At 36.7% G+C, this 72,089-nt stretch overlaps 1 protein-coding gene and 1 long non-coding RNA gene across 4 annotated transcripts; both read left to right on the plus strand.

Moving 5' to 3' along the window:
- Positions 1 to 1,650: 1,650 nt before the first annotated feature.
- Positions 1,651 to 2,562, plus strand: LOC145597880 (uncharacterized). The gene is made up of 3 exons (XR_014103434.1): positions 1,651 to 1,820; positions 2,287 to 2,421; positions 2,503 to 2,562. It is a non-coding gene; the product is annotated as an uncharacterized LOC145597880 (long non-coding RNA).
- A 149-nt stretch (positions 2,563 to 2,711) lies between these two features.
- LOC145597863 (1-(5-phosphoribosyl)-5-[(5-phosphoribosylamino)methylideneamino] imidazole-4-carboxamide isomerase HISN3, chloroplastic-like) lies at positions 2,712 to 33,381 on the plus strand. 3 transcript variants are annotated; one of them, XM_081654123.1, is made up of 8 exons: positions 2,712 to 2,815; positions 24,922 to 25,068; positions 25,468 to 25,684; positions 26,242 to 26,327; positions 28,910 to 29,011; positions 31,284 to 31,417; positions 31,644 to 31,692; positions 32,641 to 33,379. In XM_081654123.1, the coding sequence occupies exons 2-8, from the start codon at positions 24,958 to 24,960 to the stop codon at positions 32,812 to 32,814; spliced, it is 873 nt and encodes a 290-aa protein (XP_081510249.1). In that variant the 5' UTR covers positions 2,712 to 2,815; positions 24,922 to 24,957; the 3' UTR covers positions 32,815 to 33,379. The 3 variants fall into 3 exon arrangements, with proteins under 3 accessions (XP_081510249.1, XP_081510258.1, XP_081510268.1); XM_081654132.1 differs by lacking the exon at positions 2,712 to 2,815 and adding an exon at positions 23,834 to 24,052 and having other exon boundaries at positions 32,641 to 33,380; XM_081654142.1 differs by lacking the exon at positions 2,712 to 2,815 and adding an exon at positions 23,835 to 23,990 and having other exon boundaries at positions 32,641 to 33,381.
- The last annotated feature ends 38,708 nt before the right edge of the window (positions 33,382 to 72,089 follow it).

A 72,089-nucleotide genomic window follows, 5' to 3' on the forward strand; every position in this document is an offset into this window, starting at 1 on the left:
AAAATAAATTATTAATCTAATTTTTCATTGGACAAAATAATACCTTTTCTTATGTGGCGCGCCAAATGCTCCCGAAAAATGCCTACTTTATTTATATATATTAGATTTGCAGTTTACTTTATTTTATTTCAATTCAATTAATCAGAACGGGCCCTAGAGCCCTTTCCCTAAATAATGTTGGGAAATTATCTAATTCTCAAATTACAGCTACTCTTTTTTTAATTCCCACCCTACCGTCCACGTCACCGGTTCAGTGGGAATTTGTTAAAAAAAAAACGGGTTTATTAGAAAACCGCTACTTCAAGTAGCGGTGTGCTACTGAAAACCGCTACTTCAAGTAGCGGTTTACATATTAGAAACCGCTACTTGAAGTAGCGGTTTGTATTTACTAATTACTGATTTACAGATATTTTGTTTTTAAAGAAAAACTTACAAAACAAACCCATAAACCGCTACTTGAAGTAGCGGTTTGTTGCTGGACCGAGAAAAAAAAAATGGTTTGTTTTCCTTAGCTGACGTGGACGGTAGAGTTGTTCAATGGACAGAGGGCCCATTAAAAGCCCTGACCCAGCCCAATTATAAATGGGTCAGGCCCGTCCAATAATTAAATAGGTCAGGTCCTTAAAGGGTCAGCTAACCATGGATCCTTACAGGGCTGGGCTGGGCTCTTATAGGGTTTATACTTTTTTTGCTGGACTCTTATAGGGTCTATAATTACTAGTGTTTAAAATTTAAAACAAATTTCCAAAGAAATTTCCTCCTTTTTACCTTGTACGTGACTTCACTTCATCTGAAAATTCAAACACCTGCAAGCAAATTTCCCCAAATTTCCCCCAAATTATAAACCCTAAAAATATTCTCCAAATTTCCTCCTCTTCCTAAGTTAATTTTTTCTGTCGTCGCTTTACCATTGTCGATTATCGTCTTCAATCACGATTTTGTTGCCCAAACTCTTTAAATAAAGATACTTTCTCTCTCCTCTTTGGCTCTTTCAATTCCAAACATTCGTCGTGTTTATTTAGTTACTTTTTCTTTTGATCTGAGCAATCTAGTTTTCGTAAGACCTCAATTTATTCTTGAATTTTCCTATGATTATCATAACTTGCAAGATTATACTGAGGAATTTCCACTGCTGACCTTGTACATTTCTTTGGGGTCACTATAATTTTCACTTTCTCAAGTTACATGTCATATGTGTTATGCGACATTAGATGTACTAACTTGTAATTCAGGTTTTTGGAGGAGTAAAGGCCCATTAAAGTTCCTTTGGAGACCCATAAGTGGGTTGTATTACTATTGTTAGATTTTTCCGTTTTCAAAGTTTGAATGGGTCGGGCTGGGCCGGATCCAATAATCCAAGACCCAAACTAGCCCATTTCAAATCAGCCTTGACCCTGGCCCAGCCCGGCCCATTTAACTAAGGCCCTGTCCAGCCCGGATCCGGCCCGTTGAACAGGTCTAGTGGACGGTATAATGGGAATTAAAAAAAGAGTAGCTGTAATTTGGGAATTAGATAATTTCCCAACATTATTTAGGGAAATAATTCAAGTTTAACAAAGAGAATTTCCACCGTTACAAAAAAAAAAGAAAAAAGAATTTTTTTTTTTCTTATTTCCCCTCTTAGCCTCCTCCAACCCATTATTGCTCCTCTCTATCTCATCCCTTTGCTAATTAATTTTCTGTCTCTTAGAATTCTCCCCCAAGTTGTTTGATGAAAGGTAGATGATTTAAGGATCCTCCTTGAAGCTTACTTTAACACTCTGAGTTCTCCATCGAAGCGACGTTTGAGCTTTCTCTCTTCCATTGAAATAGTTTGTGAGGTAAGATGGTTTTTGCATATCATCGAATATCAATCTCCCTTTGAAGCGTAATCCACATTTCCTTGGTGGTTCAATTCCTTGGTGAGGATTGATTGGGCTAAAATTGGAGCTTGCGGCGATTCTCGGTAGTGCTGCTGGTTGCGAGTTGGTGCAACGTTGGTTGGTGGTTTGGCAGCTACTATGTGGCGGTTGTGGGGAGCTGTCTGGTTGCTGGCTTGGTGCGTGAGGTAGCAGGGGTATTAGTGTGGAGGGACAGCTGGGGTGTCGGGAATTGGGCGCAGGCGGGAATGGGCGGGCTGGCGCCGCCAGCGGAAGGGGTGGGCTGGTTGGGGAGGATTTTTTTTTTTTGAATTAATCAAATTATAATATAACTAATCTTAATTAATTAAATATTGTTAATTCTTTCAAAAAAAAAAAAAATTTGTTAATTTTTATAAAACTAACCTCACTTAAACTTTCTTAATAGCCAGTTAAACTAATACAAAGCACTATATTGCCTATTGAAGCGCACTCAACGTTCATTGAAGCGCAGTTGACATTCTCCGTTGAATCGCACGACGCCTTCTAATAACTTGTATCCCCCATTGAAGCAGCTTCTCAGGTAACTTGTTTCTTTTTGTTATTATCGTATAAATTTCACAATTTTAGGTTTAAATTTGATCTAATATAATTTCATTATTAGTGCATTAAGTGTTCGAAAATCTCAACCAGTGGCGGACCTACCCTTGGTCCAGGTAGGTCACGTGACCTAGCAAAAAAAATTTAAAAAAAAAAAAAAAAAAAAAAAAAAAAAAATTAAAAAAACAAAAAAACGGACAGTCAGTACTGGAAGGGAAAAGAAACAAAACAAAACCATATTCAAAATCACGCACTCTCATCCTCTCAAATCTCAATCTCTCTCTTCGCTCTTCGCCGCCGCACCGCCTCGCCGGCAGCATACACACATCACACTCGGACTCGGCGTTCTTCGACTCTTCTTGCTGCCAAGTAACTAAGTAAGTTTGTTTTTAAGTTTTTAAATTTGTAAATTATACCCAAATTGTTGAATTGTTGGGTTGAGTACTTTAATTTGTGATTAATTGAGTTGATTATGTAATTTAATCTAGTTAATTAGTGTGCGTTCTATTTTTTTTGAAATTGTTGACAATTTATCAATTTAGGGAGTTAGGGTTTCTGATTTTTTAGGAATTGAATTGCTGCTTTTTTTTTTTTTTTTTTTAGGAAATGAAATTGTTTCCTGTAAATTGATAATTTGATATTATAAATTGTTTCCTGTAAATTGATATTATAAATTGAGTTAATTGATAGTAAAATTGAGTAATTGATGATTTCATATTAGAACTTAGGGTTTCTGTTTTTTTTTTTTTTTTTTTTTTTTTTTTGGAATTGATTAGTTTGGATAATTGCATATGTGGATTGTAAATTGAAGCATTTGTGGTTTTCTTAATCTAATTATTAATGTAACTTAATTTTCATAATGAAAAGGAAAAAAATGTGTGATATGACTGATATCACAAGTTTCTTTGGTCCGAAAAATCCCCCTCCTCCACAAAGTCCTCCTCCTCCACAAAATCCTTCTCCTCCACCTCCTCCTCCTTTACAAGATCCACCTCCTTCACCACAAAATCCTTTTCCTCCACCTCCTCCACCACAAAATCCTTTTGCTTGGTTACTTATATAGACCAAGATATGTTTTTGAATGTTGACATGAATGATATTATAGATCGATATCAAAACATGAAAACTCGTAGAGAGCAATTGTAATTTCCTTTATTTGGTTGTAATATGGATATTTATTACTTTTGGAATGTATTTTTTTTTTTAAATATTAGCTTTTTTTTTAATATTCTTGCATTAATTATTTATTAGTAGTCGGTGGTGACCTAGCACCCGAAAAATCCTGGATCCGCCACTGATCTCAACTATTGGTTCTAATTACTAATATTATGAAACATCATTACCAAAAGAAAAGAAAATTTTGAGCCTAATTTGATTATTTAATCAAAATCCCATAAATTTATGTATTTTTTCAAGATAATTAAATCAAATTTGGTTGCAAATGCATTGCACAACCCTTTAATCTTATTTTCAACTATGAAATTTGGAGTTTACGGGGCTACGGCAGTGTGTTTTTATGATTTTGTGGAATACTAGTTGTGCGACTGCGCGCGATAGATCATTAATGCGTGATTAGTTAGTGTTATTAACAAGTATGTCGTATATATGTTGTTTGTAAAATGTACTAACAACTATACCATATTAAAATGTATATAGGATACATAATACTACGTTTCTTATTTGTAGTCATCAGAAATGAGTTCGATTATTTGTTCACTATTGAGTTTTATTTTTGTTTTATTTTGATAAAAATGTATATTGATGTTATAGTGTTTTATGATTCATTCTTATTTTCACTCTAAATCTCTTAAAACTTATGTGATCCTTTATTTTTCTCTCCATTTATTCTTTTTATAAATTTGCAAATATTACAGTAAATCCCTACTTACATATATACCTTCTTCAATTCGCATGATTTCATATATATATGAGACGACTTATCTCTCTTAGTCTTATTAAACTTATTAAATCTCTCGCCCTTACACACACTCTCTCTCTTTCTCTAATCTCTTTCTTCCTCCTTTTCTTTTTCGAGATATATAGCTATTTAGGGTATTTTTATCAAATTTTTATGAAATATGCAAAGCCATATCTTTCCATATTAGTGGCTTGACAGGATAAAGTTGTATCACCTAATCAAAAGTAATTCCTAAATCCTCTAACTAATGCAGATAGGGAAGTAGGGTCGAATCCACAGGGAAACAAGTCTTTTTATTCCTAATTAATTAATAGGGAAATTCTCAATGGTACTCATGTACTTATTTTTTTTCTCAATGGTAAACACTAACTTTTCTAATTATCTATGGTAATCAATAATTAACTAATCTAATTCAATGGTAATTTGAATTAAGCATTTTAAGTATAATTAACCATGGTTTATGCTTAAATGGGAGGGAAAAGATGAATTGACTAAAATACCCCCATTTATTTTAGCCAACCAACTGTGTCTTGTCAAAGGGTCTGATTAAAACTTTTGAACTTCATCATCTTCATTCGAGTTCTTGATTGCTGCCTCTGAAAATCGAATCTGACTAAAAATTCTTGCTCCAAAACTCTCATAAAATCTAGTTTATTGTCTAGGATAATTTAGTAGCAATTAAATTAGGGTTTTTCGGAAGGCTTGTGAATTGTTGAGGGGTATCTGGGTTGTGCGACTGACGCATAATTTGGGTGCATTTGGAGGCGAATTTGTAGCAAAAAGGTTGCGATTGTCAGAAAGGTTCGATCTTTGTTCGAATTATACCATTTGAGGTGCGATCTTAAGTCAGGTATGTATTTTTTTCGCTATAATTTGGTGCATGCTCTGTTTTTGTAAATGTGTAGGGTTTTAGTGTATTACTACTACTGCTGTTGGTTTATTGTTGTTTATTTTGGCAAAATTAATGTTATGTTGTGTATGGAGTTAATTATTGGGGTTTTATTGTTAGAATTAGTTGAATATTGAACTTGATGTTGTAGGTTATATGCTTATACATGTTACTTATATTTGCTGCAGAATGGGTGATAATATAAAGTTACAATTTCAATACCTTGGTAAAGATGTGACTGTTGTTGTTGAGGACATTGATAAGGCCAATTTGATTGACCTAATTATAGAGTACTGGGAGAAAGCAGCTAGAGACAATATAGAAACTCCAGAACACCCTACATTTAACTATGTGTTTAAAATGAAGCATGTTAGTCTTTTAAGTGATGCTGACTGAAAGGAATGGTGTCCTTCGAACAAGTGTATTATTCTGATAGCGGGTTCAGAATTATTAGAAAGCTAATATATTCAGCAAGGTCAAGTGATCGGAATGCCTGGGTGGAGGCCGCTTCCGATCAGTAATATTAATATAATTAATATTACAGCTTAATCTTGACTGAACCCTTCGGGTCACACCCAAGCAAAATATACGAACTGACTCGACGAATTAATTCGGAAGAAATTAATTCGTCGCCCGAGTGTTAAACATTTAGACGTCGAAAATTCGAGCTTGGAGCGTCGAAACCGAGCGTCGGAGAATCTCAAATATCGAGCCAAAATTTAGGATTTGGCGAGACGGGAAAATGCATCAAGTAACAAGTAAAATCCTAGCCACGCAAAAGGCTAGGAATGCATGACCAATAGGATCATGCCACGTGGCAGCACACATGGCAAAACGCCATGTGGCAGCACACGTGGCCGCCACGTTGGCAGCCGCCAAGTGGCAGCATCCACGTTGGCAGCCGCCAAGTGGCAGCAGCCACGTTGGCAGTCGCCACATTGGCAGCCACCACGTGGCAGCGTGCCACGTTGGCAGCGTGCCACGTGGCAGCGCCATGGTGGCGGCGCGCCACGGTGGCGACACATGTGGCAATGGCCGTGGACCCGGGTTGATGGGTCATGGACACGGGCCAAAATAAAATGGGCCAACCGAACCCAACTTGGGGCTCAAGGTTGGGTGACACATGGTTAGTTCACATTGCATGTGAAATGCCTTGGGGACCAAGTGAGAAAGTGGTCCACACCTAACCATGTGACACTTGTTACTTGTTCCTTTGTTTATTTAACTAAGGGTTGAATTCACCAATCTTTCCATGTGGGATCTTTTTGTGAAAAGTCCCACATTGAAAGATGAGTGAAATTCACAAGGCATACTTCCTTATAAATAGTTATGGCATGGCTTGAGAATTCTTTGCTTGAGTGGGAGTTAAAAAGAGCATTCCATATTTTTGGGAAAACTCTTAAACTCTAATAACACTCGGGTTTTGGTCGGACCTTGCTAACTCCAAGGTAGCGGACCTTAAAGTCGTGTTCGTCCTTTGTGGGTGGAGACCGTTGGAGGCACGGCGCTTGCGGTGCTCGAAGCTTTCAAGTAAGAGCCCGTTTTTGTAAGGGCGAAGCTCGCTTCGAGGGTAAGATTCGTTCTTCCTTTCTTGTGATTATTTATTTATGCTTTATGGTTTTATTAATTGCGAGTGGTTCCTTGGGTCGGGGTTGTTTCCGCGGTGAGTCGGACTCACCAAACCCCAACAGCGGTATCGGAGCCCCGCTCGTTTATTTTTATAATCATGTTTTTCAAGTTTTATTTTGGCTTAATTTTCTGGTTTAAGTTGCTAATTAGATTAGTAGCTCGGTTTTATTTATTTTAATCCCGTTTTTAATGTCGAGTTTGGCCCAGAACCCAGATTTTTGCCCAAGACTAGTGAATTTTGGGTGGAAAACGTGTTCTGGAAAGGTTTTAATCCAAAGGGGATGTGATTTTAGCCAAATTCTAACCAGAAATGCCTTTTTCGAGGGGTTTTTCGTTTTTGACGAAAAATTTTAAGTCTTTTCTAACCTTGAAATTAATGGCATAACTTGTTGATTATGTGGTTGATTATTTGCATTATTTTCTGCATTTTTAAGTCCCCTTAAAGCACACTTACTTGCTAGTATTTAATGCTTAAAGGTTGATTTATTTTCACATAATTGCAAACTAATTGCTTTTTAGTGTGAAAATTTTATTTTTGAGGCTTCCTAAGTGTTAAAGATTCAATCTTTAGTTGTGATAAGTGATTGAAACTTTAAAAACCACTAAATTCCATGTTATTTTGTGTTAAACTTTGTTGTTTTAATCATTTTGAGTTGATTGGAAACATAAAGTTTCAATTTTTGTGATAGAAATTTGGTTATCTTCATGTTGGAAGATATAATTTCAAGGATTCACAAAATTTAGATGTTGGAATTTTCATTTGAACATTAAAGTTCATATTTTTCCAACTTCCCCTTACTTTGTCAAATTCTCAAGTTTAATTTAAATTGATTAAATTGAAAGTGAGAAATTGCCTCAATTTAATTTTGCACCAAGCTAAACCAATTTAATTAAGAATGGTTCTTGGAATTATTTTGGTTATTTGCACTTTGAAAATTTTATTAAGTTAGACTTGTTTAAAATTTTTTTTTTATTTTGCTCATTAAATTAGTTCTAAAATTAATTTAGAATTAATTAATTTTGTCTCGCGAAAAGGGATCAAATCCCGAGGCCATGGCACGCAAAACGAGGCAAAGAACCACCTTGGCGAGCCGGGCTGCACAGCAACCCGCATGTGGCTGCCAAGGTGGCTGCCCCACCTTGCGTGCGGCCACACGCGCGGCAGCAGCACACGGGCTGCAGCAGCCACGCGCGGGCGTGCCGTGGCAGCAGCATGTGGCAGCAGCATGTGGCCGCGTGCCGTGGGCCGTGTGTGCGGTTTTTTGGGTGTGTGCGTATGCTTGGTGCGGTGAGGTGACTAGCCGTAATATTGCTTATTTTGCCGTTTTATTTATTTTAATTAATTTTGTTTATTTTAATTAAAATTTTGGGAGGCTGGACCTCGGTTTTGAGCGGCATTGGCAAAATTTTATTTTGACAAGTTTGGGTGCTACCGACTTAATTAATTAGATTAATTAAGGGAAATGCGGAATTTAGTGGGAGCTTCAATTATTAATGACGTCAATTACATAATCGGTTAAACAACTTTGACTAGTTTTAATTAGGCGTGTTAATCAGATTAACCACCTAGATTAGTTACTAGTGCGCGCATTGTTTAAATGCATTTTACTTGTTTGATTTTGTAAATTGCATGGGCCATTCACAAATAGTGAATGGATTAATGGAATGTATATTCTCTCTCACAGGTTTTATGAAATGGCAACTAGTGGGACCCGACTAGGATAGAAAATACGGACTACGTGCCGTTATGTATTTTTGTAAATCTAAATACAGTCTACGCACCGTTAAGTATTTTTGTACCTTTATATTTAGATTATTCCTAGTCGTAGACACTAGTAATTTGCATAGTTTGGTTAAGTCTTGAAGACGGCGTATCTTGGAAGACAAAGCCTTGAATTGCAAATGAAGACCTTTTGAAGATTTGAAGAATTCAAGGGGTCATGCTAGTTGCCAATATGCATCTATAATTTCGCTTTATATTTTATGTTTATATATATGTGAATTATTCGTTAGATGCATGTTTAGGTTTTCTTGATGTTGCGATGATTAGTTAAGTTCACTTAAATCAACCAACATAGAAATCCTAGGTCCCTAATAATATTGAGTTAAACTTGCCTTTCCAAAACGACACTTATTGACCGAACGAGGATGATGGTAGGCTACGCCAAAGCGAGGTGCCATCACTTCTCCAAGGCGCGTAAGGCACACCGAGTGTGCACGTTGGTTTTGGTTTAACTCATCGGTATGAGTGAGGAGTCCTCACATACCGTGGCAAAAGAGATACATCGTCAAAGATGCATTAGATGCGACGATTGTCTAACCAAGAGTGGCTTAGAGCTATTAGCAAGGCAATGCTTACCCTAGAAGATTGAGTGTTTAAGACAAGCCAAAGCATGCTTAACCACTCTTTGTTTCTTCGGATCTTGGAATCGCCTTATTTTCGCCAAATAGGGACAATTATTATGCGTAAATAAGACGTTTAATAAGATTGAAGTTTGCATGAATGCTATTAAATTTCAAACTTATTATGTTCTTGATAAATGGTTATACTTAGCACTTATATTTATAGTATTCTAAATCAAATAATATTGTTTCCATGATTGGTAAAGGAAATCCTTGAGAATAGATCTCAAAGACAGGAAAAGCATTTCTAAAATACAATTCTCATAAATGACTTTTATAACTAAGTCCGAAAGGACGGTTGGACATCATGTATTCAAAATACAAGGTAGTTTTGATAAAACATGAGGAATTGAGTTGCAATCTCAAGATTGACAACCAACATATCCTTTCGCATCATACATAATTGAGTAGGACTCATTGATGTAGTAATTCGAGTAAGAATTAATGGAAAAGATGGAACTTTGTTTTACGGCGCACTAGGTGCTTGATTATGCCTAACAAAGTATAAGAGTCAAGGTACTTAAAGAAATGATTCTTAAAGTAAGATTATGAGATATTGTATGATAAGAAATATAGGAAAGAAGGAACGAAGAAAAGGAATTAGATTTCATTTCAACTCATGAGTTCATGTTATTGTAGTTAACTTAGCAATTCGTTATCTTCACAAGTATCGGATACTGCTTGAGTGTTCCACTATGATAGTGACCTCAAACTATTGAAGTTAAGTTAAGTTATCGACTTACAAGCTTAGAATGAAGCAAGAAGAGCTACATCAGTTGTAAGGTCGTATGTTTTGTTTAAAGACCTTTTAAGCCAAAGGCTGGAACAAGTAATGGTTATTATGTCCCATAATCAGCAATTGATCCGTTTACACACGGAAAGACTCATATTCAAAGTAATGAGCAATAGTTGCGAGATTTATTTGAATGGCATGGTTATCCAAGCATTGAGTCAAGAATGCCTGATTATAAACAAACATTTCCCTAAACATGATAAACTCACTAAGTTCAAGTCATGGGCTTGATTTGCATTCCGAACATCTTTAGCAATGTCACATCGACAAGAACGTACTCAAAGGCTCTATTAGATAGACTCTTGATAGTTGCTCGATTTGGAATCGTTCTAAGACAAGCAAGTTTTACTTGTTGAAACCGACAAAACAGAGAGCTATTGTTCTTGGTATAGACAGTTGACTCCGAAGGTTAAAGAGGATTCAATTACTTCAGCGTTTCACAAGAATTTGAAAGGATATGGCTATATTCATCAAATGTGAACAAACTTGACTTGAGTAGCTCAAGAGTTCAGTGAAGTACAGAATCGACTTGGCAAGATATCAAAACGTCTAGATTAGATCGAGCGATGTTTGCTTGAGCCAAGCGTGACTATCTCAAAGTTATGAATGGAAATTTTCATAAATAACTCCACAAAGAACATAGTGTGTCTTCATGGAGACCTCGGTGTCATTTGAAAATGACTCGAACAATGATGGTTCACAACCCTTCCTATAAAGTTCTTAAAGATTTGCACAAATGACTAATGTTACACTAAACAATGTGTCGAAGCTAAGAAAGGACGCCATATTCAGTTATGGATAGAAATAACTTCTAAAAGTCTTTTCAAGTATATGTCTAAGGCTCTTAGTCTCAGTGGGAGTTCACTAGCTCAGTGGGAGCTAGGTGACTCAGTGGGAGCTGAATGGCTCAATAAAGACTAAGATAGCTCAAGTAGGAGCTAACTATTTGTTTCACAACGAACTTTTACCCAAAGACAATATACATGTCTCTTTGTAAGCATTCAAGTGAGACTACGGGTATTACCTCCACATCCTAATTGAGAACAAAAATTTTTTGTTGCTCTAAGTAGTGTCTTTCTGGAAAGTAACACGTTTCCAAAACGACAAGTGGGAGACAAATGAACTCGATGACCATCGAACTTAGCAACAAACTAGAACTGAGAATCTCGGAAAACCTTAAAGGACTTCATGAGAATGCTTGATCAAGAATACTCAAAAGGACTTTACAAGTGCCTTAAAAGAGAATTCATTACTCACAAAACATTAAAAATGTTGGAGTAAGATCAACATAATAAAAGGGCTTTGAAAGCGCCTTAAAACTCAGTGTTTGATGCAATTGCCCCGTATAAGTATAGAATTCACCAAAGGCTTGGATTGAATCCTATAAATTTTCTATTAAGTTAGAAACAAACCTAAGACTTACAAGCATACTATTTACTATTAGATAGTAAAGGAATAATGTCTTGTAAGATAGCTACGACAAATCCAAATTCCGAATAATGGTTAAAGACCATGAAAATCCGAAATAGACTCCATGTTTGAAACTTGATTAATTTGCATGAAAGGTGAAAGACCCATCGATTGCAAATAAGTTTTCAAGGAGAAAACTAACAAATGTGGAAATGTATATGCATACATAGCTAGATTGGTTGTAAAGGATATAATTAATATCAAGGAGTTGATTTTAATAAAATCCCATTCACCAATCGGAATGCTCAAGTCTTTTCGTGATTGATCTAGCAAAATTGCACATATGAAATATGGTAAAATAGATACAAAAACCGCCTACCCAAAATAGGATTTTGGAAGTGACTATGGAATAGTCTAAGGGTTTTGAAAATCTAAATAATGCTAGATTTGAAAGCAAGCACATGGAATCCGTCATAGGATTAAAGGAAGCATTGCATGAAGGAATTGGAACGTGTTTTCTCATAAAGTTAATAAGAGGATTGACTTATGGAGAAACATAGAAATTTTGATGAACAAGAAGTTTAGTGGGAGCAAAAGTAATGGTCCAACAAGAAGTTTACGAACTCTATTGTGAAACAACCATCAAATGCTAAATGTTTAGATTTGAAAGTATTTTCGACAATGGACCGAGCTAAAGACGATACTTAGTACATGTTGGGAATTAAGTTCTATGGTATAGACTTAATTAAATGTTTAAATGAGTAAAAGAAATTACCATGTTAAACATGAAAGACTTTGAAAGGCTTTCGACCCATATGTATGAAGCTAAGTAAATGTTTGACCTATGTATAAGCTAGGCTAAGTACTAAGTCAAACGAGAAAGACTCTAGTAGGAGACTTTCAACCACATCATATAGCGAACAATTTGGCAAGACTCAGTGTAACTATATGAGCTAAATGTTACATGGATGGAATAAAATTGAGAATAATTCTAGAATTAAATCCATCATGTAAAGCTATGATATGGAATCGTCAGATGACTTAAATTCTTAGAGCATGTGAAGTACGTATATAATACCAATCGACATTAATCTAAGTATTAGATCATTATATTATAGTCAAGAACATCCAAAGAACTTAGATAAGTAGTTGGATGAGTTCTTGACGCATGGAAACAAATATAATTTGAGTTTTGATGTTGCAAGCACAAACCTTAACAAGGATTAGATCCTTAGCAAGGAATCCATTTATAAGCACGAGGCAAGAAGTGTCGTGGCTTGAGAATGGTAACATGGATGTGCATCCATGTATAATGTGCGGGAATTTAAGGAAAATTTCCATGCTCACAAGTGATTAGGGTATCCCAAATCGTTGTGAGTCGCTTGGAGTGAAACCCAAGCAAGGCATCATCAGGGAGTCTACTAAAATATATGTTAAGAATATTGTTGCCTTAAAGGCAATAATAAGGAAAGATGTTAAATGGAAAAGTTCGTTGTTGAACGTTGATGATTGTAGGTTGTCAAGTAGAAGGTCTCGAATCATAAAAATGAGTGGGAGCCATTGCTTGGACAATAAATCCTGAATCACATGTAATCCATTAACACTCTCAAAATTTTATCATCTTATTATGGAAATGGTGGATAATGAAGATGCTAAGGTTTGCAAAGTAATTATAACTAAACCAATGCAATAAGTGAACGACAACATTCATAATTGCATGAAAGAAATCAAGCATATCAAATATGAGTGTGATTTTTATGAATGTTTTATGAAGAGTACTACTCTTAAAACATTTGGGAAAAACCATTTATCATAAGATGAAACATTGTGAAGTTTCATAGTAGAATAAAATATTTCTAAATATTCCACAAAACTATTTAATTGTGGTTTAGAATTAAATAATGAGTCCATTCGATTTTAATAAATATTCAAAATAGGGTATCAAGTCAATGGCTTGGATAAAGAAACACCTATTAAGTGAACATTGAATATTTTAATCGAAAATTATCCCTGATCAAGGTCATATTTTGTGGACGATTGATGACCATCAGAGATTAGTGTGTAGTATGATTTATAGCACCGTTTCTTGTGCTATGAGGATATAAATCATTTGCATAGGTATTGGTTTAGAACCATACGGGATCGACCTATGAGGATACTTTAAGAGATTTAAAAAATCGTCATAAGTATTTTCTCATTATTACTATCGGAACTCTTTTCCTTTTACCATGAGTAGTGGGAGATCTCTTGTTTGAGTACTGGTCCGCTTTGGTATCCGCCAAACGTCTGTCGTAACTGGAGATTATAAAGACAGATATCAGGCGGGTGAGTCCTCTTAGTAAGAGAAGCTACATTACAAGACTGGAAATGTCCCCCTACTAACAATAGGGAACATGTCTTGTTGTTTACAAGGCCTCTCGAAGAGCGAGACTGTGAAAATGCATGGCCGTGCTCAGATGGATTTTAGAAATCATCTGCTTATCGATAGTCAAACTCGGATTTCGAGAAACACTTCTGGACGTAACAGAGATGACGAGTAATCTTACTCTGTAGTTCATGAAGAGACATGAAAAGACATAGGAAAGGGGCTATACACTAAATGCACACTTGTCCGGAAGGACAAGTGGGAGATTGAAAGGAATGGTGTCCTTCGAACAAGTGTATTATTCTAATAGCGGGTTCAGAATTATTAGAAAGCTAATATATTCAGCAAGGTCAAGTGATCGGAATGCCTGGGTGGAGGCCGCTTCCGATCAGTAATATTAATATAATTAATATTACAGCTTAATCTTGACTGAACCCTTCGGGTCACACCCAAGCAAAATATACGAACTGACTCGACGAATTAATTCGGAAGAAATTAATTCGTCGCCCGAGTGTTAAACATTTAGACGTCGGAAATTCGAGCTTGGAGCGTCGAAACCGAGCGTCGGAGAATCTCAAATATCGAGCCAAAATTTAGGATTTGGCGAGACGGGAAAATGCATCAAGTAACAAGTAAAATCCTAGCCACGCAAAAGGCTAGGAATGCATGCCCAATAGGATCATGCCACGTGGCAGCACACATGGCAAAACGCAATGTGGCAGCACACGTGGCCTCCACGTTGGCAGCCGCCAAGTGGCAGCCGCCACATTGGCAGCCACCTAGTGGCAGCCACCTAGTGGCAGCCACCAAGTGGCAGCCACCAAGTGGCAGCGTGCCACGTGGCAGCGTGCCACGTGGCAACGCCATGGTGGCGACGCGCCACGGTGGCGACACATGTGGCAATGGCCGTGGACCCGGGTTGATGGGTCATGGACACGGGCCAAAATAAAATGGGCCAACTGAACCCAACTTGGGGCTCAAGGTTGGGTGACACATGGTTAGTTCACATTGCATGTGAAATGCCTTGGGGACCAAGTGAGAAAGTGGTCCACACCTAACCATGTGACACTTGTTACTTGTTCCTTTGTTTATTTAACTAAGGGTTGAATTCACCAATCTTTCCATGTGGGATCTTTTTGTGAAAAGTCCCACATTGAAAGATGAGTGAAATTCACAAGGCATACTTCCTTATAAATAGTCATGGCATGGCTTGAGAATTCTTTGCTTGAGTGGGAGTTAGAAAGAGCATTCCATATTTTTGGGAAAACTCTTAAACTCTAATAACACTCGGGTTTTGGTCGGACCTTGCTAACTCCAAGGTAGCGGACCTTAAAGTCGTGTTCGTCCTTTGTGGGTGGATACCGTTGGAGGCACGGCGCTTGCGGTGCTCGAAGCTTTCAAGTAAGAGCCCGTTTTTGTAAGGGCGAAGCTCGCTTTGAGGGTAAGATTCGTTCTTCCTTTCTTGTGATTATTTATTTATGCTTTATGGTTTTATTAATTGCGAGTGGTTCCTTGGGTCGGGGTTGTTTCCGCGGTGAGTCGGACTCACCAAACCCCAACACTGACTTAATGAAAATGTTTAGTAATTTGCCTGAGAAGAAGGAGATATACATATGGGTAGGAACAGTAGGTAAGGATAGTAAGGTGGTCCAAGCTGCTATGTCACTGATGTCAGGGAAGACACCAGCTGAACCCATTAGTATGGACAAGTCTTTTGTGAGTCAACCTAAAGTGATTGACATGAAATCTAAACTGACACCTAGGAAAAGAAAGACTGGTGAGCCTGAGTTAGTTGAAGCTGAGGTTGTTAGTAAAGAAGACTTTGAGAGGCATATGATTGCAATAGGTAAACTTCCAATCGATGAATATGATTTGGATTAGACTGACCATGCTATTAATCAATGCATAGATGATAAATGGACTGACATTATTGATTCACCTAATAGAGAGACTAAGAGTGATAGGGTACCTGATGCTCCAACAGTGATTGAAACTGTAAGAGGAAAAGGGAGGGGTAGGGGAACTGGTACAGGGAGAGGAAAAGGGAGAGGCAGGGGCAATGGTAGAGGTAGAGGTAGAGGCATAGGGGCTATCAATGAGACAGGTAGAGGGAATGGGAGAGGTAGAGGGAGAAGGAGAGGTGGAGGGAGGGGGGATACAGTGGACTATTGGTTTAACAAATCTCCTACTCCATGGGATCCAAACCAGCCACCCTACTGAAGACCATGACACTCAAATACCATCAGAGTTATTTACACAACAAACACAACCCCCTCACCCATCAACCCAATCACTGTTACAGCCTATTGAAAACATAGGAGAGTTTGCTAGGTGTAGTAAAAACTCAAATGAAAGAGGGTCTGGTGAGTCTTCTAGAGCATCTGTCTTCTGTAAGAGGAGAGTTCCAAGGACTACTGCTAAGAGACATGGAGTTGTGAGTAGCAGCAGTGCAAGTGGTAGTGAGCAAAATGCAGCTTCTGGTGTAGGTAATACTAGAAGAAGTTTGAGCATTAGCCTTAGGGATGATGCTGACCAGATACTGAGTCTGGAAGAAGATGATGCAGAAGATGAAGGGTACAATCCAACTGAGCATGACAATGAAGACACTGAGAGTGTAGACACAGAAGATGATATACAGGAAGATGAATATGGTCCTTTGATTGAGGATGGCTTTGATCCATTTGAGGAGCCTGTTTTTGAGTGTGAAAATGAGCATGACAATTATTTTGCAAAGTTATACAACAATGGTGAGGTATAAAAGGATGAGGGTTTTGGTAAAATTGTGTTGAAGCCATGGCAGTTATTCACAGATAAGCAACATTTGAGAGATGTTGTAAGGGACTATTGCATACAATGTGGATTTGCCATCATTGTTGACTATGCAAGCAACTTCAGGTACTCAGTTTCATGCTCAGATATGAGCTGCAATTGGAGATTACATGCCTCTCTCCTTCCAGATGGCACAACATGGGCTATTAAGTCCATTGAGAATTCAGAACATACTTGCCAATGGGTTGAGCTCAGAAATTCTATGGTGAATTGCAAATGGGCAAAGAGAGTACTTTTAGATGACATTAGAGCAAACAATGACATCCCTGCAAAGTCATTGAATGACCTATTGTTCCAGAGATATGGGGTCAATATGGCTCAGTCTACTTTGTACAGAGTCAGAACTCAAGCCTTAGAGGAGATCCATGGCAGGCATGATGTGTCATACAAACATCTGCCAATGTATTGTGATGTCATCAAAGAGTTAAACCCAGGGAGTTTGGCTCACTGTGCATGGAAAGATGCAAACCACCCTGAAAGACCTCTGGCATTTAGCAGTATTTTCATTGCCTTCAAAGCTTCATTGGATGGTCTCAAATCTGGCTGCAGAAGTCTCATAGGGGTGGATGGAGCTCATCTCAAAGGTCATTTTGGTGGAGTGCTTTTGTCAGCAGTAGCCTTGGATGATAATAATGAGATCTTTCCAATTGCTTGGGCAATTGTGGGAGGAGAGGATGCTGAAACATGGAAGTTCTTTATATGGCATTTGAAGAATGCTTTAAAAGATAGTGGAAGAGGGGATGAATGGTGTATTATCTCTGACAGGCAGAAGGTAATGATTCTATCTTTAATGGTCAATTTTTGCATTTATGTAATATATACTACCTGACACTAAGTTAACACTTCTGTATGTTTTTGGTAGGGTATTGAGGCTGCAATTCTGGAGTGTTGGCCTAAAGTGGGAAGGAGATACTGCTACAAACATTTACTGAAGAATTTCAAACCACAGTTCCCTGGTTTGTTAATGTTCTCATTATTTTGGTTGGCTTGTGGAGCATTTAATCCCTTTACTTTTAGAAAGGCTATGGAACGTTTGCAAAAGGCTAATCCATTGGCTGTAGTGTGGTTTTCTAAGCTTGGACCACAATCAGTGTGGTCTAAGCATGCATTTAATCCAGCTATAAAGTCAGATGTCAACAAATCAAATTTTGTGGAAAGTTTCAACTCCACATTAGGCCTTGATAGGTGTCGACCTGTTATGACATTGCTAGAAGGTAATATTAGTCACTTGCCTAGGTTGTTGTGTCCTTACTTGTATTTCAGTGACATTTTTACCCTAACCTTACTTGAATATAACAGGTGTGAGGAGGCTTACCATGGCCAGGATGGCTACTAGAAGGGAGGCATGTGAAAAATGGAGAGGTGATATCTGTCCAAACATAGTTAGAAGACTCCAAGTCATTAGCCAAGAATCAAGATCATGCAAGTGCTTGGTGAGTGGGGAAGGTGAATATGAAGTGTTGGATGGGAGATCAGTCTTACCTGTAAATCTAAGGGCAGGTACTTGTGCTTGTAATGCATGGCAGTTGACTGGCTTGCCATGTAAGCATGCCATGAGGGCCATCTTACACTCACATGATGACCCTCATAAGTATGTCAGTGACTGGTACTCAATCACCAAGTACAAACTGACTTATGGCAACACCATTAAGGCAATCCCTGATGTGGAGCAGTGGCCACAAAGTCAGTACCCTGAGATAGCCCCACCCCAGATGAAGAGAGGGATAGGCAGAACTGCAAGAAACATAAGGAGGGAAGAGGGTGAGCAAGCCAAGGGCAAAAGATCTAAAACAGTCAGGTGCAGAAAATGCCAAACCTTTGGCCACAATGCACAGACCTGTCAAGGTGGAATGACAGGAAAAGAGAAGGTTGGTTTGCATGCAACAGCAGCAGAATCAAAGAAAAAGAAAGCTCCAACAACCTCTTCTCAACCATTAAGGAAATCTCCTAGAGGAAAGACTCAAGGTGTTTCTCTCAGCCAACCAGATCCAGCCCCTGCATCTTCTTCTCAACCAGTAAGAAGATCCCCAAGAGCAAAGAAGGCTATGACTGGTCTGTTTGCATCACAGCCTGTTCCTTAGTTTAAGCATGCACACCCATTTTAGTTGATGTATTTGTTTTGGAAACATTTAGTTACTGATATCAGCTTATGTATGCTGACTTGTTTTTTGGACAACATTAGTTAATGATGCAATTGCTTTATGACAGTTGATGTTTTTGGATAACATTAGTTAATATGCTGATTTTGGTTTATCTCTGTCACTTTGAATGTGTAATTTCAATGTGTTATATGTTATATGCATGTGTTATATGTATGCAATATCTGTAATTTCAATGTTGTTGATACAGAACAAATAGAATGCAAAATAAGGGAAATTCATCTACTTTTATTCAATTAGAAAGTAGTACATAATTAGGGAATACATAAACACCTACTTAACTGAAACTAAGGCTACCACAATTCTCCCTAATTACATCATCTAAATTTCGATTTGCAACAATAACTAGCATAATAAAGTACATAATCGACCAATTTTAACAATTCCCTTAATATACTTCACCAATCCATCCACCTTTTCATTCAAAGAAACAATGAGACTCTGTTTAACCTCTAATTCATCCTTCAGCCACGCAAAAAAATCGCAAGACCTGCACTTGTAAAACAACCTTCATGGGTTTTTTGCCGTTTTCGAAACCATGACAGCAGCAGCCTGGGGTGGTTTGCAGTAGCAATGGACATGCTTCACCCAATCAAGCTTCTCGTCAATTGTGATACCCCTAACAGAAGAAGAACGAGAGAATTTCATTGAGAAATTTAGCTTAATTGCAAATAATTGAAATACAGGGGAAATATGAATTGGGGATTTCCGTTTCTAGGGTTTATAAAGCTAAAAAATTGGGGATTTTGGATTAGAAGGGAAAAGGGCAATCTGATTTGGAGGGAAAACTGAAGTCTAAGGGTAAATTAGACTTTTTGACTTAAGTTAACTATAGTTAGGCTAATATTAAAGGATTAATGTCAAAAAGTTACCATTGAATTAGATTAGTTAATTATTGATTACCATAGATAATTAGAAAAGTTAGTGTTTACCATTGAGAAAAAAAATAAGTACATGAGTACCATTGAGAATTTCCCTAATTAATATAATCTAGATTATAGAGTAACAAATTATTATTATCGAAGGGAAACTAAACTACTAAGAGTAAAAGTGGGAAAGAATAAAAGTAGGAGGAGAAACAATGAATAAAAGACCTAGGGCATAGGTTCACCAATAAATAATATTTCAGGGTAAAACATAATAATCAAACATCAATGCATAAAATCAGATCATAAAGGGCTTACGCTACGTATTACAATCACATAATTAATCTACCGGTATTAAATCTCATCTCTCGAATCTCAACTTAACCATTTATAAATTAACTTGCCTATTGAAACTAGACCTAAACATCAATTCTCATCTCTCGAATCTCGAATCAATATTGTCAAACTCATGCATAAAAGATCAGGCCTAATCTAGTCATCAATAGGAAATTAACCTAGAATTGACAATCAACAACAATAAATTACCCCTTCATATTATTTATGGATCCCCATAACCCTAGAAAGAAAACTACTCGCACATAATTAAATCTAAACTAAACAAAACAATTAAAGGAGACATGATAAGGATCAAAGCAAAGAGAATAAGTAATAAAAGAGAGAAGAGATAGTACCAAAAGAAAGAAATATAAAATTGCATAAAATTAAGAGTTTAGGGAGAGAAAAATAAGAGAAAGTAATACTAAGAGTTTAATTCAGAGGAGAGAGAGAAAAGTTAGAGAGAGAAAGAGAATAAAAAATAAAACAAAGTAATAACAATAATTAAAAACTAAACTAAAAAACTCATCTAAACTACCTGATACTACCGTACTCCCTTATTCCCCTTTATATAAAAGGAAATTTAATGGCCACCAATCCCACTAACAATCCAACTCCTAACAAAATCCTTTGTAAAGTCTAAGGAGGTGTTTGGTAGCAAATTAATAAATGTAAGGGAATGGAAACAAATTAGGAGGGGAAAGGGTAATATATAGTGTTACTCTTACTAGTTGTTTGGTATTACTAAGGAAACGTAAACAATTATAACCAATCCGTTTCCTTTTGTTTGGCATAGATAACTTGGAAACAAATAGTTATCCTTTTATTTTTTGTTGTCTTGGCTAATTTTTACTACACATTATGCAATGTAGAGCAACACTGATTACCAGTATATATATAGGCTATATATATATATATATATATATATATATATATATATATATATATATATATATATATATATATATATATATATATATAAACAATTACCATAATATATCATATGCTAGATCTATTAAAAAAAATAAAATAAAAATGCTAGATATAGGCAAAGTCATATAAATTATTGATCACAATTGTATTGAAATTATAGTATTCTTAAAATAAAATAAATATATATATAAAAATATAAAATAAAAAAAAAAGCATTTAAAAACCATTGAAACATTAACTCTAATAACAACTTTTGACAAAACTTTCTACTTCTTCTTAAGGAGATCAATTGCATATTGTTTCTTTATATTAGTTGGCGCTTGATAGAAGATGCGGAGGTTATGTTCTTCCGCCATAAGAATTCTAGCAACCTCTAAAGTTTTGGATGGAGAAATTTCATCTAATGTCATCTCCTCATCCAAAACCGTATTCACTTTTTCATCCATTCTTTGCTCCCTTTCTTCCGCTTTAGACCATGCACTAGCCAGTCCCGAGATTATAAAAGTAGTGTCGTGTAATTATTGAAATGGGAAGATGAGAATAATGTTGCTATAAAAATATAGTGAATTTGGAAAACTTGATGGTTGCAACATCTGGGAATATACAAGTAATCAAATAAGGGCAATAAAACAAGAAGATGATAAACTCAACTTAGCTAAACATTTCATCAAACAGCTTGTGTGCATAAATAAAAGTATCACACTATCACTAGATAAAGTACTCATCATAATCGCAGCAATTATGACACGTAGTTTTCTGAGCTAAACAATTCATCCAACACTTTGTGTGCAACACAATATAGATTGACAAGATAACTTACACTCCTTTAACATCATCAATCTTAGATTAATGTATAATTAAATTGTTAGTGTCGAATAAATGTCAACAAACAATCATACTAAATAAACTTACAAATTAAAAAATACTTACAAATTTGAGGTAGAAGATTGTAAAAAATGGAGCAAAATATGAAGAATAGCAGTTTTCTTAGGAGAATTCTCAACTGAATTGTCAAAAAAATTTGGAAATTCTCATGAAAAATGAAGATCAAGAGGAGAGAGAAAGAAAATAAATTGTCTTTTGTGATAGAGGCAAGTAACGTTAATCGTTTTCCCAAGATTTACCCTGGAAACAAAAGGGTGGAAACGGTTACCACAAGGTAACGGATTTTGTTTCTTTACTTGTCAACCAAACACATGGTAAGGGAAACGGTAAGTTGATTCCGTTTCCACCCATATCAAAAACTCATACCAAACAACCCCTAAGAAGCAAGTCACTCCCTACGTAAAAACCAAAGCTATTGGGCTGTTTTGCATCAAGGTCCAACCGAATCAAAGTAGCAGCAATAATCAGTCTCTCGATCGGGCCCGCTATCCTTACACCCAACAGACTCGCGAGATTGGATCTTGTATCTTGAATTGGGCTGGTTCAAAACTTGAGCCCAGCCTCCTCTTTGGACTTGGCTGTAATACTAGCTTGTAAAATTTGGACTCTTCACCAATTGAGCCCTTAATCACCGAATTAAATTCCTCTAACTCGGTCTTGGGCTTAAAATATTTGGTCATAAAATACGATCCGACTTCATTGTCTTTGTAGTGGCTCAATAAGCTCGGGAATTGTCATAAAAATGTAAATTCCTACAAAATAATACCAACTCTACAAAAACACTAGAAAACGTATATTAGTAGTAAAAATAGCTCCGCAGAGCTCAAATAAGCACAAATATGACCGTGGGACGGGAAATAAAAATATATATAAAATAGACTCATCATGGCTCTACCAAAGTTGACAATTTGAAGACAAATCTTCATGCCTAGTCCCCCAATCTGGTGAAATAAATTGACCGCTTGCTCTCGAGAAATGATTTTAGCGATTGAGCGTCTTCCATGTATAAAAATCCGTTATTTTTAATATATGTTTATTTAGATTTAACATGGAAGGCATGATGATTTGTTTTTCAAAACATCAAAACTTCTCACCTACTTCGCTCTCAACTTAAATGTAACGTCATGTGGGGCGGCCCACTAACTACCTTTCTTTCTTTCTTTCTTTCCCACTCAATTTCTCTTTCCCATGTATTGTATTTCTCTTGAAATTGGGGAAACACTTCAATTCGTGAAATAATTAACATGAATATATAATTTAATTTGAAGTTTTTACTCGATTGTGAGAGGATTACAATATAGGGGAATGGGAAACTGAGTGTGATAGGAAGAAAGTGAGGAAAAAGGATGGGAAGGTAGTTAGTGGGCCCCACATAACATAACATTTGAGTTGAGAGCCAAGTAGGTGGGAAGTTTTGATATTTTAAAAAATAGTTGGTGGTAAAATTAAAAACAACAAAAACTGTAGGTGGTAATTGATAAAATGGTAATAATTGTAGGTGGTAATTGTCAAAAACTCCTAAAACATACTAATAACTAATAATGCTACATATATCAGAAGTCAAATTAAATGAAGAGATCACAAGAAAGAAGTATTTCAAGTTTTTTTTTCAAAAAAACACAGAGAAAGTTCTCATCCGCCTAATAATCATCCTTCTAATCTTCAAAACCCACACATTTTTTAAATTTAGTTTTGTAATTAATTTGTCTTAGCTCATTTTGAACTTATTATATGTTGCGTTACCCCTCGATCCGCCACTATTATACGAGCCTTATTTGCTACTCCCTCCATCCCTGAAAGAACGATCCATTTGACCTAATTTCTGTCCCAAAAAGAATGATCTATTTGTTTTTCACAATACAACATCTATTAAAATCACAAAATTACCAAAATATCCTCAAATTTTTTTCATGTAGTTTTGTAATTAATCATGATCTATTTTTTTGTCATGTAGCCATATATTTTTTTGGATGTTTGTGCCACCATTAATTTTTTGTTCCCCTCTTTCTCTCTCTTCAATTTTTCTGGGATTTGGGTATTTTCTCTTGAAAAACCCTTGTTTATGTTCTTCTCTCTCCTTAATTCATCCCCTTCCATAGACAATTTGGAGCAAAAAAAAAAGGGATCGGCAGTCTAGGTGTGTTTGCGAATCAAAGCCCTTAAAAAAAAATTCGAAAGTCACATATTTGCTGCAATTTGGTATGCGTATCTTATATTTTCTCTGTTTTTTTTTTTTTAATTTTAATTTTACTTTTTTTTTTTTTTTGTAAATTATTATGCTTAGTTTGTGTGATTTGTAATTTGTGATTGTATAATTTTGAATGATGATGATTTTCTTTTTATCTTGATTATTATAGTGTTTTCCATTTCAATTATTTGGGTTTTGAATTTGCCTTGCAAAATTTGTTTGATGTTGTGCTGTATAATTTGGATTATATTTTTCAAAAAAAAAAAAATATGGATTATATTTTTAGGTGATTAACTCATGTGGGATTGACATGATTATTTGGGTGATTAACTCTTATGGTACAATTACTTTGGGTGATTAACTCATGTTAGGGTTTGATTATGTCCGGGTATCATGGACTGATGAATTTGGGCGATTGATTCATGTTATGGAGAGATAAATATTTGTGTCTGAAGCCATGATGAAGCAGGCAATGATGAAAGTGGATTATTTTTTTTTAGGGTGTTTACTGATTGTGTAAAAATATTTTTAGAGGGAATGAAAATTTTCTTTTATACAGTAAAAGGAGGGAAATCTGATTTCATTTACCTCCCATTTAGAATTGCCACCTTGGCAATCTTGTGTATTTTAATGTTATTGGTTGTAATAAAATATCACATGGATTAGTACATAGGATAAAGAAAAAAAAAACCCAACAGGTTTTGTCGGTTTTGTCTTACATCTAGGACTTTCTCTCTCTACCTATTAATTGCAAATGATTGCTCATTTATATTTTCCATACATTTGTACTAGCTAATTAAGTTTCAAACCCAAATGGGTCGTTCTTTCGGGGACGGAGGGAGTAGAATTTAATCAAAATTTTGTTGCTATTGTGTTGCAGGCTGTTGTTTGCCACCCTTTATTGTAGGACGGAACTATGAAAATAGGCCTTTGCTCCATGGGTCCAGGGCGGCTGCCCCTCCTGCCCCGGCTCAAGGGTGGGCCTCAATGTTCCATTCGGTTTCGACCTTGCATTGATATACACAAGGTTCATGTTCTTTATTTTTAAGACTTTCAAAATTTATGATGAAAGTTGTGAAATAGTTGATTTTATTGGTAAAACTATGGCGATTTAATGTATTTTTGTAAATTAATGGTGGAAATTCTTATCCTTGTTTATGTGATTGTATGATTGACAATGGTTTTTGATGGGGTTAACTGTTATTGGCCTAGTTTCAGAATTGCTATTTTATTTTTAAATGGTGAGCACTTTGATTCTTTTTGAGTTACACTATGACTGATTTGTTGGTTTTATGTTGTTTTTTCTTTTCCAAATTGATGGTGGAAATTTTGAACCTTGTTGATAAGAATGTAAGATCACTGTAGGTTTTGATGGTAGAAGTGTCAATTCTTATTACACTTTTTGTTGGTTTGATAAATTTCACAGGGAAAAGTGAAGCAAATTGTTGGTTCCACCCTTTTGGATTTGAAAGAAGGAGGATCATCATCATCAGCTCTTCTTACTAATTTTGTTTCTGATAAGCCGTCAGCTGATTATGCTAGGTTGTACAAGGATGATGGGCTTTTGGGTGGTCATGTTATCATGCTTGGCGCAGACCCTTTGAGCGAAGCTGCTGCAATTGAAGCCTTGCATGCATTTCCTGGTGGGTTTTTTTTTTTTTTTTTTTTTTTTTTTTAATTTTGATGGAAATTACTATAATAAGGTTAACAATAACAAGATTGTCGATGTTACTATTATAATACATAGGTAGTAATTTTTTCCATTCTATTCAACAGTTTCTCTTTCTCAAGTGTTTTTGGACTATGTCTTCTTTATTAGTCTTGGACTCTTGGCCTGATCTTCTCAAAATATGAGATTCTATTGTCCTTTGAAAAATAGCAGCTTGCTTTTTACAAAGTTTCTTAGTAGCCTCATCTAGACAACCTAGTTGTCTTTCTTTTGCTTCATAAACTTTTCATTATATTTTTCGTTCTGTAAAAATGTTATATCTAGAAAAGAGAAATTTAATGGCTAATTTCATTATGACCACCTTCTCATTGTTGATCAATGTCTGTTCATAATCTGATTATTGAGGGGATTGTTTAGTGTGTATTTATCTCAACTTGATTCGGGTCTTTGGCCACACAGTTTCAAAATGTATCTCTAAAGGTATGTCCAGAAAGATATTCCATCTACTGAACTAGAATGGTAACCTTCTAGGTGGTATGCAGGTTGGAGGTGGGATTAATTCCAAAAATGCGTTAAGATATATTGAAGAGGGAGCCAGCCATGTCATCGTAACATCAGTAAGTGATTTCAGTTTGGTACTAACTTTAAGCACCTTTTGTTTTTATGCATTGTTGGTGTGGAGATGGGGCAACCTAGATAGGCGTAAATTTTGGCTCACTGGGATTTGAAACTGATTTGAGTTGAACTATTGAAAAGTTTTGTTGACTCACATTCTGGGTGTCATTGCTTTATTTATGATGACTATGGTTGTAACTCTTGCAAGTGTTATAGTATGTGCCGTTGTGTGGGATAACTTGCTATATATAAAACTAGCTGCAATACATCTGAACGAATATTTGTAATGAGTTGACTTATAAGTTGAGTGGAAAAAGAGACAAGGCAGGAAAAAAAAAAGAAAAGAAAAAGGATATGCAGCTTAACCTCGACCTATGTTAGATGGACTCGGGAGCAGGTGTTAGACACAGACACAAATCCAATTGTCTGTCCGGCAAGTTCCAGAATCCAGAATTTAAGGATATGGGGACTCTGCCCAATGTATGGAGACTATGGACACACATAATTTGACCTCCGTTTGAAAAGAAAAAAAACAAAAATCCTGTCCTTTCTTCAAAATAGAAAAGCCCACTAGCCCAAGCTATTACCTAAATGGCACCCAATAAAAATAAAATGAAACACTCGTGATACCCTCTAGCCCCACTTATCCATTAAGAACCTTCACTATTGAAAGCACATAAATCTAACCCATGTGACTTTTTAACTCTTTGAACTTCCACTACTAATTTCTTTTTTTTTTTTTTTATTTATTTATTTTTTTTTTATTTTTTAAATATTTTTTTTTATAATATTTTATAATATTTTTTTATGTATATTTATTTTATCTCTTTCTGTGAATGTGTTCCTATCTTTGCCCCAAATATCCTATTTTCTCCTCCTCCTCCAAGAAGCATTTTAATTACATTCTTCTCTTTTTTCCCTTGAAGTGTCCAAATGCACAGTGACAAACACGGATTTCGTACCCATGTCTGTGTCATGTTGTGTCGACATGGGTACTATGAGCTATTTGCCGTGTCCTTGTAACTTAGACCCCAACCACTAAGGGTAGTTAACCACTAAGGGTATTTATAAATTGTGCATAGAAGACTCACAATTGGCCGTTGCATTTTGTCCTCACTCTTGCGCACCTGGATCTTAAGTGTGCTTGGCCGGGAATATTCTTGGGATGGATGACCTATTAAGTTGCGTGAGTGAGTACAAAACGTGTGGGAAAAACTTATGTTGGTTTGTGGGCCAATTGTCACTATGCACATGTAGTAGATAACAAGATATCCTTGGTGTGGGGTGTCACACATAAAATGTCTGATTATTTCTATGTAAACATTTTTGTAATTATTAAATTATATTTGAGCCTATTCACTAGGCTTACTTAATTTGGTTTGTTAATGTTTTGAGCCAAACATGAACTCAAGTGAGCCAAGCTTTATTAAGTCGATCTCAAATAGTTCACGAACACGTTAGGCTCATTTTCACCCCTAGTTGGATGGGTGGGGTATTGCATACATATTTCAATGTTCGTACCCATGTTAATGTTAGTGCTTACCAATACTTCTAATATTCAAGTAGTTAGTGTTGCTATATACACCCAGAACCATGCACTTAATCTTTAGATGGTGTCATATAGGTTAATAATCCTTGAATTAGAGGGGTATTTGTAATTTGCTTTATTTATTTATTTTAATAGTTTTACAGCAATAACAAAGCCTTAACCCCAAAATTCTTTCTTTTTTAACAAGTGAAAATTATTGACATTTGGAGGGCCATGATATAATAATCTTTTTATGTTTGTGTTTCACCAAAAATGTTTCTACCGACGTGAAGTTTCTTATTACTTCTTGTTCCTTTCCATCAGGTGTCTATTAAAACTTTGCAAAGAGCTAAATGATTATATTTAGACTATTTTAGTTGAAAATTTTTATTTTTTGTTACATGCAAATGAGAATTTAAAATCCTAATTTTTTGTAGAATATCTCTGCTAAAGTTTACAGACTACTAGCTGAAGATGTTCTTTTTAATGTTTGCTATCCGGAGAACTAGACTTTCTATAAAATGATTTTTGATTTGAAGCACAGAAACAATTAGATTAAGTGATTTTGTCCTTTTTAACTTGTTATATTATGGTGCATTGTTAGATGTATCATGTATGTAATGCCACTTGCTTATCCTTTTAATGCCATTAATAAGGATTATGTGGCAGCTATGTGTCATTTAATAGACGAATTGACTTTTTAAAATGCGAGTGAGTTGGATAAATTTTACAGTATCGGGTTTGAATATCCTGTTTTACCACTGCTGATATGTATGTGATTTCTTTTTAATCTCTGCTAATGTTGCTATAAAATTTGCCATGATGCTCTAAAATTTTCCCTTGTGTTTATTGCAGCTTTCTTAGACTGTCTTATTCAATTCATTATTTGTTCCATTGATTTTATTTGTTCAATTGTGCTTAACTTCTCTTAAGCAGAAACTAGGTAGCTTCAAATGACTACTGCACAGTATTTCTTCTATTTTTGGTTTCTTGAAAATTCCCTTTTCAAAGCGTATTATGCACTACATGTTGACTTTACCTTACACGTGATTGCAGTATGTGTTCAACAATGGGCAAATGGACCTTGATAGGCTTAAGGATCTGGTCTGCACTGTTGGAAAAGAAAGGCTTGTATTAGATTTGAGCTGCAGAAAGAAGGTACAGCTCTCATGTTAGATCCTCTCTCAAATCTTAAAAATGTGATATTTCAATCAATATAATAAGCACAATATCTAATCATTGAAGAGAATGCAGATCCTTAAAAGATTTAAGCAATCAGTTTATGCAAGAGTACTTTTTTTACTGTTTCAAATGCTGATTTGCATTACTAATATCAAGCATATCAAAATATTATATGGTCATAGTTCATAGTGGTGTGCAACAGTTCAAATGTTCATACAAATCAAAAACTGTGCCCTAGAAAAAAAATGAAGGTCCAACCATTTCATATGGTAACTAAAAATTGCTTAAGTACGCACAAAACATACCCTTCATTACAAATGCATTAAGAAATCATGTATATAGGAACAATAAATTAGAAGATATTGAGATATTCCCTCCGTGTTTTTTTTACAAGCTAGAATTGGGATTTTCCACCATTCATATGTCATTGACTTGATTTTTTTACCCATATATAAAACATAAATATGATCATATAATATGTTGTTGAATTTGTCATAATGTCTACTTTTAAAAATTAATTTTTTCCATAATGTTTACTAACCTCTAATTAAAGATATTGATGGTCAAAGTTGTGTCTCAGCAAATATAACTCTAGCTTAAAAGAAAAAAAAAAGTTAAAAGAGGCTCGCTTGATTAAATGAAAGCGATTTTGATAACGTTAATTATGATTGAAATACCAATGAAGAGGAAAAATATCTCGACTTCTCATTTATTTGAATTAACTAGGCGACTAACGTGCGAAATACGCGCGTCATAGCTAGCATGTCCGGATGTTCTTTCTGTTTGGAATTGTTAGTAGCGCTAATTAGGGAAAATATGGGAACAAATATTTTTAGGGTTATAAATGTCCACACACTATTTTTAAGAGTTACAAAATAAATACAATTAAGAGCTAGATCAGCCCTAGGTCTTAAGATTCTAGATGACATCATTTTCAAATTTTGCGGTCTTAAGACAAGACTTTATTATTTTTAAGCATTTATGAAGTTTGGTCTAAATAAAATCGAAGTGGAGTCTTGAAAATTCAAGACTCAACTTCAGACTCAATTTAACACTCAATTTTTTTAATTTATTTTTTAAAAAACTATAATACTTCCTCCGTTTTTTTATTATTGCACCATAGGGGTTGGGTACAAATATTTTGGTAATGGAAAAAAGTAAGGGAGAGAAAGGTAAAAATACGAAATTGCCCATGTGACATATTGATAAACTAAAAAATAAGTGTGAAAAAGCAAGGGTATGTTGGGTATTTGTAGTGTGAACACAAATAATTTTTTTCCTAAAGAGGAAATGGTGCAATATTTGTGAAACTTCCTAAAAAGGCAAGTGATGCAATAATAAAAGAACGGAGGAAGTAATTTAATTTATATGTAAAAAAATGAGTATGTGTGATTGAAGAGATAAATTTTATCTAGTCTTAAGGAGTCTTAACATAATTATAAATTAAAAAAAACATATTAAATTTAATCTAAAAAACTGATGTGGCAATGAGTTAAAGTCTTAAGATGAGACTGTGCTAATCTTGCTTTAACATTAATGAGGGCAAATATATAAATAAATATTTTAGGGAAATTATCATCCTATTCATAAAGTGTGGTCATTACTTTAAGGGGTAAATATATAAATAAACACTTTTAGGGGTATAATAGTCTTAATAAGGTAGGGATTAAATAGATTAAAAAAATTGACAATGATATATCATTTGACTATGATATATTAAGATTGACAACATCAACAACAATAACATCAACGAAGCCTTAGTCCCAAAATGATATGATATATTAAGATTGACAATGTTACAAAATTATTCCTATGTTAGAGATATATTTATTCACTATGTTCTCGAGATGGGATAGAATTTGCACATTAAATAAATAAAAAGTTTAGAAGAAATTAGCATTGGGGCTCTTTCTTCATGGGATGTAGGATCCTGCAAATGTCCATTATGTCTGGCCTTGGTCTTGGTTCCTTGGGAAGTCAGCTGCTGCACTTGATCTTTCTAAGATATTGAAATTTGTGTTCCGTCAAAGTCAATCCACCTTAAGTTGATCATAAAGTCATAACCCTGCCAACTTGCCAAGGGCTGAATGTTGATTGGTCTTAAGGCAGGGTCAATAGCCCATTTTGTCTCGTTTGTCAAGTGGCCTATGCTCACCCTTTCAAGATCCAAGGCTGCAATTAATCTTGTTGACTGTTCCCTAATTTCGTTTTATTCTAATAAAAAACTGCTGTGCTGATTCTCTTGTAGGAAGGTAAATATGCCATTGTAACGGACAGATGGCAGAAATTTAGCAATGTATATGTTGATGAGCAGACTTTGGAATTTCTTGCTGCCTATGCTGACGAGTTTTTGGTACATGGTGTGGATGTTGAAGGCAAAAAGTGAGTCTGAGTTTCGTTTCTTCTTTGCCCTAGTCATTTCATTATCCTTGGGCTTGATCAACAAAAAGCCTAATTTTAATTCTACGTAGTACATATTATGGACAAATCTTTAGCCTGAAGACTTGTTAACTGTCACTAAGAAATTTTCCGGAGACTTGAAGAGTTAACTTTTGTTCTTGCTACATTAGATTGAGTATGGTATAATTTGACTGCTTGATTATTGCAGATTGGGAATTGACGAAGAGCTTGTTTCTTTACTTGGAAAATACTCACCAGTAAGTAAACAGTGTGTTTGGCTGTGTTCTATATTTCTGATATTTTAACACTCATATGCTCAGCAATTAGGAATAACTTTTCTTTGCTTAAATTTCCATATTGATTGAAGGGAAGTTATGTTAACAACTGCATTATATTAATGCGTTATGTTGAGGTGTTCTGAAGTACACTTATGTGTAGACGGAAAATAAGGAGAATGTTTTCAATCTTGGTCTTTCTTTTTGGTTCTGCATACCGCATACGAAATTATACTACCAGACCACGACATTATCTTGCAGGTGGTGTTAAAAAAATAAGGAAAACACAAGATGAAAGAAAAACCTCTGTCTAGAATTGATACATTTATACTTTAGTTTAATTGATCTGTCGCTGTGATAATGCTCAGAATTAATACCATGAAAACATTATTGAAAAAGGGCCTCTCAGATTATCAGATCTTAACTATAAAATTACCTTCTGCTCTATATTTACTTCAGGGCTGTTAATCCATTCACATTGTTTACCCTTGGTCTTGGCGAACAGCTGCTGATCTCCATTTTGGTGAAGCATTTTCGACTCATGGTTAAGTGGTTCATTGGCATGAGCAGTCTTATTCATTTTTTTTTAAAACATGACACTAACACACTATATATGGTAGTTACATATATCAGCTTGTCTTAGGGGTCAAGATACACAACTTCGGGATAAGGAGTTAAATCTTCCTGCAAGGTTCTTATATTATGGTGTAGAAATTGTACTATTTAAAGAGCATCTATAGAATATATATTATATAGAATCAGATAGGGTATTATAAATTGCTAAATAGTTATGTTTGATTTTTGCCTTTCACCTGAACTAGAAGTAGCCAGCCCCATCTTTGGGAGGCTTCAATTGCTGTTGTTTTACCTTACGAATATGAGCATGCCACCAAAATTTGTACTGTATATGCTGATATGATTTTTTCTCAGATTCCAGTGACCTATGCTGGTGGTGTGACAGTTATGGGGGATCTAGAAAAGATTAAGGTGGCTGGCAATGAGCGAGTTGATGTAACTGTTGGTAGTGCTTTGGATATATTTGGGGGTAGTTTACCCTACAAAGATGTCATTGCATGGAACCTTAAGCAGGAGTCCGGCAGCTAGTTCTCTATTTTTTGTCATCTTTGAACCAGTTCTCTTCTAGCACCATTATTAAAGACACAGATCCGCTTCACTAGTCAAATTCACGTGCTGCAAAGACCTTAATTTGCTTAACAAGGTGTTAATGACTCAATGTTATTGTTGTATTGTCCCTTTAGTCTTGTTTCGAATTGGCCTTGCCATTCTAAGTTCCCAATTTTGATGTTATGCTTCTTAGCTATTTGATTATTATTTTTTTTGGCAAGGATTCTTAAACTGGACTGGCCCAGACTAGACTTTTTATTGAAAGCTATTGAGAAAATATTGGACTGGGATTCTTAAACTGGATTGGCCCAGACTCGGAATATGAAGATCTAATTTTTTTTTCATTCCAATCTGTTCCTGAAATTCTGGTTTGATATGGTTTTGGATCTTTTGGACTTGATTTGTTAGTTTTATAAAAAAATTACTTCAACATCACAAATTCACATTGACGTTCTAACTTCCAAGTGAACCTAAATATGTTTACTTTTCAAGGCTTAAAAAAAAAAAAAAAAGAAAGACATACAAAAAGGGAAAAATAATGTTTAGAAAATTTTGCAAAAACTACCTTTTCAAAAAAATGTGGCAAAAGAACACCAATTTTTATAAAAATTTGTTGCAACTTACTACCAATTCAATGTATAATAATTGATAAATCTATACTATTATTTTAAAACAGGAAGATTGAAGGACACGTGTTCACTTCCTGTTTTTTCTGATTGAAAAAAGATTAACCAAAAAAAAAAAAAAAACAGAAAAAAAAAAATCTCAGATTGACTTTTCTTTTTAAATTTTTATTTTGATTTTACAAGCCCTTCTAATCTTACTGAATCGTCCATTTCAAAAAAAAAAAAAAAAAAAAAAAATCATAGTGAAGCTTTCTCCAACCAAACTTTGAGTTTTTGCTTAAAAGAAATTGGGTTTTCGTGATCGGTTTCGTCGGATATGTTACAACAAGGTTTGTATTTTACCAGTTAAATTTTTTGGTTTCATGTCTGAAATCAGGTTGCAGTGGTGAATTTATTAGTTATAGATTTGTGATACTATGAATTATTATTATTATTATTATTATTATTATTATTATTATTATTATTATTATTATTATTTTTTTTTTTTTTTTTTTTTTTTTTTTTTTTTTTTTTTTTTTTTTTTTAATTTTTATTTATTTTATTTTTTTTTTATTTTTTATTTTTTAATTTTTAATTTTAAGAATTTATATTTTTCTCTCTCTCACTGTCTTATATTGTTAATTGATGCTTCTTTTTACTGTGTTTTAAGAACTTCTGGGTCGTCAAGTTTGTGGTATTGTTTTGACTGATTTGGGCTAGATTTTAGTTAATTTGCATGACAAAATTGGGTTTACGGTATCTGACGACTAATCTGTCTGTGGGATGTTGAGAAGAAGTTAATTTCCATCTTCAATTGTCACAAGTTTCATATCCAATTGTCATAAATTCCGACAAAAATTGTGAGTATTAGGCCGCAGAATTGTTGTGATCATCTGATTATCCTTAATCTTTGCAATGTTTATTTGGTAAGAATGTACATCTTTTCTGGTTTTATGAAATTCGCTTACATATATTAATATTTTTGGGTAAAATTTACATCTTTTGTGATTTAATGAAATTCGATGTCATATGTTAATATTTTTGGGAATAAATGTTTAAATGGTATTGTTGAATTTTTAAAAATTTATGAGAGTTTTTAGATCAATAAATCACTATACGTTCAATATATATATATATAGGGTAAAGTCGTATCCCCAAATCAAAAGTAATTCCTAAATCCTCTAACTAATGCAGATAGGAAAGTACGGTCGAATCCACAGAGAAACGAGTCTTTCTATTCCTAATTAACTAATATAATCTAGATTATTAGGTAACCGATATATAAGTTCGAATATGAAACAAAACTACGAAGGTTAAGAATAGGGAGAAAACAATGAATAAAAGGATCTAGGGCATAGGTTCACCAATAAATAATATTCCAGGGTAGAATATAATAATCATTCATCAATGCATACATCAATCAGATTATAAAGGGCTTTCGCTACGTATTATAATCACACAATTAATTTACCGGTATTAAATCTCATCTTTCGAATCTCGACCTAACCATTTATAAATTAACTTGCCTATTGAAACTAGACCTAAACATCAATTTTCATCTGTCGAATCTCGAATCAATATTGTCAAACTCATGCATAAAAGATCAGGCCTAATATAGTCACAGAGCATTAAGTCAATCAATAGGAAATTAATCTAGCATTGACAATCAACAACAATAAATTACCCCTTCATATTATTTATGGATCCCCATAAACCCTAGAAATAAAACTACTCACACATAATAAAAACTAAACTAATCAAAGCAAATAAACAAGACATGATCGAAGGAATAAAATAAACAACTAAGATTAAGGGAAGAGAAATAGTTACCAAATAAATCTGGAATTAAGAGTAGATTAAGAACAAAGGTATGAGAGAGAGAAAATCTAAGAAAACAATTAAGAGAGTAAAGAAAGAGTAAAGAGATAGATCCTAAAATCGTATTACGGAGGAGTATTTATACTCCGTACAAATCCTAAACTAAAAACAAACTAAAACGACGCTAATCGTCTTCTAACAATAATACGCGCCCGATCGGGCGAGGCACCGCCCGATCGGGCGCGCCTTTTTGCTCTTCAGTACAAATCTTGCGCCCGGCCGGGCGCGTCACCGGGCGCCGACCTTTGCTTCTCCCGCCCGGCCGGGCGCACCTCCAGGCGCCAGCCTCTTTGGCCGGGCGACTCTCTTGGGCCACTAATTGGACTACGATTGGGCTCCAATTCTTCGGGCCAATCTGGATTTCCTCTTTGGGTCTTGAATACTCGGTCCAATGCCTCGGTATCACCTATACCGAGCCCTTAATCACCGGTTCGATGGCTCTAACCGGCCCTGGGCTATAAACTCTGGTTGTGCTTCTCCAATGCTCGTGATTGCTCCAAAATATCTCGGAAAAATACTCCAAAAGTGTAAATCCCTGCAAAAGTCAACCAAATCTACGAAAACACTAGAAAACACCAATTAGTAATAAAAGTGACTCTAAAGAGCCAAAAACACTACTAATTATAACCAAGGGACGGGGGTAAAATACTATATAAAATAGACACATCATATATATATATATATATATATATATATATATATATATATATATATATATATATATATATATATATATATATATATATATATATATATATATATATATATATATATATATATTAGACAGCCGTGCATTGCACAAGTTTAAGACTAGTTTGGCTAAAAAAGAGGTAATTTGTAACAAAATTTTTATAAGTGATGATCTTTTGCAACATTATATTTAAAAGGTGGTTATATGCAAACTAAAAGGTGGTTTTTTTTGCAAAGTTTCTTAATATTTACGAGTAAAACTAAAGTGCTATATATGGTCGCTAATTAAATATGATGTGCATATTATAAAAAATGGGGATTTCATATGGTCACTAATTAAATATGATGTGCATATTATAAAAAACGGGGTTTTCACCAAATGCCCTTGACCTTTTGCAAAATTCACCAAATGCCCTCAATTTTTTCAAAATTCACCAAATACCATTGACGTTTGTTAGTATTCACACCGTGACCTCAAAATACCCCTGACGTTAAAGGTTCATCAGCAATAAAATTTAATTTATCAAATGCCCTAATTTTGTTAAATAATTACACAAAATACCTCTATTTTTTGAGGTACAACGACTAGTTTGAAATTTAGGAAACTAGACGTTAGTTTTGATTCTCACCCTTTTTTGCATAAATACTTACACACATAGCAGTCCTCTTATTTGTTTAACCACAATTTTAACATCATGAGTTATATGTCCAAATCATATTCCTCAATGTATGAGTAATCTTATGTAAGAGTTGCAAACAAATATTGTAGTTGTAGGAGAAAATTTGCAACTAGAACCTCTAAGTCCGTTAGCCCGTAAACAAGCCCAGACCGTTTACAAGGGCGGGTATGAACAAATTGTCAAGCCTGCATAAAAGAGGCTTGGGTTTGCTATATTAAGCCTGTTGAAAAATATATGAACTATAAGCCTAATCCGTTTCATGTCTACGCTCGCAAAATTATTATCTCTACTTCGTTTGACCCTTTTTTTTTTCTTTGTTTGCCTGGTCTCCAACACTTCTTTTTATGTATAGAGGTTGTTTGCAACTCTTACGCACTCATACATTGAGGAAGAGGATTTAGACACATAACTCATGGCGTTAAAATTTGTGGTTAAGCAAATAAGATGGTTGCTATGTGTTGAGTATTTATGTAAAAAAGGGTGAAAATAAAAACTAACGGTTAGTTTTCTAAATTTCAAACTAGTCGTTGTACCTAAAAACTAGAGGTATTTTATTTAACAAAGTTAGGTCATTTGTTGAATTAAATTTTATTGCTAACAGACTTTTAACGTCAGGGGTATTTTGAGGTCACGGTGTGAATAATAACAAACTTCAGTGATATTTGGTGAATTTTGAAAAACTTGAGGGTATTTGGTGAAATTTTCGAAAGGTCAAGGGCATTTGGTGAAAAACCCGTAAAAAAAAATAACTCCAAATACTTACATAAACATGTAACCATATATCTTAAATGCTTAACGTGATTCGTGCCGAGTTACTCATGGAGAAGTTTATCGGGGGAGGCTAAAGCAGTTTTTAAGGATGGCTTGGTGACTTGGTGTGGCGGGTTGGTAATGTGACTTTGATGACTGGTTGCTTAAGGAGGGTGTGGTAATGCCATTTGAGGTGACTTCGGAGAGTAATCAAATGTTGCGAGTGGTGGACTTGATTAATCATCATAGTGGTGAATAGGACTAAGATTATTGAGAGTAGTTTTGCCCCGATACCTATAGTATTATTCGTGCACTCGTTGCCTGGTGACAAAATGTATTGAAGATTGACTAGGGACAGGTTATATGCTTAATAAATTGGTGACCAAGGGGTTAGTGGTGAAGTGTGGCGTGTATTCGAAATATGGAGTTATGGATGCCCCTCCAAAGCTCTAACACTTTTTTTGGAATACTTTTAAAGATCATCTAGTTGTGAAGGAAAGACCCATGTATCACCACATTGTTGGGGTGGCGAGTTGACAGGTTTGCGGTGCACAAAGTGAAACCATATTACATGCTTTGTTTGACTGTAAAGTAGCATTAGAGATTTTGAACCAATGTCACCTGAATGACAAAGTTATAGCTACCCTTGCTACTTCCTTCTCTGATCGATAGCTATGGCTTTCCAAGGAGTTCTGTGCTTTAGCCTAAGATTAGTTGTTGCTTTCGTGTGGGCAGCGTGGTGATGTTGCAACATGCAAGTATATGAGAACAAATAGCCTTGCGCGATTATGGTGGCCTCATGCTTCTCTAGCTATGTGTCACGGTCCGGGAGTTTGGACCCCGAAACGTGCGGCGCGCTCTAGCCTTTTGGCGCCAAGAATGCTAGCCTTGAGCGGAAGAGTGGCTTGTGATCACAAAGCAACACAAGCGGGAAATTAATTCAAGGAACACTCGCGTCTATTTGGGCGACGGAGTGCGGGTGGTCGGGGCTTGTGACGGCCGATAATTCAAGGCGGGCACAAGCGGGTCCGAACCACGAGTTCTTAGTGCATCAAGTTGGTTTGGAGGGGAGCTATTATGCAAGTAAGACACAATATCTATAAAGGTCTAACAACAAACAAGTATAAGAGCAAAGCAACACTTGGTAGAAGGCTTAAGATTTCATTAATCATTCACCCTCTAAAGAGCTTTAAGTGACATACAAGGAGAATCCCTAGTGAACACTGAACTGACAGTAACACAATAATGGGACCTCAAGCTAAGAAAGCATAAACTAAAATCTAGGAAAGCATCTAAAGGGAATCTAATACATCAAAAGGAGTTGGATTCTAACATCCTCCCCCACTTAAGCTGTTGACGACCTCGTCGACTTACAAGAGTTACAATCAAAATTAGAAAGTCCTAAACTATCTCGAGTTTCTGATGCGCCGTTGATGCGGCTGACTTCTGGAATCTTTGCTGACTCTTGAGCTAGGTCTTCTTTGTTGACGAGGAGCTTGTCTCTGGATTCGCTCGACTCGAACATCTGACAGGCTAAAGTCGTATCACCTAAACAAAAGTAATTCCTAAAACTACTAACTAAAATAGATAGAGAAGTAGGGTCGAATCCACAGGGAAACAAGTCTTTTTTATTCCTAATTAATTAATATAATCTAGATTATAAAATAACAAATTATTATTATCGAAGGGGAACTAAACTACTAAGAGTAAAAGTGGAAAAGAATAAAAATAGGAGGAGAAACAATGAATAAAAGACCTAGGGCATTGGTTCACCAATAAATAATATTCCAGGGTAAAACATAATAATCAATCATCAATGCATCAATTAATCAGATCATAAAGGGCTTTCGCTACGTATTACAATCACATAATTAATTTACTGGTATTAAATCTCATCTCTCGAATCCCGACTTAACCATTTATAAATTAACCTGCCTATTGAAACTAGACCTAAACATCAATTCTCATCTCTTGAATCTCGAATCAATATTGTCAAACTCATGCATAAAAGATCAGGCCTAATCTGGTCACAGAGCATTAAATCAATCAATAGGAAATTAATTAAGCATTGACAATCAACAACACTAAATTACCCCTTCATATTATTTATGGATCCCTACAAACCCTAGAAAGAAAACTACTCACACATAATTAAATATAAATTAAACAAAGCAATTAAACAAGACATGATCAAGGAAAGAGATTAAATAAAGGATGGAATTAAACCAAGAGTTGTAGAGAGAGAAACAAAAGATAAAGAAATACTAAGGGGCCGTTTGGTTCGCACAGGGTAATCGGAATGGAATGAACAAAGGGAAAGACAAGGAATGGAATGAAATTACCTAAAATTGTGTATGCTGTTTGTTTTACAACAAAGAGAATGAGCCCCACCACCACACCACCACCACACAGCCACCTACACTTTCACTCTCCACCGTTTCCAGCCAACACCCAGCCACCAAACCCCTCACCGCTGCTCCCTCACCGTGCGCCTCCCTTCGCCGGCCGTCCCCGCCCCTCGCAAATCCTCCCTCAGCCCCGTAAAACTTACCTTAGCCACGAATGAACCCTAGAAACTATTCTCCCTCACCATAAAAACCGTCGACAACCCTTCCCCCACGGGTTTTGAGGGTGGTGGGAGAGGCGGCTGACGATTTTAAGGGGAAGGAGAAGAGTTTTTAGGGTTTTGCGGTGGTTATGGGACGTTTTATGGGGGAGGGGCAGATTTGCTGGGAGAGGGGAAGGGCAGCGACGGGAACGGGCGGGACGGGGCTTTGGGAGGGCTAGGCGGCGGTTTAACGACGATAGGGAGGGCTGGGTGGGTGGTGGTGGTTATTTTTGCGGAGGTTGTGGCTGTTTTTGCGGTGGTTGTGGTTGTTTTTGCGGGGGAGGGGAGGGCGGCGAGGATCGAGGGTGGGGTAGCGATGGTCGAGGTAGGGTCGGCGGTGGTCAGGTATATAGGTGGGTTGGTTTCCGATGGAGTTGGTAGGTGTAAAGGTGGTGATGTGGTGGTGTTGGGGTGGCTAGGGAATGGAATGGTAATACCAAGGGGGGGGGGTCACATTCCCTTTCCTTAATACCCCTAACCAAACGGCCCCTAAGAGTTTAATTAAGAGGAGAGAGAGAGAAAAGTTAGAGAGAGAAAGAGAAAAGAAAACTCTAAAACTAAAACTAATAACAAATTAATAAAACTGAAACTAAACTAATCTAAGGCTTCCCCCTTACCTACGTAACTACTACCTCTTAAATAAGAAAGGAAAAAGGAGTTTGACTCCTAATCAATTTCTAATCCCACTAGAAGTAGAGCTGCATTAATTCGGAGCCCAGTAGGATTCATGGCTTCTTGGGATGCTCTATTTGGATGGGCTTCTCAAGCTTGGTCCAATTTTCTTCCTTGTTTGGTCCGTAGTAATAACTTGTAGAGTGTTGGACCTCTTCAAATATCGAGCCCTTAATCACCGGATTAAATTTCTCTAACTCGGCCTTGGGCTTAAAATATACGGTCATAAAATACTCTCCGTCTCTAATATTTTTGTAGTGGCTTAAATAAGCTCGGGAATTATCATAAATCTGCAAATTCCTGCAAAATAATACCAACTCTACAAAAACACTAGAAAACGTATATTAGTAATAAAAATAGCTCTGCAGAGCTCAAATAAGCACAAATATGACCATGGGACGGGGAATAAAAATATATATAAAATAGACTTATCAAACTCCCCCAAGCCAAATCTTTGCTTGTCCCTAAGAAAAACAATGAATAAATAAATCAACACTTCACCCCAAATACTATTAAAATCAATAAATATAATTCAAGGTAAATCTGACAAACATGTATCAAAGTCAACCAATCAAATCCATCCAACTACCAATCTTCCCTAACAAATGTCAAATAGAGCAAACCACAAGAGCATATAGAATTCAAGACTAGTGCTCACACACTCAACTCTCATTTATGTGGTGAGTAAAAGATGTACTCGATCACTCTCCAACCAACCCCTTTAATGTGAACAATCCCCTCCCAACTTACACTCTCATGTGTATAAAAACAATGTACGCTCAACCTACTAGTCGACTCGAAATATGTCAAATCATAACTTGCATTGATAAACAACACTTTCACATTCATACAACTCTATGTACAAAGGTCGGAAGGTCTTTAAAACTTGTAATGTAAGGTTAGGGTAAAGGGTAGGATAAATTTGGGAATAAGTGAGAGAAAAGCTATGCTTAAAGGGAGAAAATCCTAATAAAACCCATGATCAAAATAAATAATGATCAACATCTCCAACACAACCAACTCTACAAAAGTTCACCAAACAATCCCAACACTTACACATTCACTTACAAAATATGATAATAAGAAATAGAGTGAATTAAAACAAACTTTAAACTACTTATTTTTCTTTTCTTTCTTTTTTCTCAAACTTGAACTTCTTTTTTTCTTGAATTTTTTTCCCTTTTTTTTTTCTTGAGCAACCTTCACATAGAATATTTGAAACAAATTTTTTTCTTTGCTCTTTTTTTTCTTTTTATCTCACATTGGAAAAATTTCAACTTTGAAACACAAACTATTAACATTTTTCCAATCACAATATCAAAAGAACAATCACTCTTCTTTTATTCCCACATTATGCAAATAAAGTGCACATCACAACTCCCTCACCTCACCAACTAATAGCTCCCCCAAGCCAAGCTTGGGACTAGTAACCAATGAGGCTCATATAGGCTTGTAATGTGGCTAATAAACAACAAAAGGGCACAAGCAACAACATGGGTAGCAAGAAGGGAACAAATGTATCTAAATCATCTGAAGGCCACCTAAAAGAACAAATGCCTTCGTCCTCCACAATGTGCATAATAATGAGTCATATAAACATTACTCAAAGTTGCAAACCAATACTCAAATTCCTTGACATACTAGGAACTATCACACATTCCTAACCAAATCAACTAGTCAAGCACCATATTCACAAATAGTTGGCAAAATTGACGCATGTTAAGGTTTCAAGGCAATCAAACATCAAATCATGATCAACTAATCCTCAATATTTATCATCAATAACCAAGAATCAAAACAATTTCGAAAAATTTCAAAAAAAAAGGGCACATGGAAGCATGATTCATAATTCATTGGAATAAAACTAACCTAGGAAAGCAATAAAATCTATACTAAGAAAAATAAAAGTAAAAAGAGAAGAGAGAGAGTGAAAGATGTACCATACGAACACGAGAACCTCCCCCCAAGCTAAATCAGACAATGTCCTCATTGTCTTAAAGGGAAGCTAGTAGTCAAGGTGACTGCTCTTCATCATCACCACATCAATGTCACCAAAGCCTCGAGGATTGCAATGCATCTCTTTGGAACAAAATTGGGCAAGAAAGAAAGAAAGTGTTAGTGGGAAAAAGTTCAAATTTGAGTCAGGTACACTATTCTAATCATAACTTTTTATATATAAATGATAATACAGTGATTCTAATTGCGTTGAAAACTATACTTAAATAGCTTTCTAACGACAGGTCACACGCAAAAATCAGATAAGAAACGAAAAAGTTATGGCCTGTCAAAGTTGACAAAGTTTGCTGACGCGTACGAGCGCCCGATCGGGCGAGCTCTGCCCGATCGAATACGAGTGCAGTTCCAGCGTGAATGTAGCCTTCTCTAGCTCAAAATCTGCACAAAAACAAACTCCCACAAGCATTAGTTACACTCTCCTTACCTCTCTAAAAAAAAATAAATAAGAAAATAAAAAAATAAAATAAAACACACACACAAAAATAAGAAAAAACTAAACTAAAAAGCAAATTAAAGTACGGGTTGCCTCCCGCAAAGCGCTAGTTTATCAAGGTCCCGCTCGACCATACTCCTTCTCTCAATCGGAAGAATTCAACGCCTTGAGTAACTTATCAAACGCTCCTGCAAACTTTTCATTAAACACTATATAAGGCTTAATTGCAAGCACATTAATCCCTACAAATAAAAGGTTAGGAGCGCATAAAGAGAACTCAAGGTAGAAGGAAAAATCAAAAGAGAGAGATGAAAATACACCACAACCTTCTACTTCCTCCGTTAAAAATTTAGAATTAATAGAACGAACTTGGAGGTAGTCATTGTCTTTATCATCCAATAATGACTTGAAAATTTTACCCTCACTAATAACCTCATCATCAACAAAGGAATTTTCAACCACCGTTTCTACAACTAATGATTTTTCAATCACCGGTTCGTCAACCAATGATGTTTCAACCACAAATTCTATAACCGATGGTTCTTCATCCTCAATAACATTCACATTATTATAGTGTCCATAGACTTTTTCGTCAAGAGCCTTCGAATAACTTTCATTAGCAACTAATCGTTTTCGAATATGATCATATGTATATGGAAAGACTCTAAAATCATCCGGAGCACGCACAAAAAACTCACTATAAGGGCATTCATGATTTCCATGACAAAGACGTTGACAATTACAGTAGTTAGGTGCTGCATAAAAATTATATAATTCTTGTAGTGGCGTAAGCATGGATATTTTCAACTCAAAAAAAAAAAATTAAAAATTAAAAAAAAAATAAATAAAAATAATCTAGACTCTAATAATAATTAGAAATAAAAATAAAACAGTTTCCCCGGAAACGGCGCCAAAATTTGACAAGCTAAAGTCGTATCACCTATCAAAAGTAATTCCTAAAACCATTAAGTAAAATAGATAGGGAAGTAGGGTCGAATGCACAGGGAAATAAGTCTTTTTTATTCCTAATTAATTAATATAATCTAGATTATAGAATAACAAATTATTATTATCGAAGGGGAACTAAACTACTAAGAGTAAAAGTGGAAAATAATAAAAATAGAAGGAGAAACAATGAATAAAAGACCTAGGGCATTGGTTCACCAATAAATAATATTCCAGGGTAAAACATAATAATCAATCATCAATGCATCAATTAATCAGATCATAAAGGGCTTTCGCTACGTATTACAATCACATAATTAATTTACTGGCATTAAATCTCATCTCTCGAATCTCGACTTAACCATTTATAAATTAACCTGCTTATTGAAACTAGACCTAAACATCAATTCTCATATCTCGAATCTCGAATCAATATTGTCAAACTCATGCATAAAAGATCAGGCCTAATCTAGTCACAGAGCATTAAATCAATCAATAGGAAATTACTTAAGCATTGACAATCAACAACACTAAATTACCCCTTCATATTATTTATGGATCCCCAAAAACCCTAGAAATAAAACTACTCACACATAATTAAATATAAACTAAACAAAGCAATTAAACAAGTCATGATCAAGGAAAGAGATTAAATAAAGGATGGAATTAAACCAAGAGTTGTAGAGAGAGAAACAAAAGAGAAAGAAATACTAAGAGTTTAATTAAGAGGAGAGAGAGAGAAAAGTTAGAGAGAGAAAGAGAAAAGAAAACTCTAAAACTAAAACTAATAACAAATTAATAAAACTAAAACTAAACTAATCTAAGGCTTCCCCCCTACCTACGTAACTACTACCTCTTAAAGAAGAAAGGAAAAAGGAGTTTGACTCCTGTAGGGAATAATTTCAAGCCTTTAAAATCCCACTAGCTTGAACCCCACTGTAATCATACACTAAAGTACGGTGGCGTCCAAAAGGGAAGAAGATAGAGCAAAAGAGTCGCTAACAAGTTTTTAAGGAACTTGTAAACCGTTCACGAGGTGAAGGTTACACCCCTTAACGATCCAAGAGATCGTCAACTCCATAAGGTCATGAACCAGATAAGGGTTCGGGGATGAAGGTACAAATCCAACCTAAAAGAGATTGAACCTGCCCTAATAATAGGCCTCTACTTTATTCTGATCGTATTCATGTGCGCTTTTTAATTAACATGCAATCAATAGGATTAACCCTAAACCTGTTTATCTATGTTGGTTGAATTTAATGCACAAATAAATCTATTATTGGCGATCACTTGAATTTATAATCATATTAACCCTAAACAAGATTATTAATTATCTTATTAAGCATGATTACAAGTACAAATTCCCTTTAAACATGCAATAAAAGGTGTGATCAAGCAATAAATAATAAGCATCAAGCAACATAATAATAATCATGATAATAATAATAATAATCATATCATAATAATAATAATAATAATAATCATAAATAAAATAATCATCATCAAAATAATAATAAATTATAACAATTATAATCATAATCATGTTCATGTTAATATTAAAACATAATAAAAATAGCAAGATCCTAGGCATGATACTAACAAGATTAATAACAAACCCTAGCATGTCACTAAGCAATAAAAATCAAATCTTTAACCCTAACATGATACTAGTAATCATAAATATTAGGAAGAGCATAAGAAGCATCACAACAATCATATTTAATATTAAAATTACCCTAGACATGATACTAGGAATATCATAATAACAATATAAACATGATTTCTACATCATAATATCAATTAAAACCATTAAAGCACTTACTTTGATGCCTCGTACCTCTTTCTAATAACAAAATACACACGTTAGTAACTTCAAGGAGAAATAATAATCAAAGCAATTAAATTAAATAATTGAAATAGAGATTTGGGACCAAACCCTCAGAAATTAAACCTTTCACGTCTAGGGCGAAGGCAACTTCGAATATGGCTAGGTGTATCTAGATCTTGTGAATGCGGAATTTTGTATGAAAACAAGGTAAGAAAGACTTGAATGTATGAAAGAATGCTAATACTTGAGGAGAATTGGTGAATGATAGATGTAGATGATGAATGATCGTAGGTGAATGAAAACGGAATTTTTGACACGATATTTATAGAGAAAATCAGCCAAAAAAGATAAATTAACAAAACAGAGTATGACGCACGCAAAACGAGGTTGACGCCAACCCTGGCTAGCTGGCGCTAGGCACCAATGGCTAGCGCCAGGCGCTAATGGCTAGCGTCTGGCGCCAAGCCTGGTTCCAGGCGCCAAGGCCTGGGGTTGGACGCCAGTCTTGATTTTAATGCGTTTTCGAAAATCCGATAAGTTTACCGTACTGGAGGATAAAATAATATAATTTCTTCGAAAATGCTATTTGATTTTGATTAAAACTCTGAAAAGTCAACAAAGTCAACTTATCAATGCTAATTGAATTAGGAATGAAAAGAACCTTCTAGAAGAATCTAGAAGACTAAAACCATTCCTAATTGCATTAGGAATGATAAACCATATTAGGCCCTCCCCTAGATTATTGGGCCGTACATAAAGCTCAAACCGGGCCCAGTTTGGTAAATTGGCCATAACTTCCTCAATATTCATCGGAATTGGGCTTATAATATATCATTGGAAAGGCCTTTGCAAGCCCCATCCAACTACACCATTATTGGACCCATATCATGGACCAACCAAACTGGATTGGCTGTTTTCTTAAAATAAAGTTTTCAAAAAACAGAGAGAAGAGAAAAGAAATAAAAACTTTCCGCAACACTAGACCTTTCCACACTTTCGTTTCATTCGATTATGATTCGACGTGAAAGGTACTCATCACTGGGTTTGGTTTTGGGGAGACACAAATGGGTGTCTACAGAAGCCCCCACTTTGACTGAGTTTGGAGAAACGCGAGTTTTGAAAAACGATAGGCAAAGTATCGATAGGGACGGAGAATAATTCAGAACGTTCTGCGATCCTAAATCATTCTAGTAACGCCAATACCTGCAAAACTAGCATTAGTTAAACAGATAGAAGAGTTAAGAAACGCGTATCTTGCACCGTCGAGCACACGTCTCTGAAAATAACCGATGGTTGCTGCTTTACTATTTTGATGACCTCCTGCAAGCTAGAGAATGCCATCCCGCTTGAAAACCGCTACGCCCGTAACTGCTTCCAAATTAAAAGATTGCTTCGCCTGAAACTATCCTCCTCCGCAATGATAATATTCCACACCCTAGGGAATACTATCGAAGATTGCTTCTCTTGAAACAATCTCCATCCGCATTGATAATATTCCGCGTCCAAGGGAATACTATCGAAGATTGCTTCTCTTGATACAATCTCCATCCGCATTGACAATATTCCACGTCCAAGGGAATACTATCGAAGATTGCTTCTCTTGAAACAATCTCCATCCGCATTGACAATATTCCACGTCCAAGGGAATATTATCGAAGATTGCTTCTCTTGAAACAATCCTCAGTTGTTTGTGACAACTCTCCATAATCCAGGGAACGCCACCTTGCTGTTTCGATGTTCACTTGTCTCTGAACAAAGAGCTTCCTTTTGATATGTTCACGCGCCTCTGAACAAAGAGCTTCTTTTTGATATGATCTTCTGAATGATGTGTCCATGCGTCTCTGAATGAAGAGTTTAATAATAGAATGCCCACGCGTCTCTGAGCAAAAGAGCTTGAAAATAGGAAATGTCCACGCGTCTCTGAATAAAAGAGCTTGAAAAGGATTGTCCACGCGTCTCTGAACAAAAGAGCTCGATTGATATGCCCACGCGTCTCTGAGCAAAAGAGCTTGAATGAAATGTCCACGCGTCTCTGAACAAAAGAGCTTTGATGATATGCCCACGCGTCTCTGGAGCAAAATAGCTTTTGATGGAAATGTTCACGCGTCTCTGAACAATAGAGCTTCGGTGCTTGAATGTTTGTTGCGAATAATGTTCCGAAGAAAAATTTCCGAAGACCAACGTTTGTCGATCTCTAAAGCTTGCTTGAACTTTGCTTTCGCTAAAACTAGTATGCCGGTGTTTCCGTGATGAGCCAATTCTTAGGCGCTTCAAGCTAAGTGAGACGATCTTTCATCAGGTCGACCCCTTATTGTGATTGTAATCAAAATGACTACTTAATCATGTCAAATTGCTTATAGGGGCTAACTGGCGCACCAAGGAACCCAAAATTGTTGTATGAAGTCGAAATCACCTTTCTGAGAGGCTTCAAGCTCTGTCGTTGCTGAGATATTTCTGGCGCCAAGAATTGATTCTGTCGCCGAACGCTGTGATAGGGTCTTCCCTGTTCTGCTACACCTGTATTTATTTTTGACTATAGAACTTTGCCAATTTCTTTAATTTATCTTAGGGTTGACCTAAGGTTTAATGTAGCTTGACTCATCGACTTGACACGACTCAAGGTATAAACTTGACTCGATATGTTTGACTGACTCGAGGTTGACTTGACTCGAAGTGTAATGACACATGTGTTAGACTCAAATCAAAGTGATATGGCACGACATGACTCAATGTGTACATGACTCGTGTGTGCATTGTAATGTGATCGTGCGACTCGAAAAATGCAAAAAAAGCAAAAATTTTCCGTCAATTTTGTGGAGGGTACCGACTTTCTCCCGAAAAAGAAAGACGCGAAAAAGGAATCTAAGTGTGAAGGTTCATGTTGAATGAGCTTAGTCAAATGTCATTTGATACTATCTCTCAAAGTGCAAGGATTAACCCATCCTAGGCTATCTCAACTGTTGACTCAATGATGAAAGCATTTGGGTAAATTAGGCACGGAGGCTAAGTACTTCATGCTTCGTGATGCAATGATGAGTGATGTTGATATGACAAGGCATGCTTCAGCGTTGTGTTAAGATTTCATGACAAAGGGTTCCTAAGGGAAGTATATTTGGTCATGTATCTGTGATGTGTGTGATAGTGACACTAAAGCTAGGCCACAAGAGCTAATTGTGTGAAAAAAATATTATTTGTTAAAAGAGTCAAATGGTGGTGACTCTTAGGCTAGGGTAAGCTAATGATGTAGGGATCAAGCCCCCAAGTCTAGCTCTAAATGAATAGGGATGAACACAGGGGATCCCTTGATATGATCATGGTGTAAGTGTGTGAATGTGAATATGAATGCATGTTTATTACGGCCGCACCTCGATGTGAGGTTGCCTACGTATCTGTTAGGAATCAGGCCGAACGTAGCTCTAGCCAAACCTTGCACAAGTGTGTATACCTCAAAAAGGTCTATTAAGGGTTGTAACGTGGTTAGGCTAAAGGTTTAAAGAAGAAGGGGATAAAGGCTCAAGACCCTAGATAAGCCCCCAAGGTGTGCAACCTTGCTTTTGAATCTTTGTATTTATGCTTGAGTTTTTACTCACTTTTATCTTTTGCTTTGGCATCTATTTTATTTTAATAAGCGTGGGCAATCCCGATCATGCGGTCTATCACTCACTTGGCATTCATGTTTCTCAGGCACGGTACCGAGCACTCGATAAGAGACGCAATCTGAGACGTGTTCTTATCGAAGATACTTTCATATCAAAGACATTGGAACACTTGCCCTTTTGTACACTTTTATTTATTTTTTTGCTATTTTTGCTATCTTTTGAATTAGTCAAATCACTCAAGCTTTGTTCTTTGAAAATTGCATAAGTTGCACACCATCCCATCCCAAGGTTAGGTAGATGTAGGTTGAAAAAAGGAAGGTCTATCGTTAGACGAGGCTCAAAGTGGTTTATGAAGAAAGGATTGAATATTCGAAAGGTGAAAGGAGATATGATGTGGCTACAAAGGGGTGCCTTAAATCATTGGTATACCTTGTGCTTAATTCGACACGGATTTTTTTTTATTGCAATGTAATGAAATGAAATGATCATATATAAGGAAATAAATGCTCATTTTATTAAAAGAAAATAAAGAATCTATAAAATTAATCTAAGGAAAGGAAAAGGTGCCTATGCTAGACTTATTGGGGAAAGAAAAGAAAAATGAAAAAGAAATAGAAAAAGAGGTCACGAAATCTCGTCGTTGAAGCTCGCCTCTTGTCTTGTGTTGTTTCCTTTATCATCACTCGCTCTTCTTGTTAACTGGAGGCATGGGAAGCTTGTTATTATCAATCAAATGTTGGATAGCCTCCTTTAGCTTCCAACAGCTCTTAGTAGTATGACCCCTACCTTGATGGTACTTGTAGTGTTCCTCTGGATTCCAACTAGGCAATCTCTTTTCAGGTGCAGGATCTTGAATAGGTCCAATGGGAGTAATGAGTCCTTTGGCATGGAGTCGATCGAAGGCAGTATCGTAGATCATCCCAACGGGGGTGAAGTCTTTCCTTAGTTGCTTCTTAGATCCTTGGTTATCTATGGCTAAAACTTCACTGAGATCAAAGGTACTAACATTGTTACTAGAGTGGGCGTTTTCGAAAGAAGAAGGATTGTCGTTCTTCTTTCCTTTCCAGCCACTGTGGTTACTATTGTTAGTAGCTTTTTGCTTTGCGAGGTCATCTTCGATTTCAATTCCGATGTCATAAACGGCCTTGAAAGTATTCAAACTGTGTTGATATTTTAAATGCTTCGAATACTTTTCTTGGAGATTCTTGATAAACATCCTCACAGATTCCTTTTCGGTGGGGACCTCAATCATCTTAGCGGAAGTTTCCCTCCATTTATTAAAGAAAGAAGTAAAACCTTCATTCTCTTTTTGTCTTAGCATCTCAAGTTGTCTATGGTCGGTTTTAACTTGGATATTGCACTTGTACCTATCAACGAAAGCGTTTACTATCGATTCCCAGGTAGAGGTTTTCTCTTTATCAAGTGAGAAGTACCATTGTTGGCAAACGGTTTCAAGAGATAGTGGGAACAGAGAGGGGAAAATCTTCTTATCGATACCCTTAATGTTCATTATAGTTTCGAAAGCTCTTAAATGGAAGTAAGGGTTATCTGTTGCCTTGAATTTAGGGATGTCAGTGGCGTTGAACTTATGTGGAAGAAGTTCCTTGTCCAGCGAGACCCCTTGTGAACTCATACCCTGAAACTTATAGTCACTAGATAGCTTCCTCAAACTTTCTTGCATGAGGTTCATTTGTTGTTACTTCACGGGATCATCGACCTTGAGTGTGAGTAGCTTTAGTGTTTTAGTCATGGTAACCAATTGGTTCCTAAGCTCATTGACTTCTTCTTGACTTGCCATTATCCTTTTAGCCTTCCTCTTTTGACGACTTGGTTTATCAAAAAGTGAGACTTGAACAAAGAGGTTGTCCTTGATTAATCGCCCTTCTCTCCTCGACCAAGTACTGTGGAAAAGGAAAGTGGGGATATTTATTGTTAATTATTTGACTCAAGCTTTATTCAACATGCAATGGATGGAGGAGGTGAAGAAAGATGGAAGAATGTGAAGAAATATTTAGATGGAGGGATATGAAGAATTAGGAATAGAATGTACCCCCCAACTCAAATGACGGAAAAGACCGACTCATGCATGAACCTAAGACATGGTCATGGTGATGTGCACTCAAAGTGTGTGCTAAGACTAGTGAGTGTAGGTGGCATGTTAAGACTCGTGTCATGACCATGTGGCTAGACTATGTGACTAGACTCAAGCAAAGACTAAGTTAAGACTTCACGCATATGCATTAAACTGGACAGGCTGTGGTATTTTAGTCATACCTTTTTATCTGTGACTTTGACTTGGATTAAACCAACGCCAAATTAAAGATAAAACTCGGAGCTAAAGATCCATAGGTTGTACAACTCGTAGTTCTTTCTAGAACTCCATCTATGACCAAAACAAGTTGACGTTTGTGCAGTATACGGGAATAAAAATCCGGGTTGATTTAAAGGAACTATGACTCGATTTTAGGTATATTTATTAGCTCTAATTAATTAATTAATTAATTAATTAAACAAATTCTTTAGTCATTAATCGGTTTATTTAATCTTAACACAAGTCAAACAAACGGTTAGGAAAAATCACATAGAGTATGCACAACAAATAATGCACAAGTAGTCAAGTAGGCACAATATGATGCAATGAGTTTGCAACCTAACCATGGCTCTAATTCTCTAAAGTTCGGGATATGGTTTAGTCAATAGAGGGTCCATGGTTAATTGTCCAGATGCACCGCGCGGAAGCCTTACCGTGAAGGGTTGGCGCGAGTGGATGGGACACCGCGAGCTTTAGAAAAAACACGCTTCCATGGTTTGGTGAATTCAACATCTCGGATGTACCCTTTGTTGCACAGAGCGTTCAATCGGGTAGATGGAGCATGAATTCCCAGAGGGTTATGTCCATATGTAGAACACATATGGGTTTCAGAAAAGTGAGAAAAAAAATTCAATCAGGAAGTAGGATCGAGCAAACAATACGAAAAACTGGTCGAAATTAGAACGCATATTTCTGGCTCGGTATTGGGGGAAATTGGCGCCAGCAAACAGAGACTGGCGCCAGATTTTAACTGTAGCGCCTGGCGCCAATGCTGGCATCTGGCGCTATGGCTAAAAGTCTGGCGCCAAGCTCTGGTCCCTGACGCTACTTCCCACATGCCTCAGCAGCTTTCTGTGCTCGATAAAATCTTCCAGTTTCGCGCGGTGTTATTTCAGTCCTAGTTGTGAAAGATATTTCTCAAATTTCCTACGTGTAAAATCCTATGTTTTTGACTCATTACGGATGGTCTTTCCAATGAGATCATTTTTATGCATATGACAATAGTGTTAATCAAAATTACGCACATGAAATACTTAGAACTTTTCGAGTCTCATACACTCATTCTAAATCATTGCCGAAACAAATTCAGGAATTAAAATAGAAATCCTCCCCAGTGGAGTCGCCAAAAACTGTAGGGAATAATTTCAAGCCTTTAAAATCCCACTAGCTTGAACCCCACTGTGATCGTACACTAAAGTACGGTGGCGTCCAAAAGGGAAGAAGATAGAGCAAAAGAGTCGCCAACAAGTTTTTAAGGAACTTGTAAACCGTTCACGAGGTGAAGGTTACACCCCTTAACGATCCGAGAGATCGTCAACTCCATAAAGTCATGAACCAAATAAGGGTTCGGGGATGAAGGTAGAAATCCAACCTAAAAGAGATTGAACCTGCCCTAATAATAGGCCTCTACTTTATTCTGATCGTATTCATGTGCGCTTTTTAATTAACATGCAATCAATAGGATTAACCCTAAACCTGTTTATCTATGTTGGTTGAATTTAATGCACAAATAAATCTATTATTGGCGATCACTTGAATTTATAATCATATTAACCCTAAACAAGATTATTAATTATCTTATTAAGCATGATTACAAGTACAAATTCCCTCTAAACATGTAATAAAAGGTGTGATCAAGCAATAAATAATAAGCATCAAGCAACATAATAATAATCATGATAATAATAATAATAATCATATCATAATAATAATAATAATAATCATAAATAAAATAATCATCATCAAAATAATAATAAATTATAACAATTATAATCATAATCATGTTCATGTTAATATTAAAGCATAATAAAAATAGCAAGATCCTAGGCATGATACTAACAAGATTAATAACAAACCCTAGCATATCACTAAGCAATAAAAATCAAATCTTTAACCCTAACATGATACTAGTAATCATAAATATTAGGAAGACCATAGGAAGCATCACAACAATCATATTTAATATTAAAATTACCCTAGACATGATACTAGGAATATCATAATAACAATATAAACATGATTTCTACATCATAATATCAATTAAAACCATTAAAGCACTTACTTTGATGCCTCGTACCTCTTTCTAATAACAAAATACACACGTTAGTAACTTCAAGGAAAAATAATAATCAAAGCAATTAAATTAAATAATTGAAATAGAGATTTGGGACCAAACCCTTAGAAATTAAACCTTTCACGTCTAGGGCGAAGGCAACTTCGAATATGGCTAGGTGTATCTAGATCTTGTGAATGCGGAATTTTGTATGAAAACAAGGTAAGAAAGAATTGAATGTATGAAAGAATGCTAATACTTGAGGAGAATTGGTGAATGATAGATGTAGATGATGAATGATCGTAGGTGAATGAAAACGGAATTTTTGACACGATATTTATAGAGAAAATCAGCCAAAAAAGATAAATTAACAAAACAGAGTCTGACGCACGCAAAACGAGGTTGACGCCAACCCTGGCTAGCTGGCGCTAGGCACCAATGGCTAGCGCCAGGCGCTAATGGCTAGCGTCTGGCGCCAAGCCTGGTTCCAGGCGCCAAGGCCTGGGGTTGGACGCCAGTCTTGATTTTAATGCGTTTTCGAAAATCCGATAAGTTTACCGTACTGGAGGATAAAATAATATAATTTCTTCGAAAATTCTATTTGATTTTGATTAAAACTCTGAAAAGTCAACAAAGTCAACTTATCAATGCTAATTGAATTAGGAATGAAAAGAACCTTCTAGAAGAATCTAGAAGACTAAAACCATTCCTAATTGCATTAGGAATGATAAATCATATTAGGCCCTCCCCTAGATCATTGGGTCGTACATAAAGCTCAAACCGGGCCCAGTTTGGTAAATTGGCCATAACTTCCTCAATATTCATCGGAATTGGGCTTATAATATATCATTGGAAAGGTCTTTGCAAGCCCCATCCGACTACACCATTATTGGACCCATATCATGGACCAACCAAACTGGATTGGCTGTTTTCTTAAAATAAAGTTTTCAAAAAACAGAGAGAAGAGAAAAGAAATAAAAACTTTCCGCAACACTAGACCTTTCCACACTTTCGTTTCATTCGATTATGATTCGACGTTAAAGGTACTCATCATTGGGTTTGGTTTTGGGGAGACACAAATGGCTGTCTACAACTCCTAATCAATTTCTAATCCCACTAGAAGTAGAGCTGCATTAATTCAGAGCTCAACAGGATTCATGGCTTCTTGGGCTGCTCTATTTGGATGGGCTTCTCAAGCTTGGTCCAATTTTCTTCCTTGTTTGGTCCGTAGTAATAACTTGTAGAGTGTTGGACCTCTTCAAATATCGAGCCCTTAATCACCGGATTAAATTTCTCTAACTCGGCCTTGGGCTTAAAATATACGGTAGTAAAATACGCTCCGTCTCTAATATTTTTATAGTGGCTTTAATAAGCTCGGGAATTATCATAAATCTGCAAATTCCTGCAAAATAATACCAACTCTACAAAAACACTAGAAAACGTATATTAGTAATAAAAATAGCTCCGCAGAGCTCAAATAAGCACAAATATGACCATGGGACGGGGAATAAAAATATATATAAAATAGACTTATCAACATCTTGTTGAGAGCTTCATCTCTAAATTTCCTCCTGGGAGTGGTGTCTGTTAAATTCTGGGGGAGAGCTGTTTCCACGATCATCTGTTGGGGAGCTGCTTCCTTGAGACTGTGGTGGTGAACTTTAATTTGTGGTTGGTGCCTCTTGGGTGACCATTGTTTATTTGATCCCCTACACGTGACCTGCGTTTTTTGCTCGACCACTGTTTTCCCTCTCTCTTGGGAGGTTCTTCTTTGGTGTCTCTGGTCTCGTCGCTCTTTGCTTCGAACCGGGTGTCTGATTCTGATTTTGGCGGGGGTGCATCTGGGATGTTGCCAATTCATTGGGCTTCATCTCCCACTTCTCTGAGTCTCTGGTGCGAGCTTGTTTCTTCGATGTTGCCTTCTTCTTTGGCTCCATCACTCGCATTGCCGAAAGATATCGGACTTCTGGTTCTTCAGGTGCTATCATTCTTATAGAACCCATGCGGCGTATGGAACCCGTCCTGTATGTGGGCTCCTCATCACTGCTAGTCTCTTTTGGAGCCTCCTGGATGGACATGGATGACAATCTCTTTTGGATCTTGTCAAGCTCCCCTTTATGTTCGCAATCCCACCATTTGTGTGGACCTCGACAAAGTATGCAGTTTATCGCCCTTGTGTTTGACGAGGATGCGCCGACCTTTGAGTTTCCAGAGTTGTGAGAGGTAGATGTCGATCTCTGGCAATCACCTCCTCCACTTCTTCTATGATAAGTATTGATGGTGTTGGACGATACTCGAGAGCAATTCTCCGTACCCTTTGGAGAGTTTGGAGACGGACTGTTGGAGCGTGTTGACGTCCCATTTGAATCATTCTCGGATTGATGACTCTTTCCGACTGAGTAGTCCATCAATCTCTCAGCAGCACACATAGCAGCAGCGAGGGTATCAATATTCTGCCTCAAAATCTCTCGCTGCGCCCATTCCTTTAACCCATTAACAAAATTGAACACACGATCTTTCTCATTCATGTCAGTGATGTCCAACATTATCGCTGAGTATTCCTTAACATAGTCGCGAAGAGAGCCCTTCTGGCGGCACTCTTGCAACTTCATCCGCGCAACAAACGCCGTGTTGACGGGGTAGAACTGTTCTTTGAGTTCCTCCTTGAACTCCGCCCATGTGTCAAATTTAATCATTCCTGCTTCGATGTCTGCGTGCTTGGTGCGCCACCAAAGCTTGGCATCGTCGGACAAGTACATGATGGCAGTATCCACCTTATGATCGTCACTCAGTTGACATATTCGAAAGTACTGCTCCATGTCAAAGAGGAAGTTATTAACTTCTTTAGCATCTCTAGCGCCACTATAGTCGCGATGTTAGGGCGGATTGATCTTCGCTGCACCAACCCCATGTGCGTCTCTGCCCACAGTGCGCATTATGGTAGCACATTTCTCAAGTGCCTCATCGACTTGTCCTTGAACAAATTGCAATTGTTCGTGGAGATCATCTCTATCTTCCATCAATTTCACAATTTGCTCGGCTTGCTCATGCACAATGACTTGCAGTTGGGACTACTCGTCCACTTTCGTATCGAGCCAACCGAGTCTTTCCTCTACGAATTCCATCTTCGTGTAGCCCTCCTTGGTGCCTACACGGGTTGCTTATGATGAGGTTTGGGCCTTGGCTCTGATACCAACTGTCACGGTTCGGGAGTTTGGACCCCGAAACGTGCGGCGCGTTCTAGCCTTTTGGCAGCAAGAACCTAGCCTTGAGTGGAAGAGGGGCTTGTGAGCACAAAGCAACAAAAGTGGGCAATTAATTCAAGGAGCACTTGCGTCCATTTGGGCGACGGAGTGAGGGTGGTCGGGGCTTGTGACGGCCGATAATTCAAGGCGGGCACAAAGCGGGTCCGAACCACGAGTTCTTAGTGCATCAAGTTGGTTTGGAGGGGAGCTATTTTGCAAGTAAGACACAATATCTATAAAGGTCTAGCAACAAACAAGCATAAGAGAAAAGCAACACTTGGTAGAAGGCTTAAGATTTCATTAATCATTCACCCTCTAAAGAGATTTAAATGACATACAAGGAGAATCCCTAATGAACACTGAACTGACAGTAACACAATAATGGGACCTTAAGCTAAGAAAGAATAAACTAAACTCTAGGAAAGCATCTAAAGGGAATCTAATACATCAAAAGGAGTTGGATTCTAACACTATGTTATGAAGTACTATAACCATTCAAAGAAAGTTATAGTTGTTGGCTATATTAAAGGCCCTTGTCAAATTGCTACTTGGTTTGTCCCCCCCTCCCCCCCGCGCACAAAGGGTGTGTTAAACTTAATGTGGATGGTTATGTGCCCAATGACAATGGTGTTGAGTTTTGTGTGGCAGCTTGTAATCATAGGGGTGAACTATTGTCTAATGTAGTTAAGATCAACTCTTCTACTCAGTCGGATATAGCTAAAGCCCTTTCGATTCGATATACTTTACAAGTTGGTAAGAGGCTGGGGTACAAATGCACCTGGATTGAGATCAATGCAGCACTTGTTGTCTAAGCCATCAAGAACTCGAGTGGTGGTGCATAGTGGCGGATCTTCACTAGTAGAATAATTGTAATTGGCACCGAGCAATGGTCAACGGTTTTTAAAAACCGGTGGGAAAATAGGGGAAAAATGAGCGGAATTTTCTTGAAAGAGTAATGCCACCGGTTCAGTTTGAACCGGTGGGGAAAATGTTAATCCCACCGATTCGAACCGGTGGCTTTGTAAAAAAAAAAAAAACCCGCCCTTTTCTTCCTTCCTATATGTAGGCGTCGTTCGAAGTGCGCCTACGTTAAAGCATGTGGTGAAAATGCTTGGGAATCATAGGAAGTGGGAATTGACATACTATTAGGGACATGATTTAGAGACAAGGAAAGTAGGGAGCCGCCAACAAGTTTTTAAGAAACTTGTAAACCGTTCACGGATCATTATAAGGCAACCACGAGAAAGGGACAACGATAGGCAACAACGATTGACCCGTGAAGGTTACACCCCATTCATAATCCATGAGATTACTAACTCCATATGGTTCGGAACCACAAAAGTAGGATCGGGATGATGGTACGAAGTGAGTCATGGAGTCACATTCGCCGGTATTGGCCTCTACTCGATTCTTATTGTGAAAAGTGATTCTTGCGATTTCAAAGGCATGCAAACAAAGATTCAATTTGCTTTAAACTATTATTAAGCTAAATTGGTTGAATATTAATGCAACACATAATTCTAAAATATTAGTGATCACTTTGATTTAATAACGAGATTAAAAAGGAACATAAACCAGTTGTCCAAATTATCTTATTAGGCGTGATTTTCAATTACATATTCTCTTTAAACATGCAATATGGTGATCAATAAATATAATAAAATAAGCATTAATATTGGAAGCAATTTAACAATAATAGCGTTAGTCAAATCAAATACAAATTAACCTAATCATGATACTAGCAATATTAAAATAAAATAAGAGTATTTAAATTAATTAATTACTCACATTCCGCGCGTTCCTTTAAATTGCTACATCATGAATAAATTGTTAGTATTTTTAATAAAAATTATAAATCAAATGAAAATTAAATTAAATAAATGTAGATTTGATTTGGTTCAAACCCTCAGTTATTTATATCTTTCACTCCTTGGTTTAAGGACGGAACCTCAGGTTAAGTATGGACTCCTTGGAGTGCTTAATTAAGGGAATAATGGTGTAATTAAGAAAATAGGTTTAAGGCTTAGAATATGAGAGAGAGAGAGAAGATAATGATTTTGGTGTAAAAGAGAGAAAGAGAGAAAGATTTGGTGCCCCGTGCATCAGAAATGAGGGGGTATTTATAGGGAAAATGAGCAAAGGGAACATGCGGAACCCTAAAAAGGATAAAAACCCTACAAACACCGCCGCGACACGACAAATTACGCCGCGACACAGCAAATTATGCCGTGACACGGGAAATGTTTGTGTGATGCGGGATATTTTAGAGCGAAGCGGGAAATAATTAACCTACAGGAGTTAAAACGCGTGAAGAGTTTATGTAGAGAAAACACGGAATAGCCTCGTGTCATGAAATGGGCACCGTGACACGGGAAATTGTACTATGACACGATGCGAAATCCCTTGGCGCGGCAACTGTTCCCGTTGAAAAAACATGGAAAAAGCACCGTGACACGTTGGGAATTACCGTGTCACGGCACCAGGCACCGTGCCACGTCAGATTTTTCCGTGACACGGTGGTTTTACACTGTGCGCTGTAATTCCAGTTTTGTACGCGTTTTTAAAACCATGATAACTTTTGATCCGTAACTTGGGATAAGGAATATAATATATCATTGGAAAGCTTATCAAGTCTAATTTCCAACCCAATTGGAATAAGGTCAATATCATATATATATATTTTATGATATGGCCGTTTTATTAGAAGGGTGTCGGTTTTGGGTCGAGTTTAGTATTTTGCTCATATCTTTTTCGTTTTAAATCGGAGTTGGGCTTATGATATATGGTTGGAAAGCTTATTTCAAGGCATATCCAAAAAAATAATCTTTGGATCAAAATTATTATGCCAAAAAATCAGTTTCTCTCGGTTACGAAAAGGGGAAAACAAGTTATGGTTTAGGAAAATGAGCTAGCTTAGGAAATGGATTGGTTTATGAAATGTATTGAATGGAAAATGGATTTAAGCACTCCAAAGATTAAATACTCAAATCGACCAATAATGGCGGTGAAAGGTTGTTCATCATCGGGTTTGGTTTTTAGGAGACATTTTTAGGTGTCTACATACACTATATAACCCCCTTTTCCCAAACCCTAGCTCTCTCGTCCCCTCTTCTCTCTCCTCCCTCATTTTCTCCGTCCCCTCTTCTATCTCCTCATTCTATCTGATCTCCTCCTTCCTCTCTTCTCTCGTCTCCTATCTCCTCTTCCTCTTCCTCTGTTATCTCGTCTCCATCCTCCTCCCTCATCTTCCCCTCTTTCGACCACCACCGCCGCCACTAACCATCGCCGCCAAAGGATTTCTAGTCAAATTCGACCATGAAAACTCTAGATCTAGAGTTTTCATGGTCGAATTTGACCTTTAACACCCAAATTCAAGAAAATTTCGAAGGGTGTTGGTGAAAGTCGAGGTAAGTTCTCTTTTTTCTTACTTTTATTTTTTTTTGAGATTTTTGGTGGAATTCTGGTGTTTTTGGTGGTGTTGGACGGTTTGTGGTGGTTTTTGGTGGTGTTGGACGGTTTGTGGTGGGTAGTTTTTCGTGGGTAGGGTTACAGATCTGGGTTAGTTGGGTAGTTTAAGGTGGGTGGTAGGTGGGTTCGGTGCAAGTGGGGTAAGGTGGGTTTGGTGCACGTGGGTTAAGGTGGATTTGGTGCATGTGGGTTAAGGTGGGTCTGGTAGGTGGGTTCGGTGTAGGTGGGTGGGTATGGCGGGTTAAGGTGGGCTGGTGGTGGGTGGTGGTGTAGGTGTTTGATACTAAAAAAAAAAAATATGGGACATTAACTTTAAAAATAAATCGAACATTAATTTTAAAAAACAATTCGACATAAGTCTGGGACATTAATAATTTTAAAGAAGAAATTCGACAGAAAATATGGGACATTAATTTGTTTATTTCGACAGAATTTCGACTTTTTAGTTTTTTTTTGTGACATTTATGGCACCGGTTAACCGGTGCTAATAACAACAATATGCCACCGGTTAACCGGTGCCAAAAGCTATTTTTCCCACCGGTTTTGAACCGGCGGCATATGTAGGAGGAATTGACACCCCCACATATTCAGCGGTTCAAAACCGGTGGGTTATGTGGGGTTTGAACCTGTGCCTAAGTGCTTTTTTCTACTAGTGCTTGAAACTTTTTCTTCTAAGGGCCAATATTTCTGGCATAAGTGTACGTTTAAAACAAGAATATAATCAATGTGAGATTATATTATAAAGATTAAGGAGTATAAATATATAGCTAAATATGATACGTGAAATAATCAATTATTGACTTATTTACTAAATGACTTAGAAATCTTCCTTTCAATTGAAATAACTAAACTATCTGCCAAAAACTCATCTTCCATCTTGTTACCCAATCTTGTTTTCATGATCTTCATTGTTGAAAATGCTCTTTCTATGGTAGCTGTTAAGACGGGATCGAGTCAAAATTAGACGTATTTATTAATTATGACTAAAATAAAACATTGTTTACATCGTCAACTCTCAAACTATCTTATGTGTCATCCTTACATTAAATTTTTTTCTCCAATTCTATATGTGATGTCATCAATTATTAATGATTTTTTTTTTATTTTCATTTTTAGGTTACACTTTTAACTTCAATGCATAAGTATCTATGTAAAATTCAGTTAACCAAGTTTTTCTCATAAATTATAGTATCACATACCTAATTAGTTTAATATTTGATCGTGGGTTCAATTCATTTTTTTCTTTTAACTTTCTTTAAACGTAAATTATTTTTATATCTAATTCTAATATTCATATACAATATCATGCAACTAAACATAAATTACAAGAAAGATTAATTCTAACTTTGCATCGCACGAGAATAACCTAGTTAGTCTATCAAACAAAAAATATACATTTGATTTTCCTATTTGTGTCAAGTGTTCGCAAACTACGTCTAAGGTAGAATGAATTTTTGATGAGTGACATTTATGCCACAATTAAGAGCTCATTCTAATGGGTTTTCCCCATACTTGTAGCTTGTTTGTACCCCCTTTTTCTTACCTTTAGTTCTCCTTTCTTTTGCCCGTTTTCTTTCCTAGTTTTACCTCCTTTATTTATTTTCTAGTTTGGTTTTCTTGTTTGTATTTTTTAGGAACCGTGGTGTTGAAAGAAGGAAGCCTTGGGCCAAGAAGATAGTGCTGCGCGCTAGCTAGATATTGCGCAGGCCTGCAGCCCTGTGAGAAGGTGAGCAAAAGGAAAGATTCAAGGGGCTAAGTAGAGTGTTTTGTGCGGCCACTACGTGGACACTTCGCGGGCGTGTATCCAACACCGCGCGGGCACGCATCCCTGTAGAACCCGCGCAGCCGAAGCTTAAGGAGCAGAACAAAACCAGAGAGTTTTACGCGCCTGTTGTGCGACTATTGCGCGGGCGCACATTCCTCCTATACGGGCACGCAAAATTGTGTGCGGACACATATTTCATGGCTTCACTTTTCCGTACCCACGAAGTTGCGGGCGCACAATATTATGAGAGGGCCGGGCGCTCAGTATTTTTGTGTAGGCGCTAGACCTGGCAAACGGGTCATTCAGGACGGGTATAGGTCGGGTCAAATTCGGGTCAGCAAATGTTCTGGTCGGGTTTGGGTTGGGTTGGATCATTTCGGGTTTCGGGTCAATAAATTATCGGGTCGGGTCGGGTATCGGGTCAATACTTTGGGTCAACTTTGGGTCGGGTCAAATTAGGGTCGGGTCAAGTTCGGGTCAGGTCAGTTTTGAGTCCATGTATCGGGTTATGTTCGGGTCGGGTCGACTTTGGGTTGGGTCATTTTGGGTCGATATTTTGAGTCAAGCAATTAAGCTTAAAATAGTAGATTTGTAATTTTTATACAATATAGTTGTTTGTGTAAATATCATTGTTATGGTTGTCATCATTATTATAAGATTATTGTAACATTAATTATTATGATTATTATTATTATTAATATTATTATTATTTCTATTATTATTATTATTATTATTATTAATATTATTATTATTATTATAAAAAAAAAATACCTACATAGTCAATCAATTTACAAGAAATTAGTGGGGACCCGAGATACAATATGGGCCCCCACCCCTCTAGCTATGGCGAACCTGATCCTGCTGAAGATGTGACCAGTTGTACGAGCACCGATGTCCTGAGTCTTAGCGAACGCCTAAACCTGCTTCAGCAACGCAATAGCATCCTTCTCTAATTCCCCCAACCAAGAAAAGGAGAAGGGAAGAAAACCATAACCAATAGCCCTGCAACGCGCCCCATACTTGTTCCGCTTTCGCTGAGCCACCGCCGACACAACACGGCCAGGAACAAAGTTAGATAACCCCGATTGTATCAAAGGTGAAGACCCCGTCAAGTCATCACATACATCAAGGCCTCTATCCCAAGAATAAAGCAGCACAACTGCTGGTCGTAGAGCCCCGTCGTTTCCTCCAATCAACCCAATGTTAACCTCCTTTCGAGAAGAAATCCCAGACCGAAAACAAATATCAACAAGGGTGTCACGAACAACATTGTGCCGATGTTTAATACCCACCATCCCAGCACAAGACACCGCATGATCCCCATAAATATCCCCATCAAAAACCCTTGAGCAAGCAGAACACGGTGTTGAAACGGAGAACAAAGGAAAGCCCAATCGGTAGCAAAGAACACTACGGTAAGTCTTACCATTCATAGTCTGATCCAAACCCGATATCGGAATCGTCCGCAACCAGGCCGAAGATTGATCCCCCTGCTGGGACTTCCATAAGGCTACCTGTCGCGGAGTTAAGGAGAAATTATTATTATTATTATTAGGGAAATTCTCTCTGGTAATCATAAACTTTTTTTTTTCTCAGTGGTAAAGCCTGAAACTTTTTATTATCAATGGTAATCACGAATTAATAAAACTAAGCTAATGGTAACATTAATGATATTAAAACATCATTAAACGATTAACCAGGGTTAATCTTAAGTTAAGTAATAATAGATTTACATTAATACCCTTCAAATTATTTTTTTAAAAATAAAAACAAATAATCTAAACCCTTCCCCAACCACTAGCCCTCCTTTCCTTGCCGGAGCTCAGCTCGATGCGGCGGACGACGTCTTCAACCCTCTACCCCCCCGGAGATCCCCACCACCAACACCCCAATCCCAAAACGAGAACCCCTCCCTTGTTGCCGACCCACCCTCTCTCTTCTTTCATAACCACCAAATTAAAACCGCTTGTCGGAACGCCGAAATCAGCCATCCTCCCTAGCCAAAATCAACCACCTTCCTCCCTTCCCCGATTCCCTCTCGTTTACCAAATTTGGGTTGAAATTTCTAGGTTTTTTTAGGTGATTTTGGTCGAATTTGTTGACTTTAGGGGGTCGAATTTATCGAAAATGCTGATTTTTGGGGTCGAATTTGTTGTTTTTGGGTTCGAATTTGTTGGTTTTTGGGGTCAAATTTGTTGGTTTTGTTGTCGAATTTGTTGATTTGGGGTCGAATTTGCTGATTTTTGGGGTCGAATTTGTTGGTTTTGGGTTCGAATTTGTTGGTTTTTGGGGTCAAGTTTGTTGGTTTTGTGGTCGAATTTGTTGATTTGGGGTCGAATTTGTTGATTTTTGGAGTCGACTTTGTCGATTTTGGGGTCAAAATTGTTGATTTTGGGGGTCGAATTGCTACTTTAAGGGTCGAATTTGTTAATTTTTGTAGTTGAATTGGTTAAATATGTTGATTTGGGGTCGAATTAGTGGTCGGAGCTAGGTTTCATAGGTTTGATACGTGTGGAGGTGGTGGCTAGGGTGGTTTTCGAGGAGGGGGAAATGGGTAGGATCGGTTTGGTGTCGATGCGTGAGGTAATTATGCGCTGGGGTGTTATTGGGGAGGGGGAAGAGGGGGAGGTGGTGGTGCCGCCGTTGCACTCCCTTTCCGACCTTAATAGCAGTTTAACAATGGTGGCGGTGGCTCTAATGGAAGAAGATGGAGGAGGAAAGAGTAAGGAAGAAGATGGAGGAGGAAAGAAATAAGGGTATTTATATCTTTTTACTGTCTAATAGCTAAACCATGGTAAAGATTTTAACAAATTGTTTAACTTAAGTTACCATTAGCTTAATAATATTAGTATGTGATTACCATTGATAATCAAAAGTTATAGGCTTTACCACTGAGAAAAAAAAAGTTTGTGATTACCAAAGAGAATTTTCCTTATTATTAATATTAATATTAATATTAATATTATAGAAAAAGTCATACAACCTACTAACAATTATTGAGAAGCCAAGATACAATAATATGAGCCTTTCTCCTCTAGCTACCTCAAGCTCAATCCTAATAAAGATGTGAACAACAACACGTGCCCCAATGTGTTGAGTTTTTGAGAGCTTATGTACCCGCTTCAACAACACAACAAGAGAAAGAGAAAGGAAGGAGACCATATCCAATCGCCTTCAAACTAGTTTCATACCTGACCCGCTAACAATTATTTTGACTATCTATAATACTCCCTTTGTTTTTATTTACGTACTCCATTTTCATTGGAAATTTATGCAATAATGCAGATGCTTGCAAAATATTGACATATATTTTGTAATTATTAATGAGTACACAAATAAAATAATTGAATCTTAACAAACTATTCAATGTGACAAGCTCATTTTCGCCTTTTGCGTATAAGGTAGTTTTAGTTCAGGTCACACACGTAGTACATGATTAAATCGATTTAGGTCATTTTGCGTATAAGATAGTTTTAGTTCGGGTCACTTTAGGTTTTGGGTATGTTCGAGTCAATTAATTCGGGTTAAATTCAGGCCAGGTCGATTTGGTTAACAGGTCGATTAGGGTTGGGTCATTTCGAGTACCAGGTCAAATTCGGGTCGGGTCACTTCGGGTCGAGTCATTTTAGGTATCGGGTAAAATTCGGGTCAGTACACTTCGGGTCAAGTCATTTCGGGTATCGAGTCAATTTCGGGTCGGGTCAATTTGGGTATCGGGTCAACTTTGGGTCGGGTACAATCGGGTCAGGTTAACTTTGGGTTTTGAGTTAAGGTTGGGTCAACTCCACATCGGGTCAGGTATGGGTCAGGTCGGGTCAATTTCGGGTTTTGGGTCAATTTTGGGTCAATTTTTTCGGGTCATGGGTCGGGTCATTCAGGCCGGGACATCGAGTCTGGGTCAGGATTGCCAGGTCTAGCGGGCGCGCACCGTTGGGTTCCAGCTTTTACTTCACCTTGTTGCTTCAATTCCTTGCACCTATATATATATATATATATAGTCCGTACTCTCCTTTTGATGTAATTAGATTAGCTTAGTTTAATTTTATGATTTTTAGCTTAATCTAGAGAGAGAAACACCATTAGTTTTGGCATTCTAGAGAGAAAAGTGTGGATTACTCCATTGTTGAGCTTGGATTTGAAGAAGAAGCTTAATCTGAAAGGAATAGTGTCCTTGGAACAAGTGTACTAATCAATTAGTGGGTTCAGAATTATTAGAAAGCTAATATATTCAGTAAGGTCAAGGGATCGGAATGCCTAGGTGGAGGCCGCTTCCGATCAGTAATATTAATGCATAATTAATTTACAGCTTAATCTTGGCTGAACCCTTCGGGTCACACCCTTAGCAGTAAAAGAACCGACTCGACGAATTAATTTGGAAGAAGTTAATTCGTCGCCCGAGTATTAAATATTTAGACATCGAAAATTCGAGCTTGGAGTGTTGAAACCGAGCGTCGGAGAATCTCAAATGTCGAGCCAAAATTTAGGATTTGGCGAGACGGGAAAATGCTTCAAGTAAGAAGTAAAGTCCTAGCCACGCGAAAGGCTAGGAAAGCGCACCCAATAGGAGCGTGCCACGTGGCAGGACACATGGCAAAATGCCATGTTGCAGCACACGTGGCAGCCACGTTGGCAGCCACCAAGTGGCACCGTGCCACATAGGCATTGCGCCATGGTGGCAGCGCGCCACTGTGGCGACACATGTGGCAAGGGCCGTGGACCCGGGGCGATGGGTCATGGACACAGGCCAAAATAAAATGGCCTAACCGAACCCAACTTGGGGCTCAAGGTTGGGTGACACATGGTTAGTTCACATTGCATGTGAAATGCCTTGGGAACCAAGTGAGAAAGTGGTCCACTCCTAACTATGTGACACTTGTTATTTGTTCCTTGGTTTATTTAACTAAGGGTTGAATTCATCAATCTTTCCATGTGGGATCTTTTTGTGAAAAGTCCCACATTGAAAGATGAGTGGAATTCACAAGCTATCCTTCCTTATAAATAGCCAAAGCATGGCTTGAGAATTCTTTGCTTGAGTAGGAGTTCAATAGAGCATTGGATTAGCAAAAACTCTTAAACTCATATAGTACTCGGGTTTGGACGAACCTCGCTAACCTAGAGGTAACGGACCTAAAAGACGCTAGTAGTTTTTGCGGGTGGATTTCCGTATGAGGCTCGCGTATTTTCGGAGCTTAAGCTTTCAAGTAAGAGCACGACTTTGAGGGTGAAGCACGCTTCAAAGGTAAATTTCGATTTTATCCTTTTATGTTTATTTGTTATGCTTTATGGTTTTATTAATTGCGAGTGGTTCTTTGGGTCGGGGTTGTTTTCGCGGTGAGTCGTACTCACCAAACCCCAACAGCGGTATCGGAGCCTCGCTCGTTTATTTTTAAAATCAAAATATTTTTCAAGGTGTTTTTATGGCTTATTTTTTCTGGTTTAAGTTGCTAATTAGATTAGTAGCTCGTATTATCTATTTAAACCTCATATTAGAGCTGACTTCAGCTCCCAAACCCAGATTTCGACCCAAAAAATAGTGAATTTTGGGCGGAAAAGGCGTTCTAGAAATGATTTTACCCTTCAAGACTCGGTTTTTAGCCAAAAAACGACCAAAAATGCACTTTTTGAGGGATTTTTCATTTTGACGAAATTTTTTTAACTCTTTCTAACCTTGAAAATTAATTGCATATTTATGGTGGTTATGTAATTGGTTCAATACATATTTTATATGCAATTTTAAACCTCTTTAGGCATGATTACTTGGTGGTAGTTTGTGTTTGAATGCTTGGTTTTATTTTTCACATAATTGCAAACTAATTGCATTAAGTGTGAAATTGTTGTTCTTTGAGGCTTCCAAGTACTAAAGATTCAATCTTTAATTATGTTAAGTGATTGAAACTTTGAGTTACTAAATTCCATGTTTTTTTTTTGTTGAACTATGTTGATTTAATCATTTTTTAGTTGATTGGAATCATAAAGTTTGAAACTTGTGATAGAAATTTGTTTATCTTCATATTGGAAGATACAATTTTTTCAAGGATTCACGCGAAATTTGGGATTAAAATCCCGAGGCTATGGCACGCAAATCGAAGCAAAGCCTCCCTTGGCTAGCCGGGCTGCATAGCAGCCCGCATGTGGCTGCCAAGGGCATGGTTGATGCGTGCGGCCATGTGCGTGGGTGTGCGAGCGTTTAGTGCGTGTATGTGTTTGGTGTTTTGGTGTAAAGGGGCAAGCAGCCGTGGCCTTGTGTCTAGCACCTTGTAACCCATAACAAACGCTACTAGGGTGTACCTAGCTAGTGCTACGTGGGGTGGTGAAGGCACGTGCGCCAAGCCGTATAGTGCAGGGTTGTTAGAAAACCTTGACTTTCATGTGGCACGTATGTAGTGCGTGAACCACTTGAGTACGGTTGGCTTCGTGTTTGATTATTTTGCCATCTTAATTATTTTATTAATCTAATTTGGTTTTAATTATTTTAATAAATTTTGGAGGCTAGGCCTCAGTTTTTTGAGCGGCATTGGCAAAAATTATTTTGACAAATTTTGGGTTTTCCCAGCTTAATTAATTGGATTAATTGAGTTGGATGCGGAATTTTGTGGGAGCTTCAAATATTAATTGCACTTATTTACATAATCGATTAAAACAACTTTGACTAGTTTTAATTAGGCATGTTAATCGGATTAACCACCTAGATTAGTTACTAGTGCGGGCGTGTGTTTTATGCATTGTTACTTGTTTATCGTTGTAAAATGCATGGGCCATTCACAAATAGTGAATGGATGAATGGAATGTATATTCTCTCACAGGTTTAATGAAATGGCAACTAGTGGGGCCCGATTAGGATAGAAAATACGGATTGTGATCCGTGATGTATTTTTGTAAATCTAAATACGATATGCGAACCGTTGAGTATTTTTTACCTTAATATTTAGATTAGTCCTAATCGTAGATACTAGTAGTTGCATTTATTTTGGTCAAGTCTTGGAAGAAGAAGCCATGAAGTTGCAAATGAAGACCTTTTAAAGATTTGAAGATCTCAAGGGGTCATGCTAGTTTCCAAATGCATCTCTATTTATGTTTTTTTGATATATATATGGTTATGTATATTAATTATATGTTAGATGCATGTTTAGGATTTCGAGTGTTGTGATGATTAATTAATTCATTTAAATTAACCAACATAGAAACCCTAGGACCCTAAATATTGAGTAAAACTTGCCATTCCAAAACAACACTTACCAACTGAACGAGGGTAGTGGTAGGCTACGCCAAAGCGAGGCATCACTACCTCTCCAAGGAATGTAAGGCATACCGGGTATGCAAGTTGGTTTTGGTTGTACTCAACGATATGAGTGATGAAGTCCGAACATGTCGTGGCAAAGTGAATAAATTCTTGAGAGAGCATTAGATGCGACGATTTTTTCAACCAAGAGTGGCTTGGAGCCATTAGCAAAGCGTTGCTTACCTTAGAAGATTGAGTGTTAAGACAAGCCAAAGCATGCTCAACCACTCTTTGTTTCTTTGGATCTTGGAATCAACTTATTCTCGCCAAATGGGGACAATTTTAATGCGTGGATAAGACGTTTAATAAGATTGAAGATTTACATGAATACCTTTTAATTTCCAAACTTATTATGTATTTACTTGATAAATGGTTATACTTTGCACTTATATTTATAGTATTCTGAATCAAATAATATTGTTTACATGACTGGTAAAGGAAATCTTTGAGAATGGTTCTCAAAGAAAAGTAAAGCATTTCTAAAATACAACTCTCATAAATGACTTTTATCACAAAGTCCGAAAGGATGGTTGGACATCATGTATTCAAAATAGTAGGTAGTTTTGATAAAAAATGAAGTATTGAGTTGCAAACTCATATTGTCAATATTGACAACCAACATATCTTTTCGCTTAATACATAGATGAGTAGGGCTCATTGATGTAGTAATTCAAGCGTGAATTAAAGGAAAAGATGGAACTTTGTTTTATGGCGCATTAGATACTTAATTATGCCTAACAAAGTATAAAAGTCAAAGACTCTTAAAGAAATGGTTCTTAAAAGATTATGAGATAAAGTATGATAAGAAATATAAGAAACGAGGAACGAAGAAAAGGAATAAGATTCCATTTCAACCCATGAGTTCATGTTATTGTTAACTTAGCAATTCGTTATCTTCACAAGTATCGGATACTGCTTGAGTGTTCCACTTTGAAAGTGACCTCAAACTATTGAAGATAAGCTAAGTTATTGACTTACAAGCTAAGAATGAAGCAAGTGGTGCTACATCAGTTGTAAGGTCGTATGCTTTGTTTAAAGACCTTTAAGATAAGGCTGGAAAAAATAAATGGTTATTGTGTTCCATAATCAGCAATTGATCCGTTTACACACGGAAAGACTCACATTCAAAGCAATGAGCAATAGTTGCAACTTGCAAATTTATTTGAATGGCATGGTTGTCTAAACCATGAATAAAGAATGCTTGATTATAAACAAACATTATCTTAACATGATAAACTAGCAAAAGCTCAAATTCATGGGCATGATTTTCATTCCGAACATCTTTAGCAATGTCACATCGACAAAAACGTACTCAAGGCTCTATTAGATAGGCTCTTGATAGTTGATCGATTCAGAATCGTTCTAAGACAAGCAAGTCTTACTTGTTGAAACCGAAAAAGTAAAGAGCTATTGTTCTTAGTATAGACAATTGACTCCAAAAGCTAAAGAGGATTCATTTACTTCAACGTTTCACAAAGAATTTGAAAGAATATGGCTATATTCATCAAACATGAACAAACTTGACCTTGAATAGTTCAAGAGTTCAGTGAAGTACATAATCGACTTAGCAAGATATCAAAACGTCTAGATTAGATCGAGCGATGTTTGCTTGAGCCAAGCGTGACCGTCACAAAGTTATGAAATTGAAATTTTCATAAATAACTCCACGAAGAACATAATGTGTCTTCATAGAGACCTCGATGCCATTTAAAATGACTCGAACAATGATGGATCACATCCCTTCCTATAAAGTTCTTAAGATTTCCACGAAGGACTAATGTTACACTAAACAAAATGTCGAAGCTAAGAAAGGACGCTATATTCAATTATGGATAGAATTATCTTCTAAATGTCTTTTCAAGTATATGTCTAAAACTCTTAGCCACAGTGGGAGTTCACTGGCTCAGTGGGAGCTAAGTGACTCAGTGGGAGCTCACCGGATTAGCAAGAGCTAGGTGGTTGAGTGGGAGCTTAATGGCTCATTAAAGGCTAAGATAGCTCAAGTGGGAGCTAACTGTTTGTTTTACAACAAACTTTTACCCAAAGACAATATACATGTTTCTTTGTAAGCATTCAAGTGAGACCATGGACATTACCTCCACAACCTAATTGAGAACATAATGTTTGTTGCTCTAAGTGGTGTCTTTCTGGAAAGTAACACGTTTCCAAAACGACAAGTGGGAGGAAAATGAACTCGATGACCATCGAGCTTAGCAACAAACAAGAACTGAGAATCTCAAAAGACCTTAAAAGGAATTCGTGAGAATGCTTGATCAAGAATACTCAAAAGGACTTTACAAGTGTCTTAAAAGAGAATTCATTACTCACAAAACATCAGAAATGTTGGAGTAAGATCAACATAATAAAAGGGCTTTGAAAGCGCCTAGGAACTCAGTGGTTGATGCAATTGCCCTGTATAGGTATAGAAT

The sequence above is a fragment of the Chenopodium album genome, chromosome 2 (genome assembly GCF_948465745.1).
Source record: "Chenopodium album chromosome 2, dcCheAlbu1.1, whole genome shotgun sequence".
In the NCBI taxonomy this organism is placed as follows: domain Eukaryota; kingdom Viridiplantae; phylum Streptophyta; class Magnoliopsida; order Caryophyllales; family Amaranthaceae; genus Chenopodium; species Chenopodium album.

What these genes read in the sequence shown, in the direction of transcription:
- LOC145597863 (XM_081654123.1), top strand. Translation starts at nt 24,958, where the DNA reads ATGAAAATAGGCCTTTGCTCCATGGGTCCAGGGCGGCTGCCCCTCCTG. An exon ending in ATTTGAGCTGCAGAAAGAAG is followed by an intron (nt 29,012 to 31,283) that starts GTACAGCTCTCA and finishes ATTCTCTTGTAG; the next exon opens with GAAGGTAAATATGCCATTGT. An exon ending in TACTTGGAAAATACTCACCA is followed by an intron (nt 31,693 to 32,640) that starts GTAAGTAAACAG and finishes ATTTTTTCTCAG; the next exon opens with ATTCCAGTGACCTATGCTGG.